The sequence below is a fragment of the Apium graveolens genome, chromosome 2 (genome assembly GCF_009905375.1).
Source record: "Apium graveolens cultivar Ventura chromosome 2, ASM990537v1, whole genome shotgun sequence".
NCBI classification, from domain to species: domain Eukaryota; kingdom Viridiplantae; phylum Streptophyta; class Magnoliopsida; order Apiales; family Apiaceae; genus Apium; species Apium graveolens.
The window spans coordinates 266,448,229-266,520,317 of NC_133648.1; the positions used below are offsets into that span (position 1 = coordinate 266,448,229).

The following is a 72,089-nucleotide window of genomic DNA, read 5'->3' on the forward strand; positions in this document are numbered from 1 at the left end:
CTTCTCTAAGAAAATATTCCACCTTTGTCTCAACTCTTCAACTGAATCCCTACCCATCCTTGTTTGTCAAGCTTCTTATTCTATTATAGCAAAACCCATGATAGTTACTTGACACATATGTATTGTCATAACTGTAGCTATCAAATCTTGTTTATGTCCCAATCTCAGTTTTGTAATCACCCCTTGAACTTAATTTGAAAGAATCTCTGCTTTGGAATAGATAGGCTAGATCCTTGGATATAGCTTATATACTCCTTGTGAATCTAATACGACCAAACTTCCCTGACATATGAAACACTGCCCTAACGTCCAGTCCCCCAAGTACTTCTACCTGAGCTTCTTCTGATTCAAGTATCAGAAACTCTTATATTTTGTCCTAAGGTTCCAACTTTACTGCATGTAACTGAGATGTTTGTATATCCCCAATATTCTCTCTGACCTCCACAATTCCTGCATGTGTGATTGTATAATCTGGAATCATAGAGTTGTCTTCAAATCTCCGAGAAAAACTGTACCCGTAGAAATTTCATTCTTTTCCTGCGTCTGAAAACCCAGTGATATCCTATGGAGTAAGCCTTTGAGGAAGTTCCATAATTTTTATCTGTAGCTCTTGAAATCAGTTCCATTGGAGTAAGAAAACCATTATCTTCAATTTCCGTATTCGGGAATTTTCCGTCTAAATAGCACATGGTCTTCGTTTTCTTCAAAAGATTAAAATCCACTTTAAAAGCCTGGAGGAATCCTGAGTCTACCAAACATTGAGTACCCTTAATTTATTATTTAAGAAAAAATTTAATTTCCAACATTTTAATTTTCTTAAAAAATAAATTAATCAAAATTAAATATTTTACGTAAAATTTAAATTTCAAAAATTTCAAATGTTCTTAAAAATTAAATAAAATTTAAATTATTATTTTAAGAAAAATTTAAATTTAAGAATTTTAAATTTTATGGGAAAATAAATAAATAAAAAATAATTAATTAGGGTTAAAAAAATTGAAGTGAAATTTCTCTGGCGATCAGACATTCCTGTATATCCTGACTTAGTTCGAAAATTGTGTGCCGATCAAACAATACAACAGGTCGCAATAGAGTTTTAATTCTTCTGTGGCGAACCCTTCTATGGCGATAACCTTGTGTGGCGACAGGTCGAACAACTGTACATGTTAAAGACCCGCGCGAAATGCACACCGAGGCTGTGGCGATGAAAACATAATCAGAGTAATACTGATATGCGTGTTCCAGTCTCTTTCCAAGCGCGTGACCAGCTGCCGAAGTCTTCTCCGCGCGTGAGTGACACATGCGTGTACTCCTCTGATTGCGAAGATCATAATTTAGGAAACTGGCAGCTAGAAACAAGATGAATCCTGAAAAAAAAATTAATTAGAAATTTTTATTTACTAAAATTTAAATGATAAATTTGTTTAATTCAAATTTATATAATAAATTTATTTCCAATAAATTCATAAAATAAACTTAGTCAAGTTTAAATTATGAATTCATTTAAATAAATTTAAAAAATAAATTTGCTAAACTAAATTTATAAAATAAATTTATGTAAATGCATATTAATAAAATAAATTAATTTCCGTATCCTGATTTGCGTATCAATCAGTAAGCTCTGATACCAACTGTTAGGTCCCGAATTATCGTAGAAGGGGGGTTGAATACGATAATCACTAAATTAAAAATTCTTTCGAATCTTTAGCGGATAAAATATTTAGTGCTCGGTTAGTGGTTTCGTGTTCTTGAGAGGAATAGTGTTTGGAACGATAAAACGAGGAACATAAGATATTCGGGGAAATATATATTCGTATATAAATCCTCGAGGGGTGTTGCTACACTCCGGTAAATAAATTAACCGGCTACAATCTAAGAACAACAAAGTTCCTAGCTTCTACAAAGATTTACAAATCAAATCCTATACAATAATCTAGCTTTTGTTTGTACTAGGATTTAATTACCGAGTAACGATTATAATGCCCCTATGAATATACAAGAATTAAATCAGGCATTATAACGTTACTCCGGTGAGAAGTTAAATGGATAAACAAAAAGTTTGAGCTTCTTTGTAAATCTTTGCTGCCATTTTCACTTCTCTTTTTGGGAGAGACGATGAACACAACTTGATCCAAAAAATGAATGGCTCTAATTTCTGCTGCAATTGTGTAGTCTTTTATCCAATAATGTGTGGCTGAGGAGATAGGAGAGCTCTGTGGTGACAACCTTTCTCTGGCGACCAAGTAGTTAGCTTGTGTGGCGACAAGGTCGGTACAGGAGAGTTGTGTTGCTCTGTGGCGACAGGGGATGGAGGGACTCTCTGTGGCGACACCTTATTACTAAAACAACAAGTATATGTACTTGTAAACTAACTTTAACAAACACCAAAAACCAATGGTACTCCCCTTTTGGAAAATAGCTTCTCCCCTTATGAAGAATAGTGATGAACCAAACCACTTCTTCTGATTACTAGGAAATCACCTTGTGTTTTACCACCTCTCCCGTACAATAGGATCTGTAAGTTACAAACAATAATGGTGTGGTGTAGTGTACATGTGTTTTACCTTTTTCCTCCTTCCTGCTATTTCTCCCTCTTAGTTGAGGAATCCTCCAAACTATTATATAAGCTTTTATCTCCCCCTTAGAGAAGGAATGTATGTTGCTGTCTGAAGGAGTTCTCATATGTTACTTGGTTGGAAAAGAAATAACAAGTCATAGTCTGATCAACCATGTCCTTTTAAATGCTGCAAGAATGACTTCACTGTTGATCATCATGTTCACCAATCTTCCCAACTCCTTATAACTCCCAACTGTGAGATCACCAATTGTTACCAATTGTTAGCTCCCAAAGGTCCCGAAGTATTCTAATCCAATCTGTAAATGTTAGGTCCCTAAGAGTTAGGTTCCAATCATAAACAGATTCGAGACTCGAATTATCAAGAACCATGTTTAGGGATAGGGAATGGGATATGGTTTTGGTCTTTCTTCCTCACTGTGAGTGTGTGATTCTGTTTCGTGTGCCTCACAAGTGTTTCACTCTTCTCTCCACTCGTGTTTACACTCATTCTCACAAGTGTATCACTCCTCTCATAGCTCCAAAATCCAGTTGTACCTGCAAGGAAAATCACCTTAGCCATCCTTAAGGAGGTCACAAGTGGTGCAATGGGAGTTTGCAAATCCCCATCCTTATTAGACTCGTCAGATGAATCTGAGTCATAATCTACAAGTTGCTAGTTTCCCTTTTAGGGTTCCAGATTTGAACTCTACGAAGGTGAACAATGATCCAAAGAATTTAGCATAAAGATCAAAGTTCCCTTCTAATGTCTGTGAAGACATTTCCTTGTGACTCCCCAGGTAAATCTGAATCATTGTCAACAAGTTGCCGATCTGCACCTATGTCAGATCCACTATCCGCAGATGCATCCAGAGGATTTAAGCCTGGGGAGGTAGATACTGACCACTGACATATGGCTATTGGATCAGTATCCTCTCCTAACACCTGTAAAGCAATTGGTCCATTAAAGAACCTTGAACAATCGAATCTGACCTTAAAATGGTTGAAACTCTTGTTTCCGTCAACTCATCCTTTGTGTGTATAACCTATCCTTGTGCATTAAGAATTGTTTATGTTTAAGGTGGTGACACTACATCGGATGCCTTGGCCGACAGGTAAATGTTGAGGGGAAGAATCTAGTAACTGTTTTGTGCCTTTTCAGCAATTACATCTTTTTTAGAAGATCTATGGGAGCTAGCAGTTGTCTTAGTTTTGATATATTTCAACTTTGTAGGAGACAGAGCTGCTGGGTTGACTTCAGAACCTTCCTTATGTGGTGTACTAAGGCACTTTCTCCCTCACGCTCATTCATACTTCATTTTAATGGTAAGAGAGTGTTGGTTAGTTCTGTTTATGTGTTTGTCTTTACAGTATGGGATAGAAGTTGTGGGTTTTCAACCTTATGACTATCAATGAAAGAATGCCATTGGAGGCTGAACCTGTATCACAGAACATTTGGTAATATAGAGAAAAAAATGCACTTAAGATCTATAATGAATAAAAATTATGTATTTAATCTTTTGAGAAAAATGATGTACAATAGTGATTTCAAAAGATTTTAATGAAATAAGAAATCACCAATGTAGAAAGAAGTTTGATTTTCTCCTAAAACTATTCGTGTGCACAAGTCTATTTTTATGCCTAAAAAGATAAATGATTTGATAAGACACAGACTGATGACCTAGCAGTATTAAGAAGAGAAAGAAAGATTTTGTATTTTAATATGAATGAGTTTTTGTAAAAGCATTGATCACTTAGGGTAAAGTCTAAGCAATTCTCATTCATGTCAAAAGCTCCATAATCTATCTTTATAAGATTATAATCAACAAAATTGTTTATTGATAAATAACCTTGATAAGACTGACTATGCTGCTGATTTCAAATTATAGTGAATCTTTCAGATATAGCAACTCATATAAATTCACTAGAACTTAAAATCTCACAATTATCTGCAACAAAATATTAACAATATACCGTTGTCTGATACTTGTCAAGTACTTTAGATACCAATAATTATGTTGCATCTTATTTTAAATATTAAAATAAGATATCAATGAATTAAATACAAATTATCTATAAAAAGACATCAGCATTCAATTTCATATATCATACAATTGTTAACTCCTAACAATTGTAATATCTCAAACAATATTGGTTTGATAAATAAAGCAACATTAACCAACATTGACTTGTTTGCAATCTTAGAAAAATATTCTAAGTCTCATATACTTTGATCCATTGAGTATTGCATCTATTATCAAAGTGTTTAGGAATTTGCAAGTAAGTATAAAAATTATTCTAACTTGATAACATATGGTTACTTCTAATAAAGCAATCAAACATTTTTAACCATAATTGTACTTAAGAAAAATTTCCACACTTTATATATTAGTATAAGTGACTAAAGATAAGAATTGATTACTTAGAGGAGTTCTAAGTAATGTCACAAATACTAATACTTCACAATTAGTTCATAGTTAAACTCTTAACTAAATATCATTAACTGATATAAGTCAAGAATTTACACACAACTAATCATGCTACAATCATGATTCTGATTTCAGTGAATTCTTGAGATGTGAACATTGCTAAATTCACTAACACCAAAATCTCATAATTAACTTATAACACATAAGTTACAATTAATATACTAGATATCAATTGTTGACAACTTTAGTTATAATCAATCATGCTGCTTATTTACTTTAAGTTAGTTTGAATTATGGAGCAAATATTTCCAAAATACAAACTGCCCAAAATAAATACTAAATAAATAAATACTAAATATCTATGAGTTAGATAATAGCACTTAAATATATTCATAATTATCCTTGAATAATCACCAGTAGGATATATGACTTATATATATGGTAATCACTCTCTGGATAATTAATAATTTTAGAAATACTTTTTAAGCATATAAAATATTGAGAGTTTTATACACATGACTTAAAAAATACTTCAACTTTCAATATCAGTGATTTTAGAAATAAGCATTGATTACTTAGAATAAAAATTCTAAATAATATCACTAATACTAAAAGTACCATAATTATTCGTACATGATACAAATAACTATGCTGCATATTATTTTAACATAATTTAAATTATGAGACTGATATGGAATGGAATTGTCTACAGTCATAATTTATATCAATTAAAATAATATTCAAACTTAATGCTATAACCTAACTACCACAAATATATATATGACATTGTAATCATGATAATCAAGATAGTAGCACTAAGTATGAGGTACTGGATTACTGATAAATTCACAAGTTCTTTAAATATTGAAGATTTAATACTTGTGAACTTATATGAAGAATTCCTTGCAGATGGGATTTCTAGCTAATATGCAATGAATGGTATCCTACACTTACAAACCAGTCTTGAAAAATTAATTTTAACAAGTGATTTAATAAGTGTTTCTGCAAGTGACACTTTGACTAAAAGACATGCTCTCAAAATAAATGATACCTGGTGTGAAGGTGCCTTGTCATAGAGTGTTCCATAGAGTTGTTGGATTTGAAGTTGTTTCTTATCATAACAAGAAATCAATCTTCTTCCACGAAGTTGACAGCTTCCTGAGATGCTCCTCCCGTCACTTTCTTTCAACCTGTGTAATCTATATCTATATAGCCAAACATGTTAAGCACAATATCTTTAGGGTACTTTACTCCAAGAGTTGGTAGTCCCTTAAGATATCTAATAATCTTGTTAATAACTATACGATTGGATTCTCTAGGATCCAATTGACCTTGCACATTGGCATCTTGAGAACATTACATGTTGTCTATTAGCATTTGAGTAAAAGAGTGAGCTCGTCATACCTCTATAGCTTGTCATTATACCTGAGTTGCACTGATCAAGCTTTAGTGGTTTCTATTGGTAAGTAATCTTGGCATGTTCAGAATCTTCCAAATTTTGCATCTTCCAAAGATCCTTAACTTACTTGTATTGCCATCATCATTTTGGTTTACTTGTGCTCCTAAAAAAATTGTTCTTTTGGCTTGATTGAGCTCCTAAAAGAATTATCCTAATGGCTTGCTTGAAGTAATTCAAAAAAGAATTGTAACTTTTCCAACATGATCCTCCATACCTACTCTGCAATTACTTAGCAAATAATCTTGCACAAGTCTTTGTTAGTAGACCAACATATAACATTATCATTATATCACTGCACATATAAAACAATATGTTTGTGCATAGTGATAAGAGAGTTATTAATATGATGACTCTACTAGTTTATATTAAACTGTAACATCAGTTCAAGTGCCATACCATGTCCTTGACGATTTCTTGAGTAGTATACTAGTTCATACCAACCTGAAGTGAGCTTGTGAAGAAGAGATATACAGAGTCCAATTGATCTGCTATTGCAAAGTCCATGAACTATTTTGCATTGACTTCCTCTTTTGACTCACCAACCAGGAGTGCACTTGTACACACTTACCAGAGTCCAATTCCAGGTAGAATGTGCATCAGGTGCTTGATATGTCATAATATCCTCAAGTCTCGTCACTGGTGCTATCTGTTAGATACTGCTTCCTAATAATAACCTAGCATCCAGTTTGGCCTTGTCCCTCGTAACAATGCCATTGTTATCCAGTTTGACTTCTGGTTATCCTTGTACCAATTACAATATTGTCATTTGGTTTGGATACCAGCTTCCCTACAATCTGCTTGCTGACTGATTGAGTTCATCTTGCTTTGCAATCACCCAATCAATCTGCATCTATCAGAGCTTCTGTAACTTTCTTAGTTTCTTCTATAAATAGAAAACTAGAGAAATAATTATTCATACTCAGTAGCCCTGCTAATCATTACTCCACCATCTGGATCACTTAAGAACTAGACTCTGGGAATAATATTGACATTAAACCCTTTGTCTCAGCAGATATGTTCTTTAGTGTCCTCTGATTTTCAATGTGGTGTTGTGTCTGACTAGTTGATCCTTTATTGCTCCCCCTAAGCTGTGGCTGGGATTTTCTGAAAATCCTTACCCTTGCTGACTGGCTTCATTAAAGTAATGAGTTGTGTTATACACTGCCATTCCACTGCTTGGATATGAATCATTAATACCATTATTTCTCCTTTAACAGCTTGGAGCATTGAGTCGTTGAACTGTGTATTTGGACTTTCTATCATCTTCTGTTGATCAACCACAAATGCCTTGTAGGTTGTAGACTCCACTGAGTAGCCATGGAAAATATCCTAACTGTAGAACATTCTCTCCAAACACTTTGAGGTTATCTAGTGTTTGCTTATGTTGGCCATTAACTCATTAGTGGTCTTCATGTATACATCCAGATCAAGGCTTGATCTACCTTGTTGCAAACTGTATTGACTGCTCCGGCCCTTTTGTATTTAGGAAGTCTTGATTAGCTTGATATTTCCTTTGTAGCTTTAATCAAGTTCTGGTTCTTCCTTTGTACCACTCCATTTTGACACGGAGCTCTCAGTACTGAATATGTCTCAAAATATTCTTGATGTTACAGATATTAATCAGAACTGCTTCTTAAATTCAGTCCCATTATCTGATCACCAGATCATTTCTTCTACAGTTGCTTCCAGCTTGATCTTCTTTGATGTGATCAATCACCATTTGTGATGACTTGTCTTGAGAATGCACGAATAAACACCTTTGTGTTAAGAGTAGTCATCCACCATGACTAAAATATATCTTTACTTTGATGTGATATTGTCTTTGACTTCTCTTTCTGACATGCCTCATATTTATAATCTTCTGAATTCCAGATGAGGCAGTCCTCTCACTAATCCCTTTTCACAAAAGAGTTCCTTGAGTTGATGTTCAAGGATGAGAGTTTCTAATTCCATAGCTAGACTTTTGTCAGATGAAGCTTTACAATAGAAACCATTGACTTCACCTTTTCTGATAGTCTAGCCACGAGCATATCCTTTCCTTACTCTAAGAAGAGCAAGCTTCTCAATCTTCCTGCTTCAGATGAGACACTAATCCTTCATTGAATTGACATTTTGTCCTTTGATGCAGAACTGCCAGATAAGAGGATTTGTGCCTTGATTCTCCAGCAAGGAAGTTGTTTCAATTGTTATCAGTGACTGCAACGATTAGTTGTTATCAGTGATAGCAATTGTTGAATCCATGATGACATCCCTTTTTCTGTATAGCTTGTCCCGTAATGAAAACCTTTGTTGTCATCTCTAAAGATTATTGACGGAATAGCTTTTGTTGATCACATTTGATTGTAAGGCTCTTTCATTGATCATATGCCTTGAATATGAATTACCAAGAATACATATGAATCAATTGACCTGTTATGTCCTGCACAAACAAATGGATTAACAGTTCTTGGTACCCGACTTATCAGTTTGGGTCCAGTTGGATTAGAGATATTACTATAAACAGAGATAACAACAGCTGCAGCCTTATCATGCTAATTCTTATCTTTGACTGATCATTTTCTCCATATTGATACCCTTGACAAAATTGTCTCTAGGCTAGGAGCAAAATGATTCCAACCTTACATAAGGAGGACTAGCAGTCTTTGCCCTACTGAAATCCTAAACATGCTTTACTGTTATTAAGCAAGCATGGAATTAAGAATACATGGCATTCATTCAGAAACATTACACATAAGAATTAAGCAAGACATGCATGATATGGAACAAACAGAATAAAAAATAAATCACTAATTCTATCTAGTCCAATCCTGTTGATGTATCTCATCTAGCTATCTCAATCCAAATATAACTAATACATCTTAACAAACAATTCAGTTCAAATGAATAAATCACATTGTAATAGGATACAGGAGATAAGCATAAACAAAGGTCTTATATGCTGGAAAAATATATACCCCACTAAAGCAATTAATCATGTTCAACAAATATTTAAACATATATTTAAGATCATCTAAAGTAACATGCACAAGTTAAACATCAATCCTAGTTACTAGAAAAAATAATTTAGTGAACTAGTTCAGCATTTTCTATGTGTGATGCTATCATTTTTGTGCGAGTATTAAACATTTAAACACTAAGATCTTATCATGCATTGAATATTGAGAACAAGATATTGCAGTGGCTCAAGAAATTGAAACCTAAAATATGTGAGTTGGACCATCTTCATAGGTTGTTATGAAAGCAAGATATCCATGATTCTCGTCATTTGATCCATCCCAACTCTTTCTTGTGCACTATAAGTTTTGACTGGCTGCTTCCCTAAGAAAACATTCCACCTTTGTCTCAACTCTTCAACTGAATCCCTACTCATCCTTGTTTGTCAAGCTTCTTGTTATATTGTAGCAAAACCTCTGATAGTTACTTGACAGATATATCTTGTCATAACTGTAGCTATCAAATCTTGTTTATGTCCCAATCTCAGTCTTGTAACAACCCTTGAACTTAATTTGAAAGAATCTCTGCTTTGGAATAGATAGGCTAGATCCTTGGATATAGCTTATATACTCCTTGTGAATCTGATACGACCAAACTTCCCTGACATGTGAAACACTGCCCTAACGTCCAACCCCTCAAGTACTTCTACTTGAGCTTCTTCTGATTCAACTATAAGTAACTCTTACATTTTGTCCTAAGGTTCCAACTTTACTGCCTGTAACTGAGATGTTTGTATGTCCCCACTATTCTCTTTGACATCCACAATTTCTGCCTGTATGATCTCATTGATTCCCGGATAAATATAGCATTGGTACAAACCACTGTGTGATTGTATAATCTGGAATCATAGAGTTGTCTTAAAATCTCTGAGAAAAACTGTACCCGTAGAAATTTCATTCCTTTCTTGCGTTTGAAAACCCAGTGGTATCCAATGGAGTAAGCCTTTGAGGAAGTTCCATAATTTTCGTCTGTAGGTCTTGAAATTAGTTCCATTGGAGTAAGAAAACCATTAGTCTGAATAGCACATAGTCTTCGTTTTCTTCAAAAGATTAAAATCTACTTTAAAAGCCCGAAGGAATCCTGAGTCTACCAAACCTCGAGTACCCTTAATTTATTATTTAAGAAAAATTTAAATTTCCAACATTTTTAATTTTCTTAAAAAATAAATTAATCAAAATTAATATTTACGTAAAATTTAATTTTCAAGAATTTCAAATTTTCTTAAAAATTAAATAAAATATAAATTATTATTTAAGAAAAATTTATATTTAAGAATTTTAAATTTTATGGGAAAATAAATAAATCAAAAATAATTAATTAGGGGTTAAAAAAATTGAAGTGAAATTTCTCTGGCGATCAGACATTCCTGTATATCCTGACTTAGTTCAAAAATTGTGTGGCGATCAAACAATACAACAGGTCGCAATAGAGTTTTAATTCTTCTTTGGCGAACCCTTCTATGGCGATAACCCTGTGCGGTAACAGGTCGAACAACTGTATGTGTTCAAGACCCGCGCGAAATGCACACCGAGGCTGTGGCGACGAAAACATAATTAGAGTAATACTGTTGCGCGTGTTCCAGTCTCTTTCCAGGCGCGTGACCAGCTGCCGAAGTCTTCTCCGCGCGTGAGTGACACAGGCGTGTACTCCTCTGATTGCGAAGGTAATAATTTAGGAAACTGGCAGCTAGAAACAAGATGAATCCTGAGAAAAAAAAATTAATTAGAAATTTTTATTTACTAAAATTTAAATGATAAATTTGTTTAATTCAAATTTATAAAATAAATTTATTTTCAATAAATTCATAAAATAAACTTAGTCAAGTTTAAATTATGAATTCATTTAAATAAATTTATAAATTAAATTTGCTAAACTAAATTTATAAAATAAATTTATGTAAATGTAAATAATAAAATAAATTAATTTCCGGATCCTGATTTGTGTATCAATCAGTAAGCTCTGATACCAATTGTTAGGTCCCGAATTATCATAGAAGGGGGGTTGAATACGATAATCACTAAATTAAAAATTCTTTCGAATCTTTAGCGGATAAAATATTTAGTGTTTGGTTAGTGGTTTCGTGTTCTTGAGAGGAATAGTGTTTGAAATGATAAAACGAGGAACACAAGATATTCGGGAAAATATATATTCATATATAAATCCTCGAGAGGTGTTGCTACACTCCGGTAAATAAATTAACCAGCTACAATCTAAGAACAACAAAGTTCCTACCTTCTACAAAGATTTACAAATCAAATCCTTATCAATAATCTAGATTTTGTTTGTACTAGGATTTAATTACCGGGTAACAATTATAATGCCCCTATGAATATACAAGAATTAAATCGGGCATTATATCGTTACTCTGGTGAGAAGTTAAACAGATAAACAAAAAGCTTGAGTTTCTTTGTAAATCTTTGCTGCCATTTTCACTTCTCTTTTTGGGAGAGAAGATGAACAGAACTTGATCCAAAAAATGAATGGCTCTAATTTCTGCTGTAATTGTGGAGTCTTTTATCCAATAATGTGTGGCTGAGGAGAGAGGAGAGCTCTGTGGTGACAACTTTTCTCTGGCGACCAAGTAGTTAGCTTGTGTGGCGACAAGGTAGGTATAGGAGAGTTGTGTTGCTCTGTGGCGACAAGGGGATGGAGGGACTCTCTGTGGCGACACCTTATTACTAAAATAACAAGTATATGTACTTGTAAACTAACTTTAACAAACACCAAACAAACTGCATTCGCTTGTTTATTTCATTTCCTTTTTTTGTTTTCTTTCTTTTCTTTTTTTTTGTTTTCTTTTCTCTTTCTTTTTGTTTTCTTTTTGTTTTCTTTTTGTTTTCTTTTGTTTTTCTTTTCTTTTCTTTTTCCTTTTTCTATTTTCTTTTTCTTTTCCTTTTTAAGTTTAAATTGTAATTATATTTATTTATAAAATAAACTTAAATATAACTTATATTAATAAACTAATTTAGATTTGTGAAATAAACTTATTTAAAGTTTATAAGATAAATCATTTTAAGTTTATTATATAAATTATATTAAAATCCATTAAATAACCCCAAATTTTGGAATTTATGAGACACTGATGAATAGTAACTTTTGCTGATTATGCTGATTAAGGAAAATTATCAGACCACGCTATATAGGAGTACTGTTATGGAAATTCTAAGATCGTATTAGTATTCCATAAAGTAAATTAGTGTATGTAAAGATCGTTAGAATTCAGATCCAGACACTTTGATTTTTCCCGAAAATCCACCAGATATCGAAAGAATTGAGTATAAGGTAACATGGTTAAAAGGATTTAAATTCAAGGATTATAAGAGAGGATAAAAAAAGGAATTTAAGATATTGAGAAAGGTTTAGGGGAACCCAAGTAATAAGATCCCGGATATGATCCCTCAAACGATGAACGGAAACGAAAGTTAAGCGAACCGTAAAATAAATGAACGATCAAGAGACAATCTTGTACAAGAAGCCAAGGAGTATGACATCATCAAACCACAAGGAAGAGACATGTGTTAAAAGATGACACAAACAAGATGACAAAATCAAGATGACATAAGCATGACAAATGGATATGTTTAGTTGGTTGAATGTGAGCCAAGTATTATTTACCATGGTAAAATTTTAATTAACAAAGCAAGAGAAGCAATCAAGCAAAATCATAACACACAAAATTGGAAGTTGACTTTGCCTTCCAAGAAGAAAGCTCTCGGCCAAAACAAACCCACCAACTTCAAACTGCCATATCTCCTTCAATACTCACTCAAATATTGTGTTCTATAGCTAGTTGGAAAGGTATTGAGATGGCCTACAACTCTTGTTCATAAGTATCGTCCAAATAAGCAGGCAAAGACCCTCATTTTTGTAGTTCTTTAAATCGGACTTTTAGAAACTTCAAAATCTAACTTTGTATTTTCTTGATTGGTTGTGAGATCCAAGCTTGTATAAGGATTAATCAAGGTTTTAAGGCTTCCTAGCAACTTTTCCCTCACAAATAAAGGTATAAAACTTCTGGACCTTTAAGTACTAAGTTTGTTTCTTGAATTTTGGGATGGTTTGGATGGATAAGTAGTTGTTTGAATGATTAAGTTTGAATTGAACTTTGGTTGTTAAGTAGATTAGTTGATTATGGAGATGGTATAATATTGAATTGGAATTATATTCATGACCTTGTTTGGGCTAAGATCAGTAGCCTAGGTTTGAATCTTAAAGTTGTGGATGGATTGTAGTTGGAAGGGATTGATTTGGAGTGGTAAAAATATTAGAAATCGCTAAGTTCTAGCCGTCATAATGCCCGATTTTCCTTAACTGTTTCTGTGAATAACTTTAGGACCCGTGAACTTACTCTAAGATTCTGACATTTGCCATGTTTAGATAGTTCATATTACGAGCTTCGTTTTGATATGTCGTTCGCCTAAATCCGAGTTACGAGCGATGAGAAACGACCATTTTAAGTAACGGCGTTTCGCGAGCGAACCCCGAAACCTCGAGTAACTTTGAGACCATAATTGAGACCCTTCAATGATTAATCAAAACACGAGAGAATTATGTTAAGTGGATAAGGCAGTTAGTAAAGCTCTAGCGAAATAGTTGCCTTAAAATTCATAACGGTTAATTTATTAAAATTAGTGGAGCCGAGGGTACGCGAGCGATTAACGCAAATCATTAAGCGTATAAGCGACCGTTAGGGTATGAGTGAGTTTTGACTAGTTTCTTAAGCGACCGTGGTCTAATTCCGGCTTATGTTGTTGTTCATAGGTTACCGGACCCACTCTAAGCTTAAGTCTACCCCGGAATACTCAGGCAAGTTTTCTACTCATTATACTATTGTTGTGATGTAAATATATTGATGCATTATCTTGACATAAGAGCATGACTGTTATTAGCAAATCTTGCGATATATTGGAGCATGTTGATATGGTATATATATATATATGCATGTTGTGAAATCTTGATATTCTATTATCAATTCAAATGCTTATAAACTGCATAATATCTATGCTAGGGATACGCAGTAGTTGCGTATACCCTTAGTATAGGGGACCCAAAGGTGAACATTTTTCTAAACCGAGAGTCTATGTTCCCGAGTATAATATATATATAAATATATATATATATAGTTTTCTATAACTACTAATCGGATAAGGTATATTCGATGGTTTTGGATAATAGCCAAACTTATTTCGATTATTCAACTAAGTATCGTAATTTCGTATTATTCGTTTTAAGTATGAGTTTTAAAACTTCTACTTCAATTAATTTATAAAGATTATCCTTTATGGGAATATTATTTAAATAATAATATTCAGATATTTTCAAATATATCGGGACTAATTTATTTCATTAAATCATCATTACTCTAAACATTCTTTAAAATGTTTTCGAGTCTTCAAAATGATTTAAAAGTTAGAGCGGATCCCAAAACTCGTTTTCAAATTTAAGATCTTCCTTTCGAAGGGGATTTAAATACTCGCTTAAAAATCTGAGGGATCCGGCTCTGTGGTGTATTTTATATTCGCAACGAGGTTGCGGTTTGATAAAAGAATTTGATTACTTGCCCAACGTTCGGGAAGTAAGTCCATCTAATTGAGTCGGCATAAGCGACAGGCCGGGGTACTGTCTATCAAAGTATAAGTGGCTGGGTGGCAGTCCATCAACGCGTAAGAGGCCGGGTGGCGGTCCAGCACAAGGTCCTAATGCGGCCAGGGTGATGACCGGTGGGGGATTCATCCATCTACTAGTAGAAAAGGTGACTTAATTGGTATCTTTGCCTGATCAGCAAGATATCAGGTTTATGCCAAGGTTTTCTCCTTTCCAAATTCATTGGATATTACAACTCTGTTTATAATTTTCATAACAGAGGTTTTCAAGGAGTGTATGAAATGTATATATAAATAGGTGTATATATATATATCAGGAATTAATGAAGTATCTCGTAACTTCATTCTTTATAATGATATTTCAAAGATTGAATCTACTCAAGTCTTATCTTGTAGTCTCATCTATGTGATGAACTTTTGAAACTGATTATACCTTGAACGGTGGTAGTTCAAGTATTATTCGGAAAAGATATAAGTATATTGGAGTATCTTGTAACTTCATCTTTTCAACTTATATCTGGTTAATGATTATCTTATGCATGACAAAGATTTTCAGAAAAAAGTTAAGACAAGGTTAGATATATGAGATCACCTTGCAACGATATTTTTATACAGTTATAAACTGGAACCCTGTGTATATTATACATGTCAGAGGATTTCAAGATTTTTGAAAAGTATATATATGTATATATATACTGAATATTTTGCGACTTCGTCGTATTAAGATATCAAACTTGGTTCATTTCTTCTTGACCAAGACTTTCTTGAGTATTATGAGAAGGCTCATATATTGTTAATTATTATACATGTTATTTTGGTGAGCTGTTTTGCTCACCCTTGCTTCTTTTCTTCATCACACAATAACAGCTAGATAAGATGAACAGGACCAAGCTCCCAATTTACGAGCGGATAGGAAACGTTCCACAGTTTCCTGTAGGCGTTGATGTCGCTGTAGCTGAGGTAGGAACTACCAATAGGCTAGGTTTTCAACTATTGATGTACCAGACTTATGTATATTTATGAATTGTAATAATGGCAAAGAATATGTAAATTTATTCAGATTCCCCTTTTGAGGTGTAATGACTTATAATTGTGGAATAAAATGACTTGTGTTATTTTTGGTATTCATCTCTGAGACTATAGCTTGTGGTGTGTGTGTGTATATTGTGGGGTCACAGTACATAGTAGTTGGTTGTTTATTAAGATTAAGTGTTATTAAGGGAAATGGAACTCGTGACAACCCGGATCCCCGACCCCCAGATTTGGGGGTGTTACAGAAATATGTTTGTATATTGTGGGGTCACAGTACGTAGTAGTTGGTTGTATATTAAGATTAAGTGTTATTAAGGGAAATGGAACTCGTGACAACCCGGATCCCCGACCCCAGATTTTGGGGTGTTACAGAAATGGTATCAGAGCTAAGCGTTATAAACCTCAGAGATGATGCGACGTTAAGATAAGAAGTTCACTAAGATAATAAGAACTCTTGCCAAGTTCATAGTCAGACTACCTAACGTAGCACTGACAGTTAAAACCCTTATGGGAACCCTTATAAATATTGTGATAGAAGCATAGTTCGTTATCGTATATGGTAGTGGGACTCCGAACCCTGATGTTCAAGAGCAATAATTGATGATGTTTTACTACATATTGGGGATCAGATTGTGGATCCAATGGAGCACCCTAATGAGGGACCAAATGATGTTCATATTAAGGATGTAGCGGTTGAGGATGTTATCCCAGAAGGGATTGTTGCTGAAGAGGATTCTGTGGAGGATCCCGACAAGAACGAAGAAAGGACCGATGAGGAATGGATGATCTTGGTCAGGACGACTATCAGAGGTAGGATTGGCCGATAACTACCGTAGGTTCATTCAAGTTTGTAAAGATAGTAGCCCCTTTAACGCGGTTTACTCGTAAGACTGAGAAGTTTGAATGGACAGAGAAATGTGAGAACAACTTTTAAGAACTGAAGCAAAGGTTGGTGATGGCCCCTATGTTGGCGTTGTCGGATAGAAAAGGAGATTTTGTGAATTATAGTGACGCTTCGCACAAGGGCTTAGGGTGCGTGCTTATGCAGCACGGTAAGGTAATCGCGTACACGTCAAGACAATTAAGGGAATATAAAATTCGATATCCCACCCATGATCTTGCACTCACGACATTAGTTTTTCCCTAAATATTGGAGGCACTACTTTTCTGGAGAGAAGTGCGAAGTTTACGCAAACCCCAAGAGCTCAAGTATATTTTCACACAAAAAGAGCTCAACATGCACCGGAGGAGGTGGTTAGAGCTAATCAGGGATTATGATTATAAGGTTCTTTATCATCCAGGGAAAGCTAATGTGGTGGCCGACGCCCTTAGTAGAAAGGAGAGACTCAAGATGATAATGTCTTCGGAAGAATTGGTAAGAGATTACGAGAAAATGGAAATAGAAGTGAAGGTAACCGGAGCCGGTACCGAAAAGCTGTTTGAGATTGTACCGAAAAGATCATATTGTGCCAAGAAAAATTGATGAATGAAGGCAGAGAGCCCATGACTGGAGAAGAGATTAATACCGAGAAAGATGATAAGGGAATAATGAGGTGTTCCTACAGAATTTGGGTTCCAAATGTTCAAGAGCTTAAAGATGAGATCTTAGATGAAAGCCCTAGTGTGAGGAAAAAGATTTAGATCAAACTCTGAACGTGATAGTCATGGAGGTCTCCATCAAGATAGAAGGAACCCATAACATAATGAAGTGGAAAATGAGGATTTAAAACATGTAGGATGACCCCGATTATGGGGAGGAAGAGGGAACGTTCAGACTAAGGAAACAGAAGTCAAGTAAGGAAAAGAGACCGGAGACGGTACTCCTATACGTCAATTCATGGACCTTTCTAAATAGAACTTAGACTATTATCCGCAACCACCACCCTGAGGAAACAATGCAGTGAGAAATTTTTTCAGGACCTTTAAGTCGCTAAGCTCTCAGAGTTCCAAGGAACAAGCTGACCCGGTCGAGGTAAGAGTCTGGCTAAAGGAAATATAAGAATCATTTGAGATTCTAAATGATTGACGAATCACAAAAGACTATTTTTGTCACTTACCCTCCTAAGAGAGAGGCCACCCGCTAGTGAAAGTCCAAGAAAGACACGGGGTCAGAGGTTATAATAAACCGATTAAAGTTCAGTCAATTGTTTTCGGGAAAGTACTTCCCAAGGTTATAGAGATAATGTAAAAGCTTTAGAGCCAGAAAAAAGGCAGACGAGTATGATGAATTATGAATCTAAGTTGTAAAAGTTGTCAAGATTCGTTTGGAGGACAAGAATCCCAGAACGACGTGATGTTTAAAGTCAATGATTAGTGGGTTCATGAAATGATTGTAAGAGAAAGGAAAATAAAAAGAAACTGAAGTGGAAAGGAATATAAAGGCAATAGAGTTTGAGGAATGATAAGGGAGTTGGGTATGAGGAAATCCTAAAGACTCATAGTAATAGAAATAGAAAAGTTATGATCGTCAGGATGAGGGTGATTCACCATGAGTTAAAGTTGACGGTTGAAGGCATAAGAGATACATATATTTTATCCCATTTAAGTTGGGAGGATTCGAGGAAACCTTGAGATAGTTCGAAGGATAAATAATGAGACGCGGATAGACTGAGGAGACAAGAAAGTAAGAAATTATGAAATTGGATGAAGGAAGTGACCTTCAAGAATGTGAAATGTAAGTAACGCATGTGAATTGATACCAAAAAGGGGGACGCCAGGTATAAAAGATATCCCAACATTAAGATGACTGTTGAGATAAATAAAGAGGTAAATGAGTAGTTAGAACTAAAAAGTTCACGTTGAACACGACCAATATCTTTTAGAACATCCCTGTTATCATTACTAAATCAGGCAAGAAAAGCGGATAACCGTTGTTATCTTTTGGAGGCCATATTGATTGACCTCATTTTGAATAAGGATGCTATAGTGAAATTTGGTATAGACTATCGAGATGGGAATGATTAAATAAGATAATCTATCAAGGATATATGACTTGATTTATCCATGGAAGGATGCATGTACCTTTTTAAAGGTGGATTTAAGGATAGAACCTCGGTAACTTAAGATGAATCATAGGGGAATGCATAAAGGTTGGCATTTCACCCTTAATAGGGACAGTATGAGTTTTGACAGTATGAATTGGAAAGGATTAAAGTAACAACAATCTTTAAAGATTGGTGGAGAAAGTTTCTCAAAACTATATAGACAATGATTCTAGTATTAGTAAATGGTATCTTGATATGCCCTATATCTAGGGAGTACAGGAGGGATGCTTTAAGAATAACCTTGGAGAAGTTACAAAAAGAGTGGTGATATTTAAGTTTTTACAAATAGAAACTTTGGTAAAGGAAATATGATGTAATAATAATAATTCCAAGTGGGGCACGTGTTAAACCATGAGAAAGTATGGATCGAACCAGTAAAGGTCGAAATTGTTTAAGGTAATTAGGACCTAAGATAAAATATGTCCTAAGTATGATCGAGAGTCAGAGGTGACAATGTTAAGCTCTAAACAACGAGGCAATAACTTTTGGAAAAATGGTGATATTTTTTCTCACCAAAGCGTAAGGAAGAGCATTTTCACATAAGTAGTAATTAGAAATGAGGTAGAAAATTTAGTTGAATGTGGTTCAAAAGACATTGATTATAAGGAACTATTACTATCAGGAAAGGCCAATAAGGTGGCCGACACTTTAAGTGTAAGAGAGCAATTATAGGCGCTCATGCCAGAGGAATACATTGATGATGGTTAAAGCCGTGAAGGTTGTATTATGGTGTGAAAGATTGACATTCCTTCTGATGATGGTGCGATACTCAACCGTAATAATAGTTTGGTAAAGATTTAATTCTTGTAGCGATGTGAGCGGGCTGCCTATCTTAGAAGGTCCTATCTTGAGATAAGCCAAGATCATGTTACAAAAGGAATAAGTGAACCTTGGAGCTTCATGTCTCCTAATAAAGACGTATGGTTAATAATGATATTAGCCTGCTATCGTTGCTTTCATTGAAACTCTTCTGCAATATTATCTGCTTCATGTCCTGTATGTACGTCAGGATCAGGAGTGTTCTTCATGAATCATGAATGGTGATTATGTTAGCTCCTTAGAAGAATTTGATACGACAGGTATGGACTCTGTATGGTTAGATATTAAGATTTCAAGGAAAACGAATGACTACCGTAGGTCCCCGGTGGACTATAGTAATGCAGCAATGATTCTGCGAATAATAAGATGATAACAACCGGGAGAGTTGTATTGTAATGGATGTTGAGATTGAGTACCACTAATCGGGTCGTGGTGATGTATGATGTATAAGTTATCATTGATAGACTAACTAGTGGATTATCTACCTATTGAATATTTATTCTTTCTTATCGACAGAGAATCGTATTACTATACGAGGAAGGTTGTGGGGAAAGCGTAGAATTCTAGTATCGATGATGTCCAAAATGAAATCCAAGATTCGATTTTCGTTGTCGAGGGAGTTTCAATGGTGATTGTTTATAAGCTCGAGCAAGAGCATGGGTCCATAGAATGATGGGTGGAATAGCAAAAATATTTAGGCATGTGAAATGCGATGTTATAATACTTAATGTTGATATATATACATTTATATTTTGTTCTCCTATGACAAACCTCTATAGTTCAGAGGTAGATTCCAAGCCAGATATTTTGTGGCAGTATTTTTTATACAATACTCTTCAATTAGTTCTTTTCTCTCCTTTTCACCTTTTCATTTCATGTAAGCTGAGAAGAACAACCCTTCCAGAAGGGGAGGTATTGCCGAATGACTATCTATCTGTGTGATAGAAGCCTAGTAGGATACCACATGTTGTTTAATTGCTTGTCAAGTACTAAAGGCTGGCCACCTTCTGACTTATATACTAACTATGCGATGTAACAAGTGTTCATGATCATAGTGATCTCTCAATAAATTCTTTTACTTCTATATGATAGATCAAGCTTTCAAAGATAGAAGTAGCTAGAAAGGAAGTAGTATTAGTACGGTGGTATACCGAATCTAACGCGTTCGTGATACTAAGGTTGACGCGGTTATTAAAAGGTTATATAACGCTAACGAGCAAAAGTGTAACCAATATAATATTAGGTACGGGAGATAGTATCGATTACGAACTAGAAAAGAGTGGGTATTGAGAATCAAAAGCTATAACGCTAGAAGCTATGATGAAAGTCTGTGTAATAGACTTGAAAGAATTTGGAATGATCACTTAACACGGATTGAGTTTTCTTACGACAATAGATCGTATGTCAGTATCAAGATGTCGCCTTATGAGACCCTTGAGGGAAGACAATGTCGATCTCCCTTATGTTAGGATGAAGTTGTAGAGCGCAAGATGCTCGGACCAGCAGTGGTCCAAAGGACCAAGGATATAATAGATCTAATCAGAGGATGGCTGGTAGTAGCCCAAGATAGACATAAGAAGTAAGCTGATTTGACAACGAAAGGACAAAGAGTATGAAGTAGGGAACCTATTATTGTTAAAGGTATTCCCTTGGAGAGGATTGATGAGGTTCGGAAAGGAAGGAAAGCTAAGTCCACGATTTGTTGGACCCTTGGCTATATTAAGATGTATTGGGAAGCTGTCAAATGAACTGGCCCTACTGCGGAACCTGCAGCAAGTCCATAACATGTTCCACATATCAATATTAAGGAAGGATAATCTGAATGTCAGACATATAAGGGAATACGAGCGCATAGGCATGCAACCAAACTTGACCTATATGGAGCAACCAGTAAGGGTTATGGATTGAAAGGAGCAAGTGCTTAGCAACAGGGTTATTAGACTAGTTAGGGTTTTTTTTGGTAAAACCACAATGTGGGAAGAATTGACTTGAGCTAGAAAGTGCAATGCTAGAAAAGTATCCCTATTTATTTTCTATCTGATTCCGTTTGGAATTTATGAGACACTGATGAATAGTAACTTTTGCTAATTATGCTGATTAAGGAAAAATTATCAGACTACGCTATATAGGAGTACTGTTATGGAAATTCTAAGATCGTATTAGTATTCCATAAAGTAAATGAGTGTATGTAAAGGTCGTTAGAATTCGGATCCGGACACTTTGATTTTTCCCGAAAATCCACCAGATACCGAAAGAATTAAGTATAAGGTAACATGATTAAAAGGATTTAAATTCAAGGATTTAAATTCAAGGATTATAAGAGAGGATAAAAAAAAGGAATTTATGATATTGAGAAAGGTTTAGGGGAACCCAAGTAATAAGATCCCGGATATTATCCCTCAAACGATGAACAGAAACGAAAGTTAAGAGAACCGTAAAACAAATGAACGATCAAGAGACAATCTTGTACAAGAAGCCAAGGAGTATGACATCATCAAACCACAAGGAAGAGACATGTGTTAAAAGATGACACAAACAAGATGACACAATCAAGATGATATAAGCATGACAAATGGATATGTTTAGTTAGTTGAATGTGAGCCAAGTATTATTTACCATGGTAAAATTTAAATTAACAAAGCAAGAGAAGCAACCAAGCAAAATCATAACACACAAAATTGGAAGTTGACTTTGCCTTCCAAGAAGAAAGCTCTCGGCCAAAACAAACCCAGCAACTTCAAACTGCCATATCTCCTTCAATACTCACTCAAATGTTGTGTTCTATAGCTCGTTGAAAAGGTATTGAGATGACCTACAACTCTTGTTCACAAGTCTCGTCCAAATAAGCATGGTAATACCCTCATTTTTACAGTTCTTTAAATCGGACTTTGTGTTTTCTTGATTGGTTGTGAGATCTAAGCTTGTATAAGGATTAATCAAGATTTTAAGGCTTCCTAGTAACTTTCCCCTCACAAATAAAGGTATAAAACTTCTGGACCTTTAAGTACTAAGTTTGTTTCTTGAATTTTGGGATGGTATGGATGGATAAGTAGTTGTTTGAATGATTAAGTTTGAATTGAACTTTGGTTGTTAAGTAGATTAGTTTATTATGGAGATGGTAGCCTAGGTTTGAATCTTGAAGTTGTGGATTGATTGTAGTTGTAAGGGATTTATTTGGAGTGGTAAAAATATTGGAAATCGCTAAGTTCTAGCCGTCATAATGCCCGATTTTCCTTAACTGTTTCTGTGATTAACTTTAGGACTTGTAAACTCACTGTAAGATTCTGACCTTTTCTATGTTTAAATAGTTCATGTTACGAGCTTCGTTTTGATATGTCGTTCGCCTAAATCCGAGTTACGAGCGATGAGAAACGACCATTTTAAGTAACGGTGTTTCGCGAGCGAACCCCGAAACCTCGAGTAACTTTGAGACCATAATTTGGACCCTTAAATGATTAATCGAAACACGAGAGAATTATGTCAAGTGGATAAGGCAGTTAGTAAAGTTCTCGCGAAAAAGTCGCCTTAAAATTCGTAACAGTTAATTTATTAAAATTAGTGGAGCCGAGGGTACGCGAGCGATTAACGCAAAACGTTAAGCGTATAAGCGACCGTTAGGGTATGAGTGAGTTTTGACTAGTTTCTTAAGCGACCGTGGTCTAATTCCGGCTTATGTTGTTTTTCATAGGTTACCGGACCCACTCTAAGCTTAAGTCTACCACGGAACATTCAGGCAAGTTTTTTACCCGTTATACTATTGTTGTGATATAAATATATTGATGCATTATCTTGACATAAGTGCATGACTGTTATTAGCAAATCTTGCGATATATTGGAGCAGGTTGATATGGTATATATATGCATGTTGTGAAATCTTGATATTCTATTATCAATTCAAATGCTTATAAACTACATAATACCTATGCTAGAGATAAGCAGTAGTTGCGTATACCCTTAGTATAGGGGACCCAAAGGTGAAAATTTTTCTAAACCGGGAGTCGATATTCCCGAGTATAATATATATATATATATAAATATTTATATATATATAGTTTTCTATAAATACTAATCAGATAAGGTATATTCGATGGTTTTGGATAATAACCAAACTTATTTCGATTATTCAAATAAGGATCGTAATTTCGTATAAGTATATCTTTTGTTATTTATTATTCATTTTTAGTATGAGTTTTAAAACTTCTACTTCAATTAATTTATAAAGATTATCCTTTATGGGAATATTATTTAAATAATAATATTCAGATATTTTCTAATATATCGGGACTGATTTATTTCATTAAATCATCATTACTCTAAACATTCTTTAAAATATTTTCGAGTCTTCAAAATAATTTAAAAGTTAGAGCGGATCCCAAAACTCATTTTCAAATTTAAGATCTTCCTTTCGAAGGGGATTTAAATACTCGCTTAAAAATCTAAGGGATCCGGCTCTGTGGTGTATTTTATATTCGCAACGAGGTTGCGGTTTTGATAAAAGAATTTGATTACTTGCCCAACGTTCGGGAAATAAGTCCATCTAATTGAGTCGGCATAAGTGACAGGCCGGGGTACGGTCTATCAAAGTGTAAGTGGCTGGGTGGCAGTCCATCAATGCGTAGGAGGTCGGGTGGCAGTCCAGCACAAGGTCCTAATACGGCCAGGGTGATGACCGGTGGGGGATTCATCCATCTACTAGTAGAAAAGGTGACTTAATTGGTATCTTTGCCTGATCAGCAAGATATCAGGTTTATGCCAAGGTTTTCTCATTTCCAAATTCATTGGATATTATAACTCTGTTTATACTTTTCATAACAGAGGTTTCCAAGGAAAGTATGAGATATATATATATGTGTATATATATATCGGGAATTAATGAAGTATCTCATAACTTCATTATTTATAATGATATTTCAAAGATTGAATCTATTCAAGTCTTATCTTGTAGTCTCATCTATTTGATGAACTTTTGAAACTAATTATACCTTGAACGGTGGTAGTTCAAGTAGTATTCGGAAAAGATATAAGTATATTGGAGTATCTTGTAACTTCATCTTTTCAACTTATATCTGGTTAATGATTATCTTATGTATGACAAAAAAATTCAGAAAAATGTTGAGACAAGGTTAGATATATGAGATCACCTTGCAACGATATTTTTATACAGTTATAAACTGGAACTCTATGTATATTATACATGTCATAGGATTTCAAGGTTTTTGAAAAGTATATATGTATATATATACTGAATATTTTGCGACTTCGTCGCATTAAGATATCAAACTTGGTTCATTTCTTCTTGACCAAGACTTTCTTGAGTATTATGAGAAGGCTCATATATTGTTAATTACTATACATGTTATTTTGGTGAGCTGTTTTGGTCACCCTTGATTCCTTTCTTCATCACACAACAACAGCTAGATAAGATGAACAGGACCAAGCTCCCAATTTGCGAGCGGATAGGAAACGTTCCACAGTTTCCTGTAGGCGTTGATGCCGCTGTAGCTGAGGTAGGAACTACCAATATGATAGGTTTTCAACTGTTGATTTACCAGACTTATGTATATTTATGAATTGTAATAATGGCAAAGAATATGTAAATTTATTCAGAGACCCCTTTTGAGGTGTAATGACTTATAATTGGAGAATAAAATGACTTGTGTTATATTTGGTATTCATATCTGAGACTATAACTTGTGGTGTGTGTGTGTATATTGTGGGGTCACAGTACATAGTAATTGGTTGTTTATAAGATTAAGTGTTATTAAGGGAAATGGAACTCGTGATAACCTGGATCCCCGACCCCAGATTTGGGGGTATTACAGAAATGTGTGTGTATATTGTGGGGTCACAATACGTAGTAGTTGGTTTTTTATTAAGATTAAGTGTTATTAAGGGAAATGGAACTCGTGACAACCCGGATCCCCGACCCCAGATTTGGAGGTGTTACACTCCACGCACCTCTTCTCGTACTTTAACAGATAAATGTTCAATCCAAGTATGTTCCTCAACTTAACAATTCTTTTATAAATAATACCCAGATTCCTTTCACGAGCTATTGACGCCTAGTGCAACTGTTCTGGTTCACAGATGACTAACCCCGATTCAGGCCTTCGTATTATAGCCTTGATTACATTGTTAAGTTTGCCTCAACTTTATTGCTTCAGACACTGACTGTCAATAAACAACTGTACTTTCACTGGAATCCTTTCTGGTACTTTAGACAACATCTTCATTAACCTCTGTCTATACCTTGTCCTCAATTCTTCAGATTCCTATGCTTCGAACATTGTCTATCTTCAATCAATGCCAATACACTGAAATCTTACGGTAGCACTTGTATACTGAATCTTCAATATTTTTGAAACCCTGAAAGTCTTTAACCTTTGTTCTTCACTGAGGCATGATCATATTAATGAACTTCTTTCAGTGACATGTAAACAGACTTTAGGCCTTCTTCTAATCATCTGATCCTTTGTATTTGCATTGTATTCATTCTTCCTGATTTCTTGTGTAGACGTAGTATTATTAACCTGTCATGTTCTAGTGTTGTTATTATATTGACTTATCACGTAACTGTTCATACAGCGATGCAGTCTTACCAACAGTTGTAGTATTTGAATGCTTCTCCTTGGAAGCGAAGGCTGGATATGCCATTTGAATCTCTTGGAGTGGAAGAGCTGAAAAATTCTCCAAAGTGCCTCACGCCATCTATTGAGGAAGCTCCTACACTCGAGCTTAAACCATTGTCTTAACACTTATGGAGGTATGCATTTTTAGGTGACGCATCTACTTTGCCTGTTATTATTGCATCTGACATTTCAGGTAGTGATGAAGAAAAGCTCTTGAGAATTCTGAGGGAGTTCAAATCGGCAATTGGATGGACTATAGCAGATATCAAGGGAATCAGCCCTTCTTATTGCATGCATAAAATTCTGCTAGAGGAAGGAAGTAAGTCGACAGTTGAGCAACAGAGGAGGCTAAATCCTATCATGAAAGAGGTGGTGAAGGAGGAAATTCTCAAGTGGCTAGATGCAGGGATCATCTATCCTATTTCTGACAGTTTTTGGGTGAGTCCAGTTCAGTGTGTGCTGAAGAAAGGAAGAAAGGTGGCATCACAGTTGTTGCTAATGAGAAGAATGAGCTCATTCCTACTCGAACAATTAGGGGGTGGAGAGTTTGCATGGATTATAGGATGCTGAACAAAGCCATAAGGAAGGATCACTTCCCTCTTCCTTTTATTGATCAGATGTTTGACATGTTGGGTGGGCATGAGTACTATTATCTTCTGGATGGCCATTCGGGTTATAATCAGATTTATATCGCTCCAGAGGATCAGGAAAAGACTACCTTCACTTGTCTGTTTGGTACTTTTTCCTTCAAAAGAGTTTCTTTTGGTTTGTGTGGTGCACCTTCCACATTTCAGAGATGCATGATGGCGATCTTCTCTGACATGATTGGTCAGAATGTGGAGGTGTTTATGGATGATTTCTCTGTGTTCGGTGATTCTTTTGATGAGTGTTTGCAAAATCTTAGCGTCGTTCTTAAAAGGTGTGTTAAAACCCATCTGTTCTCAATTGGGAGAAATGTCACTTTATGGTGCAATAGTGCATTATTCTTGGGCATAAAGGCTCTAGTAAAGGTCTTGAGGTGGATAAAGCCAAGGTGGGGGTCATTGAAAACCTTCCTCCACCGATTTCTGTTAAGGGAGTCCGTAACTTTCTTGGTCATGCGGATTTCTATAGGCGGTTCATCAAGGACTTCTCTAAAATATCTAAGCCCTTGTGCAATCTTCTAGAGAAAGATATCCCTTTTAAGTTTGATGATGAGTGTCGAGCTGCTTTTGAGATCTTAAAGAAGAGTTTAATCACGACACCTATCATAACTGCACCTGATTGGAATGAGCCTTTTGAGATGATGTGCGATGCAAGTGACTATGCAGTTGGAGCAGTTCTTGGGTAGAGGAAGAATAACATATTTCATATGGTCTACTATGCTAGTAAGACCTTCAATGGTGCTCAACTGAACTATACTACTACTGAGAAAGAACTCTTAGCCATTGTCTACGTTTTCAAGAAGTTTCGAACTTATTTGCTTGGGACGAAAGTGACAGTTTTCACCGATCACGTTGTTATTCGCTATCTCATCTCGAAGAAGGACTCGAAGCCTAGATTGATTCGATGGGTTCTTTTACTTCAAGAGTTTGAATTGGAGATCAAGGACAGAAAAGGTACTAAGAATCAAGTCGCTGATCATCTATCTCAGTGAGAAGATCCGAGTACAACTTCACAGGATAAGACATTGATATTAGAATCTTTTCCCGATGAGCAGTTGTTTGGGGTGTAAGAGGAAGAACCGTGGTTCGCAGACATTGTGAACTACCTTGTGAGCAATATTATGCCTCCAGAATTATCTTCTGATCAAAGGAAGAAGTTTCTTCATGAGGTGAAGTGGTACATGTGGGATGAGCCATTTTTGTTTAGGCAAGAAGCTGACCAAATCATCAGGAGATGTATTCCGTACAGCGAGACGGAGGGTATCTTGCGAGACTGTCATTCGACTATTTATGGAGGCCACTATGGTGGAGAGAAGACAAAAGCTCGTATTCTTCAAGCGGGATTCTTCTGGCCTACATTGTTTAAGGATGCGCATCGGTTCATTTTGAAGTGTGATTGCTGCCAGCGTGTGGGTAATATGTCCAAACTGGATGAGATGCCTCTTAATGTGCTTCTCGAGTTTGAGGTCTTCGATATTTTGGGAATTGACTTCATGGGGCCATTTGTCTCATCTTGCAATAATCAGTATATCTTGTTGGCGGTTGATTATGTCTCAAAATGGCTGGAAGTCAAGGGTTTGCCGACGAATGATGCAAAGGTAGTGCTTAATTTTCTTTACAAGCAGATATTTACAAGATTTGGGACTCCAAGAGTCATAATCAGTGACGAGGGATCGCATTTCTGCAATCGCAAGTTCACTGCTATGATGCAGCGATATAATATGAATCATCGCATTGCTACAGCCTACCATCCGCAGACTAATGGTCAAGATGAGGTATCCAAAAGAGAGACCAAGCATATTCTAGAGAAAATTGTATGTCAATAAAGGAAGGATTAGTCTTTGAAGCTGGATGAAGCTGTCTGGGCGTATCAGACAACATACAAGACTCCGCTAGGCATGTCACCGTTTCAGTTGGTTTATGGTAAGGGATGTCATTTGCTTGTGGAGCTCGAGCACAAAGCGTATTGGGCTTTGAAGAAGTTGAACTTTGATATGAATGCAGCTGGTAAGAAAAGAATGCTCCAATTATATGAACTTGATGAGTTTCGATTTCAAGCGTATGAGAACAACAAAATGTATAAGGAGAAAGTCAAGAGGTGGCACGATAGGGGTCTAGTGCTCAAATCATTTGTGTCGGGGCAACAAATTCTTTTGTTCAACTCTCGTCTCCGTCTTTTTCCTGGGAAATTGAAGTCTAGGTGGTCAGGACCGTTTGTTATCAAAACTATGTTTCCACATGGAGCGGTGGAGATTTTTGAGAATGATCCAGGCCAAGCGTTCAAGGTGAATGGACAGAGGTTGAAGCATTACTATGGAAATAAGGAAAACCATAATGTAGTTAGTACCGTTTTATTGTCCACTTGATCTTTAGAAATCTATGTCGAGCTAACGACGTAAACCAAGCACTTCTTGGGAGGCAACCCAAGTTTGTTGTACAATAGTAGGTAGAGGAAGAAGAAAAGAAGAAGAAAACACAAAAAAATCAGAAAAAAGAATAAAAATTCAGTGTCAACTCCAGAAGCACGGTGCGCCCGCGCTAAGAAGTGGGGCGGCCGTGCTGTAAGTACAGTAGCTGCGCGCGCCCGCGCTGGTATGCGGGGCGGCCGCGCTGGTTTTCCAGAAGCACGGTGCGGCTAGCGGGGCAGCCGCGTTGGCCCTCTGCACCTGAAAAAAATAGAAAAATCAAAAAATCAAATACAAAATCAATTCATACCCGAATTTCCATCTCTCACCTTCCATATTTCCCTCTCCAAATCAGTTTAAATCACCCCATTACTCTCATTATTCCCTTAATCAAATCTCACTTCTTTTCCATAACTAATTCCCAATTCCCTATATATACACACACTTATACACAATCTTTTCCATCACTTCTCAATTCTCAAACATACAAATCTCTCTTAAACACACTTTTCTCTCAAACTTAGTCAAATTCAATGGCTCCCAAGAGACAACGAACTCAAGTTAGCAACAGCACCACTGATTCTTCGAGTGTTGGCGGTGTGAGGCCTAGGTTTTCTACTCCGGAGGCTGAAGCGGAGTATACGAGGTTGCTGTCGAAGCCGATAGCCAAGGAGAGAGGATTTCTACCATCGGGGAGGGATGGTAAGTTGCTGGAGATGATTCCCAAGATGGGTTGGGTTGTTTTTGGTGAGGCACCCGTTGTTGTGCCCATGAGTGTGGTTCGCGAGTTTTACGCGAATGCGAAGGCGGATAAGAATGGTTTTACTGTGGTTAGGGGGTTGACGGTGGATTACAGTGCTGAGGCTATTCGGAGGGTGATTAACCAGCACGAGAGGAGGCCAGAGCAGGAGGATTGGAATGCTAGGACGGGGGATGATTTTAACTTGGATTTTATTGTTGTTATATTGTGTGTGCTCGAGACTCACTGGAAGTTCAAGAGGGGCACAAACGAGTATGCCACTTTTCCTGCCTCATGCATGAACAGGTTTGCACGTGCATGGAATCCTTTTATTTGTACTAACATTATGCCTTCATCACATGTGCATGATGTTACTATGGAGCGCGCACGGTTATTGTGGGGGATTCTTGAGGAAGATTATGTGGATCTCGGGTTGGTGATTTATCAGGGTATTTTGAGGTTTCTGCGATGTAGCACTACGGGCTCTATTCCCTATACGTCTTTTGTGACGAAGCTGTGTGTGGCGGTTGGAGTTCATTGGCCCGCATACGAGCAGCTTCAGCTTCCTAGTGCTCATATTGACAGTTCTACACTTTTGAGTATACAGGAGTGGTACGGTGGGAAGCATGATCTGAAGGGGCTCGGTTACTCATATGATCACTTGTCGGGTGGCCGGCCAGCACCTCAAGAATATGCTGGTGGTACGACTCAGGCGAGCAGAGCCGCATGGAGAGCTCAGTTGGGTGAGGCTGGTCCTTCACAGCAGCAACAGCAGGATGTTGAGAGCAGTGCTGGTTTTGGTTCAGCGCAGTATAGGCGCTTGATGAGGAGGATAGATGCGATGCATGACATCCATAGTCGATTTGCACAGGACCTTACCCAGACGTTGGGTACAGCATTCAGAGTCACAGAAGTTGATATTCAGTGGCCAGTATTTGGTGAGGATTCTGTGTACCCGCCTCCGGACACTCCTGACACTCCACCTGTTGAGGGTGATGATCCTGGTTCCGAGTAGGTATGCCTGATTCCTTACTATTACCTTCACTGAGGACAGTGAATATTTTAAGTTTCGGGGTGGTAGTTAAGGAATATATATTATGTGTGAGTCTCATATAGTTTGTATATTCATGCTAGTTTAGTTCATATAGATGCATATTTATCATGACGTGTAGTTTTTTTATTATTTTATTTTTATTTTATTTTGCATGTTAGTGTGTTGCATATAGATTGCATGTGCATTATAACATGATCCCTTAAGTTTACTTTACCGATTGATTTGTGATATTGATGCTAGTGTAGTGATGTCGTGTATAGTGATATTAAGTCCTATCGAGTTGATTTGCATGCTAGAAGCAATAAAAATTTCACTAAGTCTTATAGGTTGCTTGAGTGCTAGATCATGGTCATGGTTTGTTTGTTTGTTTGTCAGGGTTTAATCACTTGTTTATATTTAGAATTTAGGATATTCTCTTAATGACAAAATAACATGGATATTTTAAAAAATTGAAGAAAAACATTGAATTTCATTGCTAGTTGTTGTGGCTAGGTGTCAAATGGCTAGTAGCCGGCTCATATTTATATAAGTAGTCTAGGGTTGAACGAGATGGAGCGAAACGCACTCGTTCAGAAATTGTTGAAAAAAAAGAAAAAAAAAGAAAAAAAGGAAAAAAAGGAAAAAAAATATGTGTTTATGCATAATTGATCACGAATGGGCTCTTTAATACTCGAGTTCTTAAGTTCTTGGGGGACTTTGTGCTTAGTGACCTAAGGCTTTTATAGTCTGGGATCCGCTAACCGAACGCTCTCTACATGGGTATTATTGAATAAGTCTTTTGTGGACTTCACTCATTGCATGATCAAATAAGCATATTTGTGATTGTTTATATGTTATAAATAAAAGCGTGAATCCGTGTATAACTCCGATATGAAGTGTTGTCAGTCATTTTGAGTTTAGCGTTTATTCTATTTATAATCTTGCGATTGCCTTGATGAGTAGTGAGTCATGATTATTAATCTAGTTACGATAGTATATCTGTTAAACATCTGCACACACACACGTTTCTGTCTTGTAAGTTGATTTGTGGGATTTGATTGATCTTTGTGCGAATAACTATATTTGTTAAGATGTTGCTCATCGGTTGGTTTAGTTATTCTGAGGGGATCGTTGCATTCATTTAGTTGCATTCATGCATTTTTATTTCTGGTTTTTGATTCTGTTTATGCTTGAGGACAAGCATCGGTTCAAGTTTGGGGTGTGTTAAGTGGCATTTATGTCCCCTTAGAACGTCCTATAAAGGCTTGAATTGGTGTTTTGTATTCAAGTTACTTGTGTTTTTGATGTATTTTTGTAGTGTTTTTGCATTTCAGGCATAGATAAGGGATCGAGGAGATTTAGCATTGCTTTGGTACTAAATTGGTGTTAGGAAGGTGCTAAGGATGTTTTTTCGTGAATCGCCATTAAGAACCAGCAAAGATATTAAAAATCAGATGTTTTTCCAAAATGTCAGTGCGCCCGCGCTGTGCTAGCGCGCGCCCACGCTGATGAAGTGTGCGGCCGCGCCGGGTCAAAAGCTGAGAATCCTGTTTCAAGTATAAGAGTGATTTTCTGGACTTCTCTTCTGATTGGGCTGCTATATAAAGACAACTTAAAGATGTTTTTCACAACAGAGATTAAGGAGAAGACGGTTAGAAGACCTAGGAGCACAAATTCAATCAAGGCGAAGAGGATATAGTTTATTCTTGTGATTCTTTATTTTAAGTTATAATCTTGGATGTTAGTTTTCTTGTTTATTGAACCTATACTCTTGATTATGTACTTTGTTTAATACTTAATTTATTATACCATGCTTCCATCGGAACCCACGGTGATGATGAGTTCGGTTATGGGCTAATCGTTATTGTGGGGTTCTAACAGATTTATTTATGGATTTCTTTAGTTAATTTATTTTGATACCTTATTGTGTGGTGATTGTATGATATCCTATTATTGGTTGTGCTCATTCGTCTTATGAGCATCGCGAACTTATAAGATAGTGTGTTAATCTCTATTGAAGCGAAAGTGACTATAGGGGTTTAGAACTTGCCATGCTAGCATAGGTTCGTGTATTTGTTATGCATCATTCGTAGATAATTTTAACCATCTTACTTGCCCTATGTAATCATGATAGATAACTTGTGCATTAAACCGTTATGTTGTCAAATTCTATATACATATAGGGTCTCGATATAATTGTGTCTATTCAGTATCTATCTCTTTTGTGGATGTCTGGTAGTAGGGTATTCGTGCAACGAAAGTTGGCGTTTACTAGTTTCGTGTTATCTGATTAGTGTCATCATCATTGCACGCTAAGGTTAAGAACAAAGAAGCTATTGAATGAAATATTTAATGAAGTTAGAATCCCATGTTTGTGTTATATAAGTAAATCAACCTTAAGTCTCTTAGTTCATATTATTTAGCATAATCTCGTAGTTATACGCAATCTCAACTTGTTATCATCTTAGCATTGAATAATAACCATACCATTGTTGCATAAGTGCATATATTGAAGATACATTAAAAGAGTCTTTGTAGGAACGAACTATAAATAATTCTATATTACTTGCGAACGCATATACTTGCGTGTATTATTAGCGAGTGTTAACGTCCTAACAACTACCAACCAAACTTTGATAGATAGATGTTATGAATATTTATCTATTCATGAGAGTGTTTTATTTTAAATATTAGTTACAGTGACCATACCGACTACCAACCAAACTTTTATTGTTTCCTCTTTAATATAATAGTATAAATATGGTATGCCACCTAAACTTTTTGCTAAGAGTTTTTGAATATTGGAGATGTTTTAAGTACCATACATATTCATATTTAAACGGATCGAATTTTAATCCCCTTCCCCACTCGATTCCCCATTTAAATAAAGGCGGGCCGGCCCATTCGGGACGGGTTGGGGGTAGGTTTTCCATTTTTCCCGCCTCGTTGAGAAGCCTAGCGATCAACTCGCAATCGGGCAATTTTTTTTCTCTCTTCTTCTAATACAAATTCAAGGATAATTTTCTTCTAAAATTTAATTATTTTTTTATAATTAAGGAAAGTAAAACACGCTTGAAATCTTTCGGGGATCGTTTGGTTCAAGATGTGGTATCGGGTTGGAATCAGAAATCGGGTTAGAGTGGTATGAGTATAGGTATCATATATGATATTATGTGTTTGATTGAGTACTTGAATTAATATTTTTAATTTAAAATATATTAATTCAATAACTTTATTTTGATTAAATATATTAATTTTATTATTATTTTAATATATTTAGGTTCATAAATTTCTTTTTGTATTAAACATATACATATAACTACATAATAGAAATTAAAATAGTAAAATTAAAGTTGATACCCATAACCCTCCCTCATACCCACCTTCCTACCTACCTGGGTATGAAAAAATATGGGGGTTTGAGGAATGGGTATAAAATTTTATTTTTTTGAACTAAATATCAAGTATGGAGTTGGAATGACCGAAACTCATGCCTGATTGCAGAATTTGACTAACCAAACAACCCCTCATTTGCTACGGGGTTCGAACTTGAGATGGCACAGAAAGTAAATCGCTGAAATTGCCATAGATCATAGGGGGTGAGCAAAAAATCGCAATAGAACTGAACCGAAACCGATTAAAACGAATGAAAATTGATCGGTGTAAAATCGAACCGATCCGAAATCGAAAAATTAAAAACCGAAACCGATTGTTTGGTTCCGGTTAGATGTTGAAACCGAACCGAATAAACCGAACCATCCGATATTTAAAATAAGCTACATAAATTTTTGAAATTAATAATAGCATACATTTTGTAAAATAAAAGATATGCATTTTTTTATATCTGTAAGTAGTTAGTACATTTATTTGTACAAATTGTATCATATATATATAAGCTTATAACATAGACACAACCATAATATGCACGGGAGATAAGAACTCATTTATTTATTTATTTATTTATTGGGCTTTTTTCATAAATACCCAAATTTTATAACTTTTTTGTAAAAATACTGTTATTTTTTAAAACAAATTGCAAAAATACTATTATTCAAAAAATATTTGTAAAAATACAGAGGTTGCATTTGCAACCATCTCTACAACTGCTAGCAACCATATATGTGGTTGCAAATGAGTGCCCGGCAGGGCCATACTAATATCACAAAAATGCAACCATATTTGCAACCTAAGATGCACTATAAAATGCAACCTAAAACAGTTGTACAATTTACATTAAATTGCAACATATTATGCAACATCGTATTTTTGCATATATTTTCAAAATAAAATAATATATTTTACAATTTTTTTAGAAGTTAGTATAATCGCAAATAATTTTACATAAAGTGGTATTTTTGGTAAATTACCTAAATATTTTATGTTTATTGGAGTTGTAAATGTCAACCCTAAAACATCCATTGATAGCATGGGAATCGCTGAAACATAAGTAATGATCTAATGCACAAAAATAGAACAAAACTTGTTCAATCCAAAGGCTGACAACACATTTTTCTGTACCGGAATTGAAACACGACTTATAAGCAATATTATAAAAATGGAAAATCTGAAAAAATCGGTCAAAATACTGATTTATGATTAATCGGAGATTAAACGGAGGAAAAATCAGAGCATTTTATATTTTAAATTATATTTAATTTTATATCCTTATTTTGGTATTAATTTATAAATTAATATATATTTATCACATTATATATTTTATAATTATTTAAATTTAATTGAAATTTTATATTATAAATAATAATTTATTTGCAATATATCGATCAAGAAAAGTATATAATAATTAATCGGATTTCAAAAATTGGATCGGTCACGTCACTTGCAGAGGATTAATTGGGGATTAATTGTTAAAATAGATAATATTTAGAACCATGATAGTAAGTAGCAAGCAATTAAATTTAGCCAAAAAAAAAGGTAGTAAGCAATTAAGAAGTAAAAGACATGCAACACTTCCTGTATAGGCAACAAGGTGAACCACTTTTATTAAGCACTCCCATGCAGTCCCCAGACGAACCAGAATCCCAAATGTCATTTACTTGTTACACTTATAACCATGGTTTAGTTTTGTTGCTACATACAGCACCTGCTAGATTATCATGGTCTAAACTCTAAATACAGTTAAGCTAGAAGCAGATTTTGTAGTCTTAGGGAGGAGCAACCTTTATAACCTGGTCAAGTTGATTATCCATCCGAGGAAATTTCAAGGCTAATGTCTGTTCTTCTGCATTTATGTTAAGATTAGCCAGCCATCATGCCTTGTCCGTCACATAGATGAGGCTCCCTCAGCCAATTCCTTTAGAAACGAAACGACGTCATCTGAAGATCCAAGAATATACCGAGCATTGGAACGAGTTCGGCCGACAGTACAGGAAAAGTAATTCTCCCCTTTGAGATCAAGCACACTCCATGATGTCTTTTCTGATGATTGTCGTCGCCCATTTGCTTGACCGTTGTTGATACTGTTGTTCTTTCTTTCTGGGTTTAGAGGATGACGTTGACTTTTATTTTGTGATGATTTTGAGCTGCTTTTGCTGTTTTGCAATTTTGAAGGAGGTCTTCTTTCTCCAGTTGACTTCAATGCATCATTAATTTTGGCTCTTGGAAGACCGATGATGGATTCAGAAGGAAGCTCTGGTTCAAAAAAAGTATAGACATCCTCATCCTGATGCAAATGAAAACAGTGGTCATTGTGTCATAAACAAAAGCAGTGGTCATCGGGTCAGAATTAGACGGCATTAACAACTGCATAATTGTTGAAAATTTTAAGATCTTCAAATACTTGCAATTCAATTAAGTGTGCGAAAGTTATATAAAACAGGCATACGATACTTGTCCAGGGATAGACTAAAAGTCACATGCAGAGCATACGATCTTGAAGTAGCATGGTTCTGTAAATTCTGTAATGAACCACTATTCTATAATTATATATGCTAAGAATCTCACACTACTAAACAAAATACATAGTTCCTCTGAAAAGGATGAAAGGGATACCCTACAGGATGAAAATACATAGTAATTAGTGCACCAAATGCAAAGCAGCCAAAGATAGTTTCAAGGGGTATGAACTATGAAGTCACACTATTGTGTAAGGGAAGCAAGTGGAAGTTCAATAACACCCAAGTTTTAGTTAAAAAAAGGATCTTCTCTCGCCAGAAGGCATGTCAAAACTGAAATTTAAAAGTAAACTCCAAATCCAAACTTTGAGATTTAAAGTTCAAAGCGTACCTTCCCAAGAAAGTGTCCTATACACAAGACATAATCGATCGCTGTAGAAATGGATTTGCTGTGTACTATTTCTCCAAGTATACGGTCAATTGCAGCACCCTGAATATTGGGAGGGGGATGGTAAAAATTTGAATTTAATATCCAATCGCTTTCTTAAAAAATTAGCGGGTAATGAGTAAAATCTAGTCACCTTTGTAACACCAACTGCTCGGACCTCAACCGACCTGCTACCTTGAACAACATCGACTGATGCATTAGATATGGGACCTGTCCAGAGATGCTGCAACATGTCTCGGGCTTGCAATCTTCCAAATTCAGGATCTGCAATTAAATTAAACATTTATTTAGTAAGCACAACTGTAGTGAAGAGTACAGTTACATGAAGATAACATTAATAATTAACTAGGAAGCAGGGATTCTTCGGCCACCCAACGAATCCCCGTATCCTCACGCACCCCCGTATCGGATACTCGGATTCTTGGGGACATTCCGATGTTCAAAATTCTCAAAAATTCTCAACTAAAATACATTTTTTAATATTTATACTACATATATAAGTAATTATAGTATAAATTTTTGTGTTATAGATGCGTATATCATGTATTTGATACAATTTATATAGAACTATAAGTTTTGTTAATAGATTTCATCATTCATAACATCAAATATATATTTATAATAAATATATGTTCCGTATCCCCCCGCACCCGAATCCCCATATTATTATTTACCGAATCCATGTATCCCCGCACTACGTACCCGCATCCCCGCACCCGTATCCTTACTTCTTAGATAATTAAGTATTATAATAATAAAACTGTCAGTTGAAATGAACAAAAATATTGAATCAAACAAGTACCTGCATACTTGTAATTCCATACAAGTGAAGTCTCACGGAGTTCAAGATGTGATCGAGGAGTTCTCTCGGTGAAATATTCAAAGACATGCTGCAAAGTTGTCAAATTAACACAGTTTGCAGATATAGAATTCAGTGCAAATTAGATATAGGATATCTTTTTCCTTACTTTTACGCTGTCAACCCACTCCATATTCAAATGCTCAGGCATTGTTGTCATCCATTCTCCCTTTGTAGCTCGTAAAAACATACCATTCTCCGCTGCCAACCACATATTGTACTCACCAAGATTCTGTTACAGGACTCAATTCAGTCAAAGCAGAACACAGTAGGCAAAAGAAACAAAGATTACAGAGATGGTTAGATGAAGTACTTCATCTAAGATGTTTCTGTCACTTCCACTAATTACAACAACAGTTGTCTTTGGGTCTTTGCACAGTTCTAGTAAAGGCTCTTTTAAATCTGGATGCAACTTTAGTTCCATTGCTCTTATTTGATCTCCGCCTCTTCTACCGGGTGTATCAATTGGTTCAGTCAAGGTAGCATTGAATCCCTATAGATGTTAATGCACCACTAAGAACCAACCAAAAACTCTTCTTACAATAGAATAAGAGATTTATAGGTAATCTGAAGACAAAAGATGCTGATATACTATTTTTAGAGAACAGATACTAGGTCACATTTCGTAGTTATTAACGTGATCAAAGCCACAAACCACAGAGAAGTAATATATACCAGTATGAGCAAACGATTACTAGACCGAAGATAGTGCTCGGTTGCATCTTTTACTGGCAGCACAGGCGGCACTTCTCGTATTCTCTGCTGAGCTTCAACTACAGTATCATTTAGTTCACTACAAAACATCAGAGAAGATATTGCACTTAGAGTCATTCGACTTGAAATATATAATTATTATTCAATATCTAATCATTGTACAACCATGTGCAGAATTCTAATATATTTTATAAATGTACAAACAACTTATTGATTTTCTGTAAAGTATACAAATGTTAATTGTTGTTCTCTGTACAAAAATGGCATACTTTTTTGATGGCATAGTAAGTTATGTCAAGGAATCATATTTGACAACATTATGGAATGGTACTTTATTTTTAACATTACCTCACAAATGTTTCAGCCCACTCTTGAGCAGTATGTTGAATAACATGATCAAAGTTATGCTGATGTCGTTTCTCTCTTTCATCCGCTCTCATATTCAAGGCTAGGCCAATGGAAGAAGCAACTTCTGTGATGTTCCAGGGATTTACGAGTAGTGCTCCAGCGCCAAGAGACTGTGCAGCACCTGCAAACTACAATCATGCCAAAAATATGAAAAAAGTGTAGGCTGTACATGAAGAAAAAAAACAAACATTCATTCACATAAAAACTTGGATCAAAATTTCGGGAAAATAAAGGATCAGAAATCATCTAAAATACCTTATAAGTTTTAACTACCATGAGTATTTCTAGTTCTTCTAATTAAAATTAAAAACTGCGCAGTGCCATAAACAGTGAAATCATATGAGAGGGAAAACCTGAAGGATCCTCTTAATTCATGTTCTCACATAATTATAACATCTTAGAGTTTCATCTTTATTTGTCCATTTTTCATTAATAAAGAATAAGCTTATCACTATGGACTTGATTACAGAAACTAGTAAGAGAACGACATACAACGTTAAGAAAACAAGTTAGAAAAGATGAAAAAACAAGGGAACAATAGCCTGCAGTATAACTGTTCTAAATTTGTATTAAATAAAAAATAAAGAGAAGATAAATTTAATATATAAATTTTTTACTAGCCTTCAGTTTGAGAAAGATATCATTACTAATTGAACTTAGAAGTAATTATAAAAAAAAACATTATGTGTGTGTTGGGATCACAAAGTATATCAGATCATAATTGCAAAGCCCGTTCTCACTTTGTCCACTCTCAAAATTGTAAATTTGCAGCAGCACATGTGCATACAAGAGTTAAATTTTGGGCTAAGCACAATGCAGGCTAATGATACTTACTTCACTCAGAACAAGAACTCCTTTTTTTGACTCTTGGCAAGCCACAAACTCATAGCTGACAAGATTCATTCCATCCCGCAGAGATGTCACAAGTGCTACGTCTGAGAAATAACAAAAACAAATCAAATGATTAGTCTTTTAATCTCTTTAGTTACAACAAAGATTAACATTTCTATGACTGAACTCAACATATTTATTATACACTGCATATACTTGATAGCGACTGTGATACAGAAACATTTGCAAATTAACGTAAGGCATTTCTAGTTCCAATATTTTCCCTCTTTCTTCAATTGTTCCGAAAACTTTCCAAATCTGAAGTCTATAAATATATGCATCATTTATAAATTTTTTGAGCTTTCTAATTATTTGATAGTAAACAGTACTGAAGTGAAGGTAAACATGCTTAAGAAGTTGGAACCGATTTCCGTCAAACTTTTTATGCGAAATGCACTGAAGTAGACATATTTAATGAAGCATGACTAACAATTCCCTTACTCTAGACCCCGTCAATATACGTTCTACCTAAACAGGATGCTGTGTACGTTGATAGTATGTGAAAAAAACGGAACATGAGGTCACTTAGGGATGAATCAGATTAAGTAATTCTAGATGTATTCAATAAAATTAATGAATGGTAGAAGTCGATAGTGGATAGCTTGTTTATCTGAATGATTACCTAGTAGATCCAAGAGAATGTTACAGAGTGTACAGGAGGGATCATGTCTGCTTGCCAATAACATGTAATAGAACAAATTTCACACACATATACACACCCACAACAAAAAAGATTTCACTATCAAGTTGAAGCAAAGTTGTTTACTAGTGAATGCACAACGTGTAAACTACTACAAAAGTGTAGACATTATAATGGTTGAACTGGAGAAAAAGAATCAATACCAGTGACAGCATATAGTGCACACAGTGCATGGAAGTCGAGCGATCGATCCTGCATTAAACAAGATATACTATAGAGTTGGGACATGATATTTGACCTCTAAACTGTAGATATAAGAAAGCATGTTATCGAATAAAGTACAAAATGCTACTACAAAGTTGTTGAAATATTCAAAAAAACAAGGAATTAAAAAACTTTAAAACATTAAAATTTCTGGCAAAGCCCTAGAAGTCAACCTTCAGAACTGACTGTGTAAGCAATTTCTAGACTTTCATTTACCTTTACATATACTTAGATGACCAAGAAAAAAAATATGCTGACCAACTACGAGAATATGCAGGACCTACGGCCTAAGACACACTGGTCGATAGCTTATTATATTGGTACACATAAACATTTTGCAGAAAATAAACAGTGAAGTATCAATTACTTGTGCAGTGTTTTCATGACTTGTATCATTGGTTCTGTAGGTTACATAAGTGGTTGATTTCCCCCATTAATATTTTTTTGAAACAATCATCTAAGGATTCCTAAACATGCTTTCTTATATAACATTACATCATAATACTGTAAGTACAATGGTCAATGTCACAGAAATTGCACATTAGAAGAATCTGAAAACTCGATATAACTTCTTCAGACACTTGAGTGTAGCTTAAATGTATGAACCTAACATGTACACAGGAACACATATACTTTGAAGACTCGTGAACATCAGTGACTAATGCAAAAAAAAAGTCTCACTCTCACCAGATGATGAATTGGAACGGCAGTCAAACTTCCGAATCTACCATTGATGCGCCCAACAATTTCATGAACTTGGCTTGTGAGCTTTTGATCTGTAATTTTACATCAAAGAGGGATTTTATACGTCATATTGAGATGGTATAACTAACATAAAACAACAAGAACAATGATTCAAGAAGTATACATTCAGGAACATCTGTTCGTGTTGGTACCGCGATCTGCAGTAAAACAACTTTGTCCCGCCAACATGCATTTTCTTCGAGAAATTTTTCAAATGCCAAAATCTTTTGGGGAATTCCTTTAATCATATCGAGGCGATCAACACCTAACATTACCTATCATTGAAAGTAACATACTTACAAATTGTTGAATTTTGATTGACACCCACCTAGAACAAGACGATGCATTGGAGTAAATGAATTAAATCAACTACATCTACAAATTTTATTTTAAAGGCATAGCATAGCGGATATCCCTCTTCTGTTGGTAATAAAAGGTTAGGGCTTCAATCCTCAGTGAGGCAAGTATTTAAATTCTGTAATAGACCCTTAAAAAAACACTACTGTACACTAATTATCAGTCACTTTTTATAAATCAGACTAGTAATAGTGTTAAAGATCATTGGATATCCTTTTGCTCATAGACAGAGTTTATTGCAACATTTAAGCAGTGGCGGAGCCAGACTAAGACTTCACGGGGAGCCAAAATACATAATATGCCAAAAAGATAAAAACTGAAATAACGATATTAAAAAAACAGTAAACAGTAAATTTGAACAAATTGACAGTATTAGGCCACTAAACTGTTATATCTAGCAAATTTTATAACTAAGAGTACTTCTAACGTACAAATTCTAATTCTATATATTAGAATACTAAAATGAACAATAATAAAGGAAAAGAAAATCAAAGGCAAATTTACAGTCATCATGATTTTTATGTTCAAGGGGGGGAAATGATTAAAAAAAGGTAGCTATATTTATTACGGCTAGTAATTGGGCTTGGCTGCTAAAGTTTAAAAATAAATAAATTATTGTTCAGATTTCAGGGAACGTGGCCGCTAATGCCTGCGGTAGCGTGCCTCGGCCCTGCATCTAAGGGAAAGGTATTACAATTCTCATAACAAAGTTAAGTATTAACTATAAAAACATGTACCTTTCGCCCAGAAAATCTTTCTTTTAATTCTCTGATGTGTTCTTGCACTTGAGGAAGCTCGAGTGCTCGGATGAAACGATCTGAATCTATCCCAATAGGAAACTGAAATTTAGAAATTTATATAGAAATTAAGTATGTCGTAGGAGGTCGTTCACGGAGTAGCTTAGTGGCAGGCTACTACTCCCAGTGTGGAATGCAGCTAGAGTTTGATTCCCACAAATCCCCAAGCCACCCTATTCTTCTCTAACTCTTCTTAAAAATTCCCCAGTGAATTATGTTTTTAGATGGTTGGAGAGTAATATTAAGTATGTAAGCATCTTTGGTTAACTGGAATGAAATAGGACTCGAATGGGGTGAAATCTAGTTATTCAGTTCACATTTATCTATCATATCCATCTTTTAATCACGCAGTTCTACAATAATTAAAAAAACACTAATCTGGCCAATTTTCAAATCAGTGTTCATTCTCTTCTTCCACCTGCACCCTTCACATATTTTAACATCTTTTATTTTGCACTCTATCATGAACTTTACCTCCTATCCTTTCAGCGTTTCTATGATCCATCTCTACTTTAACTCTCACACTTATTTAATCTATCCCACCTTCATTCCTTTCTGATCAACCATCAAAGGAAGCTATAGAATATATATCCAATGGAAACAAAACTTAAATGAAGTGATTTAGCTAATTTAAGATTTCAATATAGATTTAAAAACTTATGCATACCGCAGCCACACGGGTCAGCCTTCCCTGATCTTCTACTCCTTCAGGTGTGCCCTCCAAGCCGAGAATACGAGTACATGCACTAACAAAATGCCTTGCATAATCATAAGTATGGAACCTAAGAAGAGAAATTATAAATTAGTATTTGCAACTTATTACACGAAAAAATAAATCAAGCAACTATTTGGTAATAGCAGGCAAAGGGTAATACGGCTACCAATTTAAGCAAAAATATGACTGATACTCCAAATCAGCTTATCGTACATGTACAATTAGAGGGAAGATATGTCTACAATAAGATTGAGGTACAAATCTCGATAAGATCAAACTTTGACTGTGTCTCTAGATATAGTATCGTGTATTATCAGTCCTAATTAACAACATGTCGCAAGACTTGTGTCATCATATTCATATGGATACTTGAAAAAATTGTTCAACAAGACGAAGGTATAATGCAGGAAGATGACTCATGGCCTCGTTGACTAAATGATAATTACCAAAAAAAAAATTCAAAGCAAACTGAATTAACATTGAAATAGACATTTTGAAAGTAATTAAAAAGATAAAGATTGATATGTGAAATAACAAAAGCCAAACATAAGTTGATTGGCCGAAAAATCTAACCCACTGACATCTCCATGCTTTCACAGAGCTAATTTACCTACCCTGGACATCTCACTCAAAAGGTGCTGAATTGGAATCCCATTTTAACTAAGGATTCTTGTGGTTCCAGAGGATCCAGCTACAGAAGAACTGGGAAAGGACCCCCCCCCCTTTCTGACAACTCTTTGCTTATGAGAACGCAAGTTTAAAGAATGAGTGATTACCCTTCTCCGACCCTTAATGCTGAACCTGAGAGTGAACAGCTAATTTGTTATACTAATTGATTGTTGAACAGGGTTCTATGGTCGGTCCCTGACCCCTGGATACCTAAGGTGTCCAGATTTAGGTACACATGTGCACAACATAACTTCAGGTGACTCGGGGTGTGCAAAATAACAATCTAAAATGAACTTCCAGGGTTATCCATATAATAGTAACCACAGTATCGTTAGATGAAGCACAATAATGCTTAACTAACAGGTGTTCCATTGAATAATATACGAAATAGTACGGTTGTCTAGTGTCTACGGTCTACCTATCTAGAACATGCATATATCTTATCAGGCAGAATTAGCCCCTAATGTAACTTCCTTACCAAGTCCTTTTTATAATTATTTATGTCAGTATCCACTTCATCATTTGCATTCCCTTACAGTTACCGTAACCATCAATAACAAAATCCTAATTTTTTAACAACCACGTTGCAGTTGCGCATCCTAGGATGTGTAATCAACAATTGACTATTATGCTATGATAATGGATATAATTTCAAGCCATTAAATTAAATCTACAAATACTCACCCAACTAAATCAGCTGCAAGAACAGCACGTAACAGCTCTGATCGAGATGGCAGGGTCCTGTGAATTTCAGAAGATGGGAATGGTGTATGGAGAAACCAGCCGACTTTCATCTTGCTGTTATATTCTTTCAAGCATTTAGGCAAGAACATTAGATGGTAGTCATGGCACCACACAACGTCACCCTCCTCGTAATGCTCATTCACCACATCAGCAAACATTTGGTTTGCTTTCTTATATGCATCAAACTGAGACTGGAAACTTCTAGTTGTGGCAAGACGATCTTCTTGGGGAAGTCCAATATAATGGAAGAGAGGCCATAATATATTGTTACAGTAGCCATTATAATACTGATGAACAATCTCTTCATCGAGGAATACAGGTATGCACCTCTGCGCAGAGGAAAGGGGTTAACATATTTTGTGTTACAAATGCCAATATCAAAACTGCCATGCCTCATGCCACAAACGCAAAATGATGTACAAAGACAAAAAAAAGAGGTAGTTAAACAACTGGACCTTCTCCGCAAGTGCTTTCGTAAGTGCCTTCTGCCCAGCCTCATCTGGAACATTTACACCTGCCCAACCTATCCATCTTGCCTCAAATTCCTTCACACCTTCAAAATTGCCACATTTTCGAATTAGTCTTGTAGAATTTGAATGTGTTGAAGCAATGATAACAAAAACATTTTTGAACATACAGTAGACAACATCAAAAAGAAAACAAGTACGAAAATAGAGTTGAGCAATACTGACCAAGAAGAGCACTCACTAAACCACCAGCACTTATCTCCAATGACCACGACTCCTCTCCTCTCCTAATAGCAGACACCGGAAGCCTATTAGCCACCACCAACAGCCTCTGTCTAAAAGGCTCTCCATCAGGCCTTTCAAATCCATCAACAAGTGCATGAGCAGCCAAAGCCCCTTCCAAATACTTTTCTACATAAGAATTTCTCGAACCATCTCCTTGGGGTGAACGGCCATCAGCATCAGAAAGCTCAGAACTCCTGTTCCCACCGCCATTCGTCTCGTTCGAATAAGAAGCCCTGTTACTCTTCCTCAACTCCCTTTCGCGTAATAACCTCTCTATTCGATTGGACGGAGTGGATGAATTGGTATTGTACTTGTTCCCAGGCATATAGTGTGCTGTTCAGACAACCTCTTAAAACACAACTCCTCCTATCTCCAACAAAGTATCTCTAGTCTCTACACAGACATGATTACATTTAAACTCTTACACAACAAATAAAACATCAACTACAATAACAATCACATCATAATCAAGTTCAACACAAGTACACAATGTACAAAAATTCAAATATCTACAACAATACAAAAGAGAATAATAGTATCGAAATCACAAACAAATATGCATTTACAAGTACATACCAAAATAAAAAAAAACAAGTGAAAGTAAGACATTCAGTAAAAATAAATAATTCAATACAGATAAAAAGCTAAACTAGAATTTAAAATGAAAATGAAAGAAGCAGAGAACACCAACTCACCTCAATTATGTGATGGAATAGATGGTTTGTCTAGGGAACAGGAGCTTTGTTTATATACTGTATGAAAGTTTTTGAGAGTAAACTGTATGTACGCGAGTTTGTCGATATTTGTGCAAGTACTAAGCAGCGGACATAGACAGAAGACTTACAACCATGCAGGTGACACACACCACAAGTTGCTGTTCATTTTCCCTGATTATATACTATATATTTGTTGGATTCTGAGTAGAGTTAAATTTATAAGGATTATTTGTGTTTTTATTTTTATTTCTCGGTGAAATGAAATGGAACAACGGTGCATTATTAATTTAACGGATATATAATAATATTTTTTTTAATAATTAAAATTAGGAAATAACTTGAACCAGATTATGCCCTATTTTGTTTATTATATTATAATATAGTAGTATAGATACCTAATTAATTTATAAGAAATTAGAAATATTTTTTTGGTGCTATTAGACTTGCTTTTATCTTCGTTATTTTTTTCTTTTTCTTCACTTTTTTCTTTGTTGTTATTATTTTTAATTTAGTTTCACGAGATTTTAAGCTACTTATCACAATGTTTTCAAATAAAGGGTCCTAGTTGTATTTAGGTTCATAAATATAATTTGGTATGCCCTTTTTTGGTTGGTTTGGTTATCCCCATTTATAACCGTCGGATCTTTTTAATCAAGTGGTCAGGACCGTTAGATTTAAATACTAAAAAAATGCACACTACCAAGCTTCTAGGTTCAAACCCCGCCAATAACAAATATTTATATTATTATTTATACACTGTTAAAACTCTCAAGTACGAACCCCGCTAACAGCAAATAATTATATTATTATTTATACGCGACCCCAGATTCAGTATCGAATCATGACAATAATAAATATTTATATTATTATTTATAAATATACTAATAAGGTAAAGATTTAATAAAATTATTAGTATTTTAAATAATATAGAAAATTAATGAAGATCGCACGGGTTTTACTCAAATATACAGTTAAACCTTGATAAATTAATACTCGATAAATTAATAACCTCGTTAAATTAATAATTTCTTATAATTCCGAGCCGGGCCTTTATACTAAATCAATAATTCGCTAAATTTATAAGATAATATTTTTTTATTAATACATATAACTCCCATATAATATATAAATTAATACTTACATATTAAATTAAAATTATAGATTTCTAGGATGCACTTTTCTAATAAGTCTCAATTGTAACCTTGTTCTTTTTAAAATTGATGTCGTCTTTCTTAATACATTAGAGAGCTATGTATTATGTTTATGTTACGGAGGAAATTATGTAATGTAATTGTTGATTAAAGGATATTTTTTCGTGAAACTACTCTAACTATGTACTTAATTAAATAAGGCCCTAATTCTCTCTCTCGATGAGAGTCGGCCGCCCCATCTTCCTTTAACCCTAATTATCAAACCTCTTTCTTCACCCTTTCTACCCATCTTCATCTCTATATCCATCCTCTCTCTTCATCCATACAACATTTTTATCATTTATTTTTAACTTTCTTTCAATAAATATCGGATTTTGTTCAAAAATTCGGTTCTTTTTCGTTTCATTTAATTGAGTTGTTATTTATGTGTTTGATTATCTCGCTTTGTGCGATGTGTCTCGCTTTATGCGATGTGTTGAAAATGGATTTTACGGTATATTGGGAGATCTGGATATCTCGCATCAACAACACTTTCGGCAGATTTATAGCTGGTGTCCGGCAGTTAGATAGTTAGGGTGCTTTTGGAACGGTAGTGAAAATCGCATGTGCTCACCTCTCACAAAATATTTTTGTTCATAACACGAGGGCCCTCTCAGATTTTGCAACTGAGTCCTCTGAACATTGTACTATCCATGGAATTAATGTTAGAGTCAATTGTGAAACTACTGTGTTCGGTGGAGATGCACACTGGATCGCTCGAGAAACCATTATCTTCATTTTTAATTTTCAGAATATTTTTATTCAGTCAGTTAAGCAATCCGGAAACAAAGAGGCTAATTATTTAGTTCTTCTATTTATTTTTTAACCTGGTTGCATGATCAATTGGGGGTTTGTCTCTATTGAGTTTTTTTTCATGTTATTAATGAAATCTGCTATAAATTTGACAAAAAAAATAATTAAATAAGGCCCCTTTTATTATTGTTGGTCTAGAAAAAATAACCCTCTGACTAATCAATTTGAGAACTTCAAGACTTTATATAATCTAATTAAATAAGTGAATTCTTTCGATTTACTTAAATTAATAAATATTTCCTAATATTAATTAAAGTAGTCAATAGATGAAAATAAATTATTATTCAGAGAATTGTATATGTTATAAACTTTTAAATAATATATCTTGATAAATTAATAAATTATCAATATATCGATAAATTAATAAATTATTAATTTATCAATATATTAATATTTTAATTAACTAATAATTTTCATAATTCCAAATGTATTAATTTATCGAGGTTTTACCGTATGCAATAAAGTATTTTAATTAAAATAAAATAAACGAAGTGGTGCAGCTGTATCATTCACGAACTTATGTAAATAGTCACGTGACGGGAAATATCTTCCCCTTGCACTTCCACTCTATTTGAAACACGTGTTAATCCAACTCAGCAGGCAGCATACGTAGATGTAGAAATATATTTGGGAAAAAAATTGAAATGTGCACACCAATCAACGTAATAATATTATATTTATAATAGGAGGTGTAAATATGACGTTCGAGAGACTAGTTAACAATCTAACCAAACTCCAACTCGAATAATTTATGGATCAGAGCTCAAATTTTAAATTACTCCCTGAGTTTTGCTAGCCTAATCGAACTTATATGATGATGAATATTATTATGTTATTATTTATTAGCCTAAAATTTGTGCGATATATCAATTATTTTTTATGTTACATAATTTTTTAAATTTAATTTGAAATAAAAAATTTAAGCTATGAAACTTATTTATTTCAAATTTTAATAATATAACTTGATAATGATTTTTAATATACACATAGGTGTATAAGTTAGTTATACTATAATTTAAAAAAATAATATACTAATTGAAATTTTTATTTTTATTGATATTTATAGGTTTGTTTACGAAAGATAATTATATTTAATTAAAATATAAATTTTAAGTGATATCAATAGTATATTAGTTGTGTAGTTTGTTAACCAAATACAACTAATTATATTTAGATTTATTTTAGGTTAATATGTTTAAACCCGAATTAATGATAAAATTTTATGTGTCAATAACAAAAAAAATTATGTTAGCGTGAGACCTGTTATATTAACCAAATACAGCTAATTATATTTAATATTTTTTTTTAATTTTATTTTATTCTGGGGTGATTATTATTTTATTTTAGACCGAATGAATAATATGTATTATTTTGTTTTAGTTTGATGACATTATACCGACCTTACGATTTTCCTTTCAAATTTATTTTGTTATAGTCTTGTTCAATAATATAATATTTTTATCGGGATCAATAAAATTTATTATTTTATTTTAGCCCAATTCTTTAATTCAACTAACTATATGTAGTTTTTTTTAATATTTTATTTAAAATTGGATCAATAGTATAATTTTATTTAGTCCGTTCGGTAGCTTGATGACATTATATCGACCCCATGAATTTTCTTTCAAATTTTTATTTTGTTATAATACGGTCCAATAATATAATATTTTTAGCAGGATCAATAATATTTATTATTTTATTTTAACCCAGTTATTCAAATCCAATTAACATATGTAGTTTTTTAATTTTTTATTTAAAATTGGATTAATATTATAATTTTGTTTAGCCCGAACGGGTGAATTTTATATATTATTTTTTTAACGAAAATGATTAGAAATATTATAATTATATATGAATATTTATCTATTTATAAAAGTGTTTTATTTTAAATATTACTGTAATTACGTCGACTAGACCGATTATCACCTAAACTTTTATTGTGTTATTTTTAATAAAGTAATATAGATTTGTGCTATTATATAAATATTTAATAATTTTTAACTTTTTACCTATTTAATCAAACCAAACTATTTAGTCAAACTCATATTGCGGTGTTCGACTTTATTCGACCACATCTATGATAATGTCTATATTGAAATATTGTATAATCCTTTTCACTAATGATAAATATTTAAAAGTATAGTTTTATAAAATAAATAGAAAATGACATAGTACTTATAAATAAAAGCATCTCCAAGGGATAACTATAATGATTAGCTAAAATATTATAAAATAATGGTTAACTAAAATTTGATGAACCTGTAAGATTATGTGCTATTGTTAGTTATAATGGTTAGTTATATTTTAAAAATAGTATTTTAATATTATTTTCAAATTCAAATGGTTATATTTCAACGCTATATTAAGACATTTCTCTTACCTGAGCATTAATGATGGTACATTGAATTCAATATACTGGTACATTGAATGCAATTTAGTGAATAAATAGGATTTTGTAACTTATACACAAAATCAAACTTGTAACTTATGAAATAATGAGTTATAATAATGAATAACTATTTTAATCATCATATTTTAAATATGTATTTAATGGTATTAATTATTAGTTAAATATTAAAATATATCTTTTATATTATATTTAAATTTGAGGTGAGGCGACATGAAAATATTAAAATATATATTTTATATTATATTTAAATTCAATTCGAGGTAGATACGAATTTATTTATTTTTATGAATTTTTTATTTTGTAGTTTATTAAAATAATTTTAATAAATAATTTTGTTAAATAAATATATAAAGTGCTTAGTAATAATTTTGGTAAATGTGGTGGGATTTGGGACTAGGGTCTTGAGGTATTAGAACGAGAAAGTTGGATAATAGTCATAAAGAAGACATGCAAGGAATCAACAAATGGCAACTCAATTCTCATACTTTATAATTATGGCTAACAGGTTGAACCCGTTGGAGCCAGATTATTTTTGGAAATTATGTATATGTGCTAATTACACGGTTGGAATTGCTATTATAACAGTAAAATGTTATGAATAAAAAATATATTTCTATAAAATTAATATTTATATTAATCATATCTATACTATACTATAATAACCTGAATGGGGTATAATTTGTAATTTGGTTGATCTCTCATTTTGGTTATCCCTTTATATCATCACCGTCAGATCTTCTTCATTAAATAATTAGAGCTGTTAGATGCACATACTAAAAAAATGCACTCCACAATTTTTTAGGTTCGAATCCCGTCAACAACAAACATTTATATTATTATTTATAAAAATACATATAAGTTCTCAGGTTCGAATACTGTTAACAATAAACATGTATATTATTTATAAAGATACATACAAGTTTTCAAATTCAAATTTCACTAACCAACAACAAATATTTACATTATTTTGAATAAGATCTTATCTATTTATACTATTTGAATCTAACTTAAAATTATAATTATATAATCATTATTTAGTATTTAATTATTTATATAAAATTTTAATAAAATTATATAAAATAAAATTTAAAATATATAAATATTAACCAAGACCCGCATCGCATGGGCTATAATCTAGTATACATAACACGAAAACACAGCAAAAATGTTTGAATGCCGGAGGGGAATTGAAGGTGGGGGGCAAGCGTCATTTCACATGAAAAAGAATCATATGTTGGGGTTATGCAGCACGAGTAGTGGATGCCAACCTATGTTGTTGGACACCCCGTATAAATTAAATTAATCGCGCAGATGACTTGACGATGATGATGATTTCCAGCCATTTGATTTAGCTGGGTGTAGTTTGATGCGATTCGGGCAAATCTTACTTTCATATATGATCCTCCTTCCTTCATCATGGTGGGTCCACTTCTTTTCAGGTGCATACATTTTTATTCTAGGAGAGTACTGTGCTGTGTATACTACTCTACTACTGCTACATTCAGGTCATTCAACGCTTTTACAGTTTCACTTCCTCTGCTATTTGGGGTAATACTGCTCTTCGGGAACACACACTAATGCTATTATTGTATTTATGTTCTGCGCATCCAAAAGTTTTCAAAGATTCTTCTAAAGCACCCAAACACCATCATCACATAAATTATTATCTAAGAATTTTAAGAAAAAATATGCTCTGGTTTAAACTTTGATTTTTAATCAGCTGAGAATAATTTTTTATAGAATTTTGAAGCCGGAGTCTTTGCAAGAACCTAAACTAAAGTAGTCTGATTAGAGCATCTTCGAATTCGGATAGCCTCTTAACCTGGCTCTTAACTTAAAATTTGAGATGTAGGATGATCTTTTTTACTACAAGCCACTTTTAGTTACTCTTAAATTCACTACGAGTCTTCTCTCTCTACTCTCTTTTAAGAGCTTCTTTTCCACCGTTAAACAATATTATATTATATATTAATAAAAACAATATCTTTTTCCTTCCACTATCTTTTGTTCTTTCTGAATTCAATTTCTATTTAATATTAAAATATTAATTAATAGTTCATATAAAGAGTATTGTTGGAGAATAAGAGCATCTCCAAGAGTCTCCTAACTTATTCTTCAAAATAATATTAAAAAAGTAACTCTTAAGAAATTATTACATATAGTATGTTAATGTGTCAAACTCCAACAATAGTTTGTATATTAGCTCTTTATTCATAATTTATTAATAAATCAATTCCATATGACCAAAAGTTGTGTAATAATTGGTAGGTATTCAAAATTTATTAATAAAATATAAGTTAAGAGCTACTAATTGCTCTTAAAAGAGAGGAGTGAGAAGAGCTTGTTAGAGTTTTAAAGAGCCCTTAAGGGTCTCTTAGAGTTTCATTTTGTGCTATACTCCTTATTTTTAGACCTAAGAGCATGTTTAAAGAGTTTATTGGATACACATTGTAAGATGGTATGGTCTCATTGTAAATTCCTAATAATTTCATTTTAATAGTCGCTTGAATTTTCTGCACTCAGATGCTTTGACCGCATAGTTAAAATAATAATCTTTAAATTTTTTTTTCCGGTCAATTAATCTTGAGATGTGTGCAGAAAAGTAAGCGACAGATAAAATGAAACAGAGGGAGTATTTATCAACTGAGAAAAGAAACAAACAAACACCACCAAAAAATTATATATGTACTAGATTTACAAAAAAATCCTAATACTTATCAACCTAAAAAAAGAAACACAAAAATCACAATAAACATTAAGTTGTAAAAAAAAAAGTCACACCAAAATTCACCCAAATTTTTTTTATTTAAACTTTTTTAATATAAAAAGTTGACAAACTAAATTAAAATTTACAATACTCACCATTTGAAAATTTATAGAATCAACAATATAAAATTTTAGTAAATTAAAAATTACAAAAAATATAAATTTCATGAGTAAAGCAAGTAAAGTAAATAAATACAAATCAATACTAATGAAAATAATATTATCAACTTATTTATGATAATTCATAAATTCTAATATTTTCTATCATTATCTTAATATTGTATAATATCCTATACGTAATTGGCGTAAAGTACAAAAATAAAAATTTATTTGTATATGGTATAATAAATTTATTAAGTGAATATGTATAAATTTAATAATATTAAAATTAGAAAAATATGAAATTTTAAGTAAAAAACAATACAACAACTAATTTTTTTTTAATAAAATAAGTTTTAGCAACTAAATAGAGTTAGAGGTGCCATTTTATATTTTTTTTTTAAAAATAAATTAATTTAATTCAATATTAAAAGTTCATTTAAAATATTTATAATATATCTTGTGCATTGCAAACAGATTTCAAAAGAAGTTAAAGAAACAAACAAACAAAAATAAGAAGAACAAATACATAACAAAAAAACTTAAAAATATACAAATAAATTATATTAATTAATTAATACACCAAATATTATAACAAACAAACATTACATTAAAAAATAACTAAAAAGTAAAAAACAAATCAAAAAACATATTAGGTGTGAAAACAATATAAACAAAATTTTAAATATTTTATATACACATGCGTCATTAAAATGAAAAATTAATAAAAAGGATAATTTATATAATAAAAATAGTATACATACTCTATAAAATAAGAATTCACGTTTAATTAGAAGTCACCATTAATTAATACACCAAATATTATAACAAACAAACATTACATTAAAAAATAACTAAAAAGCAAAAAACAAATCAAAAAATATATTAGGTGTGAAAACAATATAAACAAAATTTTAAATATTTTATATACACAGGCGTCATTAAAATGAAAAATTAATAAGAAGGATAATTTATATAATAAAAATAGTATACATACTCTATAAAATAAGAATTCACGTTTAATTAGACGTCACACTAAAATTCACCCACAATTTTTTTTATTAAAAAGTTTTTAATATGAAAAATTAGACAAAGTAAATTAAAATTTACAATATTCACCATCTGAAAATTATAGTCAAAAATATAAAATTTTAATAAATTAAAAATTACAAAAAATATAAATTTTATGAGTAAATTAAGTAAAGTAAATAAAGTAAATAAATCCAAATTAATACTAATAAAAATAATATTATCAACTTATTTATGATAATTATAAATTCTCATATTTTCTATCATTATCTTAATATTGTATTATATCATATACATAATCGGCGTAAAGTATAAAAATAAAAATTTAATTGTATATGGTATAATAAATTTATAGGTGAATATGTATAAATTTAATAATTTTAAAATTAGAAAGATGTAAAATTTTAAGCAAAAAATAAAATGAAAACTAAAATAAAAAATTTAATATTAATAGAATAAGTTTTAGCAACTAAATAGAGTGATAGATGTCATTTTATAATTTTTCAAAAAAATAAATTAATTTTATTCATTATTAAAAATTCATATAAAATATTTATAAGATATCCCGTGCATTCCACGGGGATAAAGCTAGTATTATATATTATATTTAGAGTAGAGATGAATAGTATCTTGAGATGCTCTTATGCGGCATGGTCCTGTGCTTCAGGGTTATCTCTATTACCCTATATATATAGGGTTGTAATCTTATAGTAGTACTTCTTCCTTCCCCAAAAATGTTTCCCGTTTGTATTGGACACCTTTGCCGATGCACATTTTTAATTGTTAATATTTTTAATTTTGTATTAGTATTAAATATTAAAACTTTATTATATTAAAGAACTCATAAATACGAATCTAACAAAATCACTCATGATTATGTTTGATCTTATAGATTTGATATAAATTAGTAGTTAATCGCTTACCATGAACAGTAAAAAAGTCAAAAAAAAAAAAAAATTGGTACGGAGTGAATAGGAGTTTAGTTGGAGTCTAATAGTCAGTGTTCTAAAAATTCCCGATTCAACCGATTAGTCCCCGATTAATCCTCCACAAAGTATCCGACCGATTCGATATTTGAAATCCGATTAATTATTACGAATTTTTCTTTATAGGAGTATATATAAATATTTTTTAAAATTAAAATATTATATTAATTTAAATATGAATAAGTATAGAAATTATGATAAAATAAATATATATTTGTTAATAAATAAATAATATAATGATAATAATATACTAAATATAATTTAATATTATAATACATCCGTTTTTTACTCCGATTAATCCTTCCCATTAATCCCGATTTTCAATTAATCCTAAATCGGTAGCTCAACCGATCTTCACCGATTCCCGATTTTTACAACACGCTCATAGTTATAGTAGCCTGCAATTTGAACTAAACCCTGAGAAATCACCTACTTACTCATCAAATTCAAATAAACAACGAACTCGCCAAGTGACAACTTGTAAATTGTACCCTCAATTTAATGCAGAAATTCGAGTATATTAGTAAAACAGTTTGTTAATTTAAGTTTGTGAACCGAACGATGAAGAAACAATCTATAGCATGATCAGTTTCCTCCAAATGTTATAAAGTGTCGTTAATGAAACAGTTGATTACCAGATGCACAAGAGAGACAAGTGACAAGTGATTTAAAGAGAGAAAAGATCAGCTTGAATATTTACCTCTGGTTGCCGATAGCTGAACCAAGCAGTCTGTAATGATTCAACTTAATATTTCTCGATTTTGGTTGTGTTAATATTGCTGTAGTATATAAGCTGCTGCAACTAGAGAGCACTTTAAATATCTACGGTGGTGAGACCGGTGCGCTCTTACCTAGACGGGAGAATTATCAAAATGTCCCAGACGAGAGAGAGAGATAAATACAAGTGGGGGGAGCTTACGAAACAAGATTTCAAAGTATACAAAATTTTACTGTAATATTTTGGGTACCAATAAGTTGGTGAAGAAAATTGATCATTATTATTATTTACGTCTGAGAGACCAACTCTTAGCTTTAAAAAAAAAAATCAAGACCTTAACCTTTTCTTAAATAGTTCACTCCACCGATGTCCAATAAAGAACCGGTACGGTGGTTGAATTTTTGCACTCCTTGAACGTGGTTATAAATTCGACTTCTAGGGTCTTTTACTCTTTTCCATGAGTTTGGTTTCAGTATCCATGTAGTACAGGCGACCATCAGCCATCAGGCAAGATTTTATTTAAGGCAAAACATCGATATGTAAAACCCTATTATCACATTGCAGATTACTGCAAGAATAGCATCACATTCTGAAATTACTAATAAATTGTATGGACGATCGGTACAGTGTCCTGTATACAGGTGCAAAAATGATTTGCCCACTTTCGTTGTTAGTTGACGTCTCTTGATGGTGCATTTATTTCTTTGCCACGAGCATCTCGTCTTTTTTCACTTTTGCATATTTTCCAACTGGCAAACGTATGAACTCTAATTTCCATTATTTGGGTCCATTCAGTTTATACGAAAATTGACTACGTTGTTTGATGTCTGATTATTTTAATCAACTCTGTATTATAATGGAATAAAGTACAAAGACCCGCTTACAAAATATTTACTATAACTTACTCATTTTCTCAATTTTAATCCAAAAATGAATTTAAAAAAACATTACTACCTCCTTCCCAGTAGTTTTTATACATTAACTATTTGCACGTATTTCAAAACTGCTATAAAGTACAATTTTATTAAGTTTTCTTAATTTTTTTTGAATAAAAATTTAAAAATAAAACTTTTATTTAGAAAAAAAAATTTGAAAAAAATATCATGAATGTTTCAATAGGACAAAGATAGTACTGATCACTTATCAATTCCCTCACAGTCTTGTCAATACAAAATATAATTCAATGGGACAAAGATAGTACTGATTACTTATCAATTCTCTAGGCCATTTCCAACAGTTATGATTCAAAAATTCAAATTTGGATCACCGACTAATCCAAATTCTGATCCAAATTTTTGACCAATTTTAACAGTGTAATCCAAATTACTTTTTACATATAATAATATATAAATATCATATTAAGTAATTTTATCTTAATTTATTATTTAATCATTATTAACAATTTATATAACATTTCATAAATTAATTAAATCAAAAAAAATTTAATACACATACAAATATTAAAATTGTGCACTTAATTCACGAAAAACACATTTATTACTATAATTAACATACAAAATATCATTGTAACACACTAATTTTCCGAAGTAGTATATTCTTCCCACAAATGCTCAAATAATGCATCTCTAAGTGCAATATGTGCCTCTTTATTTTTTACTTTTAAATTTTAATGAAATTATGTTTTCTCATTATTTTAAGTTTTATTTTAAAAATAAATTTTGTTAACTATTAATTATATTCTATTATTAATTATATAATTAAATAATCAAAAATCAATTTAAAATCTCGTAAACTACAAATAACAAAACATTATTTTATATTAAATCAAGTGATCCAAATTTGGATCCAAATTTGGATCACTGTTGGAATGAAATTTGGAATAATCTATCTCAAATTTGGATCTTTGTATCACTGTTGGATTTGTATCACTGTTGGATTTGCTATACCAGTCTTGTTAATACAAAAGTCAAATCTTTTTGTTAAAAATTTCCTTCCCAGTCTCGTCAATACAAGTCGCGTCTCTTTGATAGAATTTTTAATAGCCTTTTTTAAAGGGAAAATAATTTTTTTTGTCACCCAAATTATTGTGTGTTTAGAAACTTATCACTCAACTATAATTTTTTTTTTTTTACTCACTAATATTAGGTTCAGATTTTTTTTAATCACTAAGGTTAGGTTCGGATTTGATTATTAGTATTTTGTCAATTTTCTATAACATTATTAAAATATAGTGAAAACTAGTACAAAAAGTGTTATATGTGTCTTATAAGAAAGCTTATATGTGTTTGATAGATGCATATGGAGGAGTCGTATAATGTCTGAATTATATACGTATGTTATAGGAATAACGCATATTCTTTTAAACATCTGATCATAACAGATGTATATACATTGTAAACAGACGCATAAAATCAGTTCATATACATCTGTTATTTTTTAGGTGGGGTACTAAGCTTAAAACCAAAATTATTAGGATGAGGCATCGCAATTTGTGCTAAAATTATTGGGAAATAAAAATAAAAATAAAAAATTCAATATAATTAAATTAGCAAACTAATCATAAAGTACTTATAAAAAAATTAAAAAATTACATATCAATATTTTACCAAACGACACTTTCAAAAACCCAATGAAATCACCAATCACAATTCCTTCATGCAACTCTTACCGACCCAAAATCAAACTATAAACTCATCCATTCTAATAGAATTGTGAAACAAGTATATATATAAACACAAAAATATAATAATATTGTAATAATGTGAATTTGTTATTAAATCAAACAACTCTCACAAGATATTTATCTTACAAACATAGTTTTATAACTTATTTTTAAGATTTTTATTGTATATAAAAATTTAAACGTTAAATTATTATTTATAAGAAAAAAATTAAAAATAATTCATGAAACTACATCATTGGGAGCTTTAAAATGCTTGTCAAACTCTTATCACCAAGGTAAACGTCTTGGGGGAGATATGGAGTACTATATATAAAGATATAGACATATATCAAATCATTAAAAAATTACAGACTACCACTATATTTTAATAATGCTACCAAAAATTGACATAATGCTAATAATCAAATCTGAACCTAACGTTAGTGACTAAAAACAAATACGAACCTAACATTAGTGAGTAAAAGAAAAAAAAATAGTTGAATGGAAAATTCCTAAAAACACGTTAAGTTGGGTGAAAAATTTACCAAAGGAAAATTCTTGGGAAAAAATCCCGAGAAAAGATTCTCATAAAAAATTTCTCAAGAAAAATTTTCACGAAAAAAGTTTCTCGGGAAAAATTTCCACAAAAAAAATATTTCGGGAAAAAGTTTTAGGGAAAAGTTTTTTGAAAAAAATTCCTCAGAAAAGTTTTTCGAGAATAAAATTCCCAGGCAAAAAATCCAAGAAAAAAAAGATTCCGAGATATGCTTCTCGGGAAATAGTTTTCGGAAAAATTTCCTCCACTTTTCTCGGGAACAAATTTACTGAAAAAATTCCAGAGAAAAAGTTCTCGGGAAAAAATTACTGAGAAAAAATTTTTGAGAAAAAATTCTCGAGATAAATTTCCCAAGAAAAAGTTTTTCGGAAAAACTTCCCGAGAAAAATTCCTCATAAAACTTTCTCGAGAAAAGTTTCTCTGGAAAAATTTTCGTAGAAATTTTTTTCGGGAAACTATTTTTCAAGAAAAGTTTCTCGGGAAAAAGTTATCGTGAAAATTTCGCAAGAAAAGTTATTTTCTCTAGGAAAAAAATATCCGTGAAAAAGTTCTCAGAAAAATTTCCCGATAAAAAATTTCCGTAAAAAAAATTTCCGAGACAAGTTTCTAATAAAAGTAATATGCAAAGATAACTCCCATAATACATGTGATAATTATTTATATTGATCGGTTTTTAAATTATTTATTCTTCATTATCTAAATTATAATAGATATGATAATATTAATATGCACTCAAAGTAATGTGAAGTAAATGATTAATAATAATTTGTATGTATGAAATTGCCACTTTTTCATTTTAATTTAAAATTTTGGACTTTGCCTACTATACTTAGAAAAAAGGTCTTGAAATAATAAATTAAAGTTAAAAACTAGTTTTCTTTTTTTAATTTATTACATAAAATTTATATTTTAATGTGTACGCTTATATATATATTTTTAGTAACAACAAAATTACTAAAAAAATATATGATCTTAAAAAAAATTGAATTATAACTTGTCTTTTTCACTTCCCCGAATGGAGTTTAAACCTACACTTTGTTATAAATAAAATGAAAGAGTAAATTTGCCAGATAATTGATTAAGCATGAAAAAAGAGTTTTAGGGTATTTTAGTCTCATCATCAATTTTGGGTGTGCACACATAAATGGAGGTGTTATTGGAAATAACTAGGGTGTATTTAATGCTAAAGTTCGTGAACTCAAGACTCTATTTGACTGCTCTCGTGTTTCGTCACTCAATCTGCCTTCACAAGATGCTTATGTACCTTGCTGTATGCCAATAATCAAGCAAAAAATGTAGTCCTGATTTGTGAGGTGAGATCCCTTATATAGGTGTGTGAAACCTCGACTTAGATTAAGATTAGGAGACTTGGTGGACAAGTCTCAGACTTAGAGTGTAATTTGGAGTCTTAGAATGTAGGAAATTGATTTCTTATCACATGAGGTTTCTTGAAGGCCAATCTCCGAGGAATTATATCCTCAATTGACGAATATTTATAAGCTAATTTTGCCTATATTTATTAATTACAAAAATAATTAATATTTAGGATTTTGGGACACCTTAAATGGGCTTTATTTGTTGAACAAACTGTGTATAATTAATGTGATATCAATTACTTAATCAAGGTCTATTTTTTCCCTATCATTTGCCCCCCAATTTCTAGGAAACTGTGCAAAATTTCGTAGAAGTTAAGTTTCTTTTATTCCCTTGCAGGGTATCATTTTTAGCGTCAAGTGTGGAGTGATCTACACTTTTACAAGGATTTGCCTTTTCGAGGCTTCAACATATTTTTCGGGATGTAAATAACATCCCATGCTCATTTTGAAATCTTCTGGTATTTTTTCTAATTTTTGATATTTAATCAAAAAATATTATTATACCCAAAAATAGTTATTACTTGATTTTCCTGAATTTTTCCTTCTATTTTTCCCATTTCTCGGGTATTAACTAGAAATATTCTTTAGGAAATATTTTCAATTAATTATATCTAATTTTCTGAAAATTTTCTTTGAATTTTTCTAAAAAATCCTTCCCTTTTTCCATAAGCTTATGGAATTTCTAATTTCCATAAACTTGAACTACAATATAGATTGAATCTATCAGTGTTTGAGATTTAGATTCTGTTAGGTCCTGAATTATCGTAGAGGGGGGGTTGAATAAAATTAATCACTAAATTAAAATTCTTTTTAATCTTTAGCGAATATAGATTTAGTGCTCGGTTAGTGGTTTCGTGTTCTTGAGGTGAATAGTGTTTGTGAATATAAAACGAGGAACACAAGATATTCGGGAAAATATATATATTCGTATATAAATCCTCGAGGGTGTTGCTACACTCTGGTAAATAAATTAACCGGTTACAATCTAAGAACAACAAAGTTCCTAACTACTACAAAGATTTACAAATCAAATCCTATACAATGATCTAGCTTTTGTTTGTACTAGGATTTAATTATCGGGTAACGATTATAATACCCCTATGAATATACAAGAATTAAATCGGGTATTATAACGTTACTCCGGTGAGAAGTTAAACGGATATACAAAAAATTTGAGCTTCTCTGTAAATCTTTACTGTCATTTCACTACTCTCTTGGGAAAGAAGATGAACATAAATTAATCCAAAATGAATGGCTGAATTCTTCTGCTGCAAAGTGTAGTCTTTTTATCCAATAAAATTGTGTGGCTGAGGAGAGGAGCACTTCTGTGGCGACAGCTTTAGTTCCTCTATGGCGACCAGGTAAATCATTTGCCTGTATAATTATTTGCATTTCTCTGTGGCGACAGGGGGAGGGGATATTGTCTGTGGCGATGTGGCGACCAGGAGTAATTAATCTATGGCGACTCCTGCTTTCCAAGTACATGTTTATGTACTTCACTTTTATAAACCAAAAACTAAACAAACATTTGTTTGTTTATTCTTTTATTCATTTTCCTTTTTTCTTTTCTTTTCTATTTTTCTATTTTTTTTTGTTTTTCCTTTTTGTTTTCTTTCTCTTTTCTTTTTGTATTTTCTTTTTCTTTTCTCCTTTTTTTTGTTTTCTTTTTGTTTCTTTTCTTTTTAAGTTTAAATTGTAATTAAATTAATTTATAAAATTAACTTAAATATAACTTATATAAATAAACTAATTTAGATTTATAAAATAAACTTATTTAAAATTTATAAAATAAATCATTTTAAGTTTATTAAATAAATTATATTAAAGTCTTTTAAATAAATTTATTTAATTTAACAATTAAAATTTGAGCTTCGCCAGTCCCCTGAGCTGTTTAGCTGTATACCCCGCACACCTCTTCTCGTACTTTAACAGATAAATGTTCAATCCAAGTACGTTCCTCAACTTAACAATTCTTCTAAAAATAATACTCAGATTCCTTTCACGAGCTGTTGACGCCTAGTGCAACTGGTCTGGTTCACAGACGACTAACCCCAATTCAGGTCTTCGTATTATAGCCTTGATTACATTGTTAAGCTTGCAACAACTTTATCGCTTCAGACACTGACTGTCAATAAACAACTGTACTTTAACTGGAATCCTTTATGGTACTTTAAACAACGTCTTCATTAACCTCTGTTTATACCCTATCTTCAATTCTTCAGATTTCTATGCTTCATACACTGTCTATCTTCAGTCAATGCCAATACACTGAAATCTTCTGGTAGAACTTATACACTAAATCTTTAACATTTCTGAAACCTTGAAAGTCTCTAATTTTTATTCTTCAATGGGGCATGAACATATTAATGAGCTTCTTTCAGTGACCTGTAAACAGACTTCAAACTTTCTTCTAATCTTTTGATTCTTTATTTTTGCCTTGTCTTCATTCTTCCTGATTTCTTGTGTAGACGTAGTATTATTAACTTGTCTTGTTCTAGTATTGTTATCGTGTTGAGTTATCACGTAACTATTCATACAGCTACGCAGTCTCACCAACAATCTCCCACTATTTGATTGTTAAACCTAACAAACAAATTAAATAGAGAGGATAACTCAACTAACAACTAAAAAAAATGAAGTACCAGGACTTGTAAATAATGCTACTGGTTTTCTGGATCAAATACTGCATTTCCAGATTTCTTGAGTAACTGAAATGAAAGATGCTTGTTCCTCTAGCACTGAACTGATCTTCAAGTATTTTCATCTTCATTTTCTTGGTTCTTCAAATCTCTGCCAGATAACACTTCTCAGTCTTGAAGTAATCATCAGCAGCTTCTTTTGTACAACCATATTTCCTGTTGAGAAGCGCATATCTCTCTTGCTTCTCCCCTTATGAGAATCAACTGCTTAAAGGAGATTACCTTCGTCTACCACCTCTCCCGTACAATAGGATCCGCAGATAAGAACTAATGGTACTCCCCTTTTGGAAAACAGCTTCTCCTCTTATGAAGAATAGTGATGAACCAAACCACTTCTTCTGATTACTAGGAAATCACCTTTTATTTTACCACCTCTCCCGTACAATAGGATCCGTAGTTACAAAAATCAATGGTATGGTGTAGTGTACATGTGCTTTACCTTTTTTCTCCTCCCTGCTATTTCTCCCCCTTAGTTGAGGAATCCTCCAAACTATTATATAAGATTTTATCTCCCCCTTAGAGAAGGAATGTATGCTGTTATCTGAAGGAGTTCTCATATTTTACTTGGTTGGAAAAGAAATAACAAGTCATAGTCTGATCAACCATGTTCCTTTAAATGTTGCAAGAATGACTTCACTGTTGATCATCATGTTCACCAATCTTCCCAACTCATTATACCTCCCAAATGTGAGATCACCAATTGTTACCAATTGTTAGCTCCCAAATTGTTGAGTCCTGAAGTATTCTAATCCAATCTGTAAATATTAGGCCCCTAAGAGTTAGGTTCCAATCATAAACAGATTCGAGACCCGAAGTATCGAGAACCATATTTAGGGATAGGGAATGGGATATGGTGATTGTCTTGCTTCCTCACTGTGAGTGTGTGATTCTATTTCGTGTACCTTACATGTGTTTCACTCTTCTCTCCACTCGTGTTTACACTCATTCTCACAAGTGTATCACTCCTCTCATAGCTCCAAAATCCAGCTCTACCTGCAAGGAAAATCACCTTAGCCATCCTTAAGGAGGTCACATGTGGTGCAATGGGAGTTCGCAAATCCCCATCCTTGTTAGACTCGTTAGATGAATCTGAGTCATAATCTACAAGTTGCTATTTTCCCTTTGAGGGTTCTAGATTTGAACTTTGGGAAGGTAAACAATGATCCGAAGAATTTAGCATAAAGATCAAAGTTCCTTTCTAATATCTGTGAAGACATTTCCTTGTGATTCATCAGGTAATATCTGAATCATTGTCAACAAGTTGCCGATCTGCACATATGTCAGATCCCCTATCCGCAGATACATCCAGGTTTATTAGTCCTGGGGAGGTAGACACTGACCACTGACATATGGCTATTGGACCAGTATCCTCTCCTAACACATGTAAAGGCAATTGGTCCATTAAAGAACCTTAAACAATCGAATCTGACCGTAAAATGTTCGAAACTCTTGTTTCCGTCTACTCATTCTTTATGTGTGTAACATTTCCATGTGCATCAAGAATTGCTTATGTTTGAGGTGGTGACACTACATTGGATACCCTGGCCGACAGGCGAATTTCAATAGACGCACCCTGTTGAGAGGATGAATCTAGTAACTATTTTTGTGCCTTTTCAGCCATTACATCTTTTTGAGAAGATGTATGGGGGCTAGCAGTTGTCTTAGTTTCGATATATCTCAATTTTGTAGGAGATAAAGCTGGTGGGTTGACTTCAGAACCTTCCTTATGTGGTGCACTAAGGCACTTTCTCCCTCACGCTCATTCATACTTCATTTTAGGGGTAAGAGAGTGTTGGTTGGTTCTGTTTCTGTGTTTGTCTTTACAGTCTGGGATAGAAGTTGTGGGTTTTCAACCTCATGACTATCAATGAAAGAAGGCCATTGGAGGCTGAACCCGTATTACAGAACATATGAAAATATAGAGATAAAATGCACTTAAGATCTATAATGAATGAAAATTATGCATTTAATCATTTGAGAAAAATGATGTACAATAGTGATTTCAAAAGATTTTAATGAAATAAGAAACCACCACTGTGAAAAGAAGTTTGATTTTTCTCTTAAAACTGTTCGAGTGCATGAGTCTGTTTTTATGCATAAAGAGATAAATGATTTGATAAGACACAGACTGATGACCTAGCAGTATTAAGAAGAGAAAGAAAGATTTATCTTTTAATATGGATGAGTTTTTGTAAAAGCATTGATCACTTAGGGTAAAGTCTAAGCGATTCTCATTCATGTCAAAAGCTCCATAATCTATATTAATAAAATTATAATCAACAACACTGTGTATTGATAATTAATCTTAATAAGAATGACTATGCTGCTGATTTCAAATTATAGTGAATCTTTCAGATATAGCAACTCATATAAATCCACTAGAACTTAAAATCTCACAATTATCTGCAACAAAATATTTAAAACATATCATTGACTAATACTTGTCAAGTACTTTGGATACCAATAATTATGTTCCATCCTATTTTAAATATTAAAATAAGATATCAATGAATTAAATACCAATTATCTATCAAATAGACATTAGCATTCAATTTCATATGCTATACAATTGTTAACTCCTAATAACTATAATATCTCAAATAATATTGGTTCGATAAATAAAACAACATTAACCAACATTGTCTTATTTGCAATCTTAGAAAAATATTCTAAGTTCCATATACTTTGATCCATTGAGTATTGCATCTATTATCAAAGTGTTTAGGAATTTGCAAATAAGTATAAATATTATTCTAACTTGACAACATATGGTTACTTCTAATAAAGCAATCAAACATTTTAACCACAGTTGTACTTAAGAAAAATTTCAACACTTTCTATATTAGTATAAGTGAATGAAGATAAGCATTGATTACTTAGAAGAGTTCTAAGTAATATCATAAATACTAATACTTCACAATTAGTTCATAGTTAAACTCTTAACTAAGTATCATTGACCGACATAAGTCAAGAATTAACATACAACTAATCATGCTACAATCATATTCTGATTTCAGTGGAAATGTAAACATTGGTAAATTCACTAAAACCAAAATCTCATAATTCACTTATAACACATAAGTTACAATCAATATACTAGATATCAATTGTTGACAGATTTAGTTATAATTAATCATGCTGCTCATTTATTTTAAGTTAGTTTGAATTATGGAGCAAATAAAATCATTAAATTGCTTCAAATTCCATAATCCAAACAACCCAAAATAAATATTAAATAAATAAATACTAAATATCTATGAGTTAGATACTAGCACTTAAATGCACTTAAATATTTATAATTATCCTTGAGTAAGCACCAATAGGATATATGACTTATATGCATGGCAATCACTCTTTGGATAATTAGTAATTTTAGAAATACTTTCTACGCATATAAAATATTGAGAGTTTTATACAGATGACTTAGAAAATACTTCAACTTTCATTATCAGTGATTTTAGAAATAAGCATTGATTACTTAGAACAAAAATTCTAAATAATATCACTAATACTAAAAATATCACAATTATTCGTACAAGATACAAATAACTATGCTACATATTATTTTAATATAATTTAAATTATGAGACTGATATAGAATGGATTTGTCTACAGTCATAATTTAAATCAAATAAAATAGTATTCAAACTTAATGCTATAATGCTTAAATACCACAAATGTATTTGACATTGTAATTATGATAATCAAGATAGTAGCACTAAATACGAGGTACTGAATTACTGATAAATTCACAAGTCCTTTAAATATTGAAGATTTAATACTTGTGAACTTATATTAAGAATTCCTTACAGATGAGATTTCCAACTAATATGCAATGAATGATATCCCACACTTACAAACCAGTCTTGAAAGATTAATTTTAACAAGTGATTTAATAAATGTTTCTACAAGTAATTCTTTGACTAAAAGACATGCTCTCTAAACTAATGATACCTGGTGTGATGGTGCCTTGTCATAGAGTGTTCCAAAGAGTTGTTGGATTTGAAGTTGTTTCTCATCATAATAGGAAATCAATCTTCTTCCATTGTAACACCCCCAAATCCGGGGTCGGGGATCCGGGTTGTCACGAGTTCCATTTACCTTAATAACACCCAATCTTAATAAATAATCAACTACTCTGTACTGTGACCCCACAATAAACACACACACCACAAGTTATAGTCTCAGAGATGAACACTCAAAAATAACACAAGTCCTTATATTCCACAATTATAAACCGTTACACCTTAAAAAGGTTCTGAATAAATTTACATATTCCTTGCCATTATTACTATTCATATTATACATAAGTCTGGTTCATCAATAGTTGAAAACCTAGCCTATTGGTAGCTCCTACCTCAGCTACGGCGGCATCAACGCTTCCAGAAGACTGCAGAACGTTTTCTAACTGCTTGCGAATCGGGAGCTTGGTCCTGTTCATCTTTTCTATCTGTTGTTGTGTGATGAAAGAAGAAAGCAAGGGTGAGCAGCAAGCCCACCAAAATAATATGTATAATGATTAACAATATATGAGCCTTCTCATAGTACTCATGAAAGTCTTGGTCAAAAGAAATGAACCAAATTTGATATCTTAATGCGATGAAGTCGCAAAATATTCAGTATATATACATATATACTTTTCAAAATCTTGGAAGTCCTCTTCCATGCATAATATACACAGAGTTCCAGTTTATAACTGTATAAAAATATCGTTGCAAGGTGATCTCATATATCTACCCTTGTCTCAACATTTTTCTGAAAATCTTTGATATGCATAAGATAATCATTAACTAGATATAAGTTGAAAATATGAAGTTACAAGATACCCCAATATACTTATATCTTTTCCAAATATTACTTGAACTACCACCGTTCAAGTTATAATCAGTTTCAAAAGTTCATCACATAGATGAGACTACAAGATAATACTTGAATAGATTCAATCTTTGAAATATTATTGAATGAATGAAGTTACGAGATACTTCATTAAGTCCCGATATATATATACACCTATATATATCTCTCATACATTTCCTGAAAACCTCTGTCATGTAAAGCATGAACAGAGTTGCAATATCCAATGAATTAGGAAAGAAAAGAAATTTTGGCATAAACCTGATATCTTGCTGATCAGGCAAAGATACCAATAAGTAACCTTTTCTACTAGTAGATGGATGAATCCCCCACCGGTCATCACCCTGGCCACATAAGGACCTTGTGCTGGACCACCACCCGACCTCTTACGCGTTGATGGACTGCCACCCAGCCACTTACATTTTGATAGACCGTACCCCGGCCTGTCGCTTATGCCGACTCAATTAGATGGGATTACTTCCCGAACATTGGGTAAGTAATCAATTCATTTGTTTTCTCAAAATAGCAACCACGTTGCGAATGTAAAATGCACCACAGAGCTGGATCCCCCAGGTTTTGAGCGAGTATTTAAATCCCCTTTGAAAGGAAGATCTTAAATATAAAAAAAAATGAGTTTTGGGGTCCACTCTAACTTTAAAAATCATTTTGAAAACTCGAAAACATTTTTAAGAATGTTTGGAGTACTGCTGATTTATTAAAATAAATCAGTCCCGATATATTAGAAAATATCTGAATATTATTATTTAAATAATATTCTCATAAAGATAATCCTTATAAAAATAATCGAAGTAGAAGTTTTAAAACTTATACTGGAAATGGATATTAAATAACCAAAGATATACTTATATGAAAGTACTATCTTTATTTGAATAATCGAAAATAAGTTTGATTATCGAAACCTTATTCTTTAATAAAATAAAGAATATTATTAAATAATAAGCGGAGTCATAATACCTCAAATGAATATTATAAATAATATTCATTAAATAAAATAAACGGAGTCATACATCCTCAAATGAATATTCAAATAATAATCATTAAATAGAATAAACAGAGTCATAAGTCCTCGAATGAATATTCAAATAATATTCATTAATAAAATAAAGTTATCGAATAAACCTTATTCGATTAATAGTTTTGAAAACTATAACCATATATATAACCATATATATAACCATATATATATATATATATATATATATATAAAATCTACTCGGGATCCTCGACTCCCGGTTTTAGAAAATATTTTCACCTTTGGGCCCCTATACTAAGGGTATATGCAAATTACCGCTATTCTCTAGCATAGGTATTATCAACTGAACCAACAGATATATATGGCAAGAATACGAAACAGGCATGCATATGTACCATATCACATGCTACAATATATCGCAATAATTTGCTAATTTAACCAACATGCATCTATCACAAGATAATGCATATATATATATTTACATCACAACAACAGTATAATGGGTAGAAAACTTGCCTGAGCGACTGGGGGTTACAAATGGCTCGGGACGAGTCTGGTAACCTATAAACAACATATAAGTTGGAATTAAACCGAAGTCACTTGTAAATCTATACTTTAACCAAATTAGACTCTAACGCTCGCTTTGCGCTTACTGATTCTCTTAAGTCGCTCGAGTACCCTTGGCTCCACTATTTTTAATAAATTAACCATTACGAGTTTTAAGGCGATTCCTTCGTGAGTATCTTACCAACTGCCTATTACACTTTACATAAATATTTCATACTCCAATTAGTCTTTTAAGGTCTTTAACCTATGTTTTAAAGTAAGGCGAGGGGTAATGTTTCGTTCGCGAAACGTCGTTACTTAAAACGGCCGTTTCTCCTAAACCGTACATCGGAATCAAACGAACCACATATTAAAACGAAGCTCGTAATATGAACTATCTAAAGACGGCAATGGTCAAAACCTAGAAGGGAGTTCTCGGGTCCTAATGTTATGAACAAAAGCAGTCTAAAGTAAATCGGACATTACGAGGGCTATGTTTACGCGATTTCCAATTTTTTTACCATTCCAAATCATATCAATCCAACTACCAATCAACAAAAACTCAAGATACACCTCAATGCTACTGATTTCAGTCATAATAAGCTCAAGGATATCAATCCAATCATATATTATAACATCTCCAAATTCAACTAAACTACTTAACAATTAAGCTCGAATCATGCTTATCATTCAAATTACTACTCAACCACCCAAACCATCTCCAAACTTCAACATTCAAACTTATTACTAAAGGGTTTGAAGATTTATACCTTTATTGGAGGGTGGAAAGTTACTAGAAAGCCTTATGGAGCCTCCTACAAGCTTGATCTTTCCAAAGAAATCAAGAATACAAAGTTAGGCTTTGAAGTTTCTAAAAGTCCGATTTAAAGAACTGTAAAAATGAGGGTCTTACCTTGCTTATTTGGAAGAGACTTGTGAACAAGAGTTGTAGGCCATCTCAATACCTTTCCAACGAGCTATAGAACACAACATTTGAGTGAGTATTGAAGGAGATATGGCAGTTTGAAGTTGCTGGGTTTGTTTTAGCCGAGAGCTTTCTTCTTGAAATGGGAAAGTCAACTTTCAATTTGTATTTGTGTTATGATATTTGTTGGTTGGTTGCTTCCTTTTGTTTTGGAATTAAATTAAATTTTTACCATGGTGAAAAATGTGTGGCTCACAATCAACCAACCAATCTTTCCCACTTGTCATGCTTAGGTCATCAAGCTTAGGTCATCTTGTTACACTTGTCTTCTTCTTGTTGGTTTGATGACATCATCATCCCTAACCTCCTTGATTAACTCCTAATTGCTTGCCTAATGACCGCTGATCTGTTATACGGTTCGCTTAACTTTCGTTCTCGTTTATCGTTTGAGGAATCATATCCGGGATCTTATCACTTGGGTTCCCCTAAACCTTCCTCAATATTTTATATTCCTTTTTATGATCCCCTCTTAAAATCCTTGAATTTAAATC

General features: G+C 33.1%; 1 protein-coding gene across 3 annotated transcripts; it reads right to left on the bottom strand.

Moving 5' to 3' along the window:
- Nucleotides 1–36,358: 36,358 nt before the first annotated feature.
- LOC141708454 (alpha,alpha-trehalose-phosphate synthase [UDP-forming] 1-like) lies at nt 36,359–57,255 on the bottom strand. 3 transcript variants are annotated; one of them, XM_074512097.1, is made up of 18 exons: nt 56,948–57,255; nt 46,179–46,631; nt 45,942–46,039; nt 45,427–45,815; nt 44,026–44,140; nt 43,299–43,400; nt 42,329–42,479; nt 42,148–42,236; nt 41,400–41,448; nt 40,500–40,600; nt 39,606–39,793; nt 39,219–39,336; nt 38,857–39,036; nt 38,653–38,775; nt 38,487–38,574; nt 37,818–37,948; nt 37,628–37,726; nt 36,359–37,064 (listed from the first exon to the last, which is right to left on the bottom strand). In XM_074512097.1, exons 2-18 carry the CDS (start codon nt 46,561–46,563, stop codon nt 36,666–36,668), a joined length of 2,805 nt encoding a protein of 934 aa, XP_074368198.1. In that variant the 5' UTR covers nt 46,564–46,631; nt 56,948–57,255; the 3' UTR covers nt 36,359–36,665. The 3 variants fall into 3 exon arrangements, with proteins under 3 accessions (XP_074368198.1, XP_074368199.1, XP_074368200.1); XM_074512098.1 differs by lacking the exon at nt 56,948–57,255 and adding an exon at nt 46,934–47,107; XM_074512099.1 differs by lacking the exon at nt 43,299–43,400.
- Between the last annotated feature and the right edge of the window lie 14,834 nt (nt 57,256–72,089).

What these genes read in the sequence shown, in the direction of transcription:
- LOC141708454 (XM_074512097.1), bottom strand. Translation starts at nt 46,563, where the DNA reads ATGCCTGGGAACAAGTACAATACCAATTCATCCACTCCGTCCAATCGA. An exon ending in CTTGCAGCTGATTTAGTTGG is followed by an intron (nt 44,141 to 45,426) that starts GTGAGTATTTGT and finishes TTCTCTTCTTAG; the next exon opens with GTTCCATACTTATGATTATG. An exon ending in AGTGGGTTGACAGCGTAAAA is followed by an intron (nt 38,575 to 38,652) that starts GTAAGGAAAAAG and finishes ACAACTTTGCAG; the next exon opens with CATGTCTTTGAATATTTCAC.